Here is a 60948-nt window from a genome sequence, read left to right as displayed (position 1 = left end):
GGAATTCATCCCTGGTCCCCCAGTCGTATAATGCGCGAGCAGGACTAACGTGAATCAGTACTTACGTAAGCAGGACTAAGCGTAGGCAGGACTAAAGTAAAAGGTCACGCTCGTGAGCAGGAACTTGTGTTTAACACAGCATGAAGTCAGATCCTACTCTGGTGACACTCAGTGCATGTCACACCGTTGACACATTTTCGAGTTGTTTCCCAAGTCTTGCAGCATTTATTTCTTGGGGAGTCGCTGATCAGGGACAGCCAGGCCTCCGGGCGCATCTCTTGACACAACGGCAGATGCACTGGGTTTAGTGCATACGTGGCACTTGTCTCTCAGAGCTTTCCACGCCGAAGTTCGCCATGTCGACTCAGCACCGCCAACAACCGGCCGTCAGCGCCGACTATCGTTACCATGACAACCAGCGACGCTGCAGATTCGTCGATTCACCGACGAGGAACCAAGTTACCCTAGCAACAAGACGCGCCTGTCGCATAGCAGCAAAATGCTTGAAATGCCATGTGTCGGACAGTGATGTGGTTGAAGGTACGCGTGGATCACTGTAACTGTTAATATATATGAACTGAATTTTGTCCGGTTTCCTGGTGCCACCCGTGTTCAGCGTTCATCTACCTCCAAGGTAAGTAAGTCGCTTCATAACAAATATTATAGAACATACTAGGTCTTGAACTGCTTGAAATGGATGTGACTCGACGTTATGTATTACAGAGGCACGTTCTGGGTGGCATGGGTGTGGCAGCGTGCGCAGACATTCTTCGAAAAGGCAAAATGCAGTATTTTTTTTCCGTCGGAGCATTTTCATCCGGAGTAGCTTTCCTATCTTGGCGCCTCTTAACATACTACACCGGTGCGACGTTGTACGCAACAGGGGCATTACCGGCAGGCGTTAACACCAATAAACGTGACGACCCGTTGCGGTGCTGTTCACACCGCAGCGGGTGTGAACAGCGCCGCAGCGGACAGCGCGGCATCCTACTTTTAGTCTGGTGGTGGTCCGATAAAGATAGCGGTCCTTGAGCGCTTGACCAGTTCCGCCCCAGCGCCAGCTACGCTGGTCAGCACCTTCGTGCTTTCTCCTTTCTGTTACCTGATCCTGTTTTGTCATGAAATGGACGAAAGGGCTGCTCATGCCCAACGCGTCATGCCACGCCATGCCATGTCATGTTAACGTAATGTTTTCAAATGCGCTAGCAGCAGGGCGAACGATGCGCCTCCCTAAAAGCGGTTGACATTTTCCTGCCCGGGCGATCCTGCATGACTGTTTTTGCCCTGGTGTCTGGGTAGTTATGTAAGTACTCACAAACCCGGGCATGACGTTTGTGTGACGAGGTGAAGAACAACGGACGGGAGCCGTCATCAACACCGCCACCCACCGCTGCTCTCAAATAGCGGCGGTTGTTCAGTAACTTGCGAATTTAAGGCTTTGCACGTGAACCGTATCAGAGTGTATTGGCACAGGACTCGACAGTCAAGGCGCTTCCTTTCAGCTGGACCCACGCATTGCGTTATGACAGGTCCCCGCGATCAACGCAGGATTACCGGATCACTTGTAACAGGCGAGGTCCTAAAAATTGTATTGGTCCCAGACATGTATTTATGTCGCGCACGCTGTCACAGTCATTGAGTGTCTGTCATGCAATAGCCAAGTGTAATGATCATCAAACTCTTGTGGGGCTGGTTGTGAGGAAGGTACATAAGTGCAGTGCATTACGTAAATGCTATGTGCATTCCGAAAGCGGAATATTCCTATAGGAGAATCCGATTGAAAAACTGTCGCACAAATTCGAGCTGTACTGTGCCCTGCTGCGCTGCACGTGTACTCCCGTGCCTCGACCACACATCGCCGAGTAGGATTTGAAATGTAAGTAACCAACTCAATTCATGGGAATGGGCAAGAACAATCTAACCCACTGCTAACGAAGAGTAGAGGCATCGTGCCAAATAACTGAATGCGTCACAGGAGCCTGCATGTGCCACCGGTGCAAAATCATCTGCTGTCGGGGCGGGGCAGACTTGAAACTTCTGTGCAGTTGCTGGCCGATACATACTAGTCACTTAATCCTATTATTAAGCGTTTCCCTGCGATCTGGATCTGTGCGAGTGGCAGCTTCAGCCGCCTCTGTGATACATCTGGGGTCTCAAGATCTAACCAGCTAAGCTCCTGTCAAGGGGTCTCAAAAAACTTCCCTGGTCACCTTACCAACGTAGCAATACAAATATCTGCGATGTCAACAGCAGCGAACAAAACAGGCGGATTACTGCAAGGGCATACCACACCTTCATGTTATATTTCCAAATATCACGCACATATATTGATACAAGGGGCTAGGGACTGTGCGTTTTATCATGACACATTTATAAAGATTCACACACACATGCACATGCACGTCGATTGACCACCTAAAGTTGTTCTAACTTACCTTGTGACAAAATGCATCTGTAATTTTACCGATGTTGTACCGATGAACTACATCCCGGAAAAAGCCTCTAAAAACCTCCCCCAAGGCCGTCTAAAAACGCTTGAATCGGAATATCAACCTGTCAATCAAGTATTTTCATCACATCCGACCGAATAACTGGTGCCTAAAGATACACGGACACTGTTATTTCATCGCATGGAGCTCTTGGACAGCACGCCGTTGGTAATTTTCTTTTCTCTTTTTCAGTATACTGCCCAGTCATCAAACAGCCATTGGATAAACAACGAAGGCAAAACGGATAGCGAATCTACGCCAGCTTAGATGGCGGTAAACGAAGAATTAGACTCCTTTTTGACGAGAGTGGACCAAGTCTGTAAGTATATTATCATCGTCGCTTGCAACTGAATGACAACAACTCCTCAATCACACTAATCAGTAAATGGATGTGGTGATCGATTATGAGTGGTCCGTTCATGATTTTCCGCCAAGCCTTCACGCGAATGGCGCAAAATACGATTGGATACTGAGCAGCCGACTCCTCACACCAAATATGGAAACTTAAATTTCGACCGACTCAGGGAAATGTGGCATCGCCGTACCGCTGGCGCCACGTGCAAACGTGTCCATTCAGGCCCATTTAGTGTGGGAAACAAACAATTCACAATGGCTCCGGAACGCGGTTAAAACTAGGTCCGGGTATTGGCAACTCGGGGTATTCGCGACGCAGGACCAATATTATTAGGTGGCGAAAACAGCTGACGATCGTGTCGAAGTGCTTGTTTGTGTAGGGGAAAGCCAGGTCGCACCCGGTCAAGTTAAACTTTTCATGTATAGATAGGTATAAATATATATATGAAACTTTACAAGCGCCATGCATGGGGCAGCGTTTGTAACCTTTATAAATCAGCCTCTTGAGTGGAAGGTGGCTTGCGTCCCCGTGTACGTTCCAATGTGTCGACTGTTGCATGTCCTCATTAGCGCGATTTGCCAGCAAGCAGAGGACAACTACCGGGAACAGCTGTCAGAGTGACGACGCGCCGCCCGCGGCTGATCAGCTGGCGGCTACCTGACGGATCGCCGCTGACGTGTTCCGCTCCACACGAGCTGCAATAAAGGGCGCACCGCTAACAAGGAAGTCGCCTGCTAATTGGCTTGCTATTACTTTGTGGACGAGGTCTGTTTAGTCACCTCGTTAAGGCGCGTTTGAGGGTCACTAGCTTTACAGCGGGTCAGCCGTATGGGCGGGAAAAGCGTGCCTTTCAGTGTGTACCAACACGGTGTACCTTTTGGAAACTCACGAAGGTTCACAGTGCTGTAGGAGAGCAGGATCGCAGGGCTGGTTCGGTGCAATTATCAAATTATCTGAGCTTAGAGGGAGGGATAAAATGGGAGCAGTCACATCACTTCTTGACACACATGTTGCTTCCACGTACATCAGCTCACATACGAATTAAATACAGTCTTCAAGTGTCTTCGCATGCATTCAGTGCTTTCTGAATTCACGAGGCATGCTTAATGTGCAGCGTGTTGGTGAACGTTCGTAAGGACAGTGGCCTCAAGCTGATGCATGTTTTATGTTTGTTTACCTGTTAGTCTTTCCTGAAAACGGTCAATGGGAGATGTGTTGCGTAGGCTGGCGCATATGATATTGCATACAGAAGTCGTCACAGGTTCATGCAGTCTTGTCGAACAAAACACAAGGCATGCTACTCATGAGTGAATGAAAGCGGTGCGAGTACATTCGCTGGCAACCACGAGCGTCGCAGGAGTTGTACGCTTTGGTGGGTTTAAAGTGGGAGATTAATGACCCATATGTCATGACTTATACGTTTATTATGTTAATGCTCTCTATGTTGGCGTTAAAATGTGCAATACAGCGTTGGCGTAAGCTCACTTTTGGATTTGGCGGTTTGAAACTGAGGATACTACACCTTATTTTTTGTAAAGGTCGATATCAAGCCGTTCAATTTCCAGGTTTGATCCCCGACAAAATGCGCCCCTGTGACCCGTCTTTACCGACCAGTTGACAACTGACGAAAGAAACCAGGTAGGGTTAATGGCTGAGCCATTACATTGTGTACCAACTTCTCGAGTCCCGACAGAAGTTAACATGTGATGGGCCAACTGTAGCGGCGGGGTGTTTGCATTGGTACTTGTGTTTTCTTTGCTTGACAACCATCCTGAAAGGGCATTTCCATTTTCGGTTTATTGCAACGTTCTCCAGTTTCGCGTCGTTACACCACTTACTTACCCATTACAACACATGACAAAAAAGATGCGCATAACAGGTGATGCTACAAAATATACGATGAAATACGATGTTACGACTAGGTTTTGAAATATGATGCGATAAGATGCGGTACGATAAATACGAGACGATAAAATACGATGCGATCACTCAGGTAACCAACTTAGGTTTCCAACTAAGACGCATCACCCTGAGCTTCTGTGTTTTGAAATGTGAGTTATTCTTCCCTCAAGTCAGAGACGAAGACAGAGCAGTGGTCGGGGGCAAGCGATTTCAGTTTGTCGCGGCACGGTAAGGAAAGGCTCGCTTGGTAGCTTCCAATCGGCACCTGGACAGTGGAGAGCCAAGGACATGGACGAGCGCAGTCTCCCTCAGTCAATGAGACGAATCTGGCTTAAAAGAGAATGAACAACTGTGGTCGATTCTCTGCGTCTTAGGGTTTTGAATACTTAAAGCACATCTCTCCCTCTCTCTGTCTCTGTCTCTGTCTCTGTCTCTGTCTCTGTCTGTCTCTGTCTGTCTGTCTGTCTGTCTGTCTGTCTGTCTGTCTGTCTGTCTGTCTGTGTGTCTGTCTGTCTGTCTGTCTGTCTGTCTGTCTGTCTGTCTCTCTCTCTCTCTCTCTCTCTCTCTCTCTCTCTCTCTCTCTCTCTCTCTCTCTCTCTCTCTCTCTCTCTCTCTCTCTCTCTCTCTCTCTCTCTCTCTCTCTCTCTCTCTCTCTCTCTCTCTCTCTCTCTCTCTCTCTCTCTCTCTCTCTCTCTCGCTCTCGCTTTTTCTCCCTCAACAAGTCATCAACCCGAGGCTAGCATAGATATTCCAGAGTCGGTGTTATATGTTGGCTGCGGTGTTATATTTTTGCCAGAGACAATCCCTGACTGCAAAACTTATAGCTTTTTGAATCCTTTGTACCTGACACTCTTTCCCGTCACACCATACATATACACCGTAAGTTATGCGTGCCACTAACTCAGGCGTTGACAACAGTTTTGAGAACATCAATATAAAGTAATGCTTGGGGCGGTACAGCGAGATTTGAATTCCGTAACATTTTAGCAAGACTTTGGCGACGTGCTTCTCCACGAAAGCGTTGAGTCTACGATCATTTCTTGTGTCGTGAGGGTGAAATAGTGTCTTCATCTATCGCAAAGTGAAAATCACGGGTTTTCTTTAAATTATGTTTTGAACCTATAAGAGCAAAGTCGGTTTTGTCCTTGTTCGTTTTCAGTGATTTAACGCTGAACCAAATCTAAAGTTCGCAAAATGATATTTCCAGACGATGTTTTAGAGCTTCCGGACTCTTCTTGCTGGGAAGAGCGTGGTACAGGAATTGAGTGCCGTCTGCGCATGAGGCGGGACGTCCATGTGACAGGCGACTGGGCAAGTCGTTCGTAAATAAGCTGAAAAATGGTGGACCTAGTATGGGTCCCTTGGGCACTCCGTGGCTTACCGGCAGGGTCGTTAGTCCTCCACGCACCACCTGTCTCCGACCACTCAAATAAATTTTAAACAATCAGGGTCCACGCCGTACCACTGAAATTTGGCTATGAGCAAGCCACGTTTAATGCTGTCGAAAGCCTTGGATGGATCGATAGCAGCTAATGAAAACATATCTCCGTCGTCGACGTCCCTCACCAGCTCTCCGACAGCGTCGAGCATAGCGTCCTCAGTGCAGTGACTCTGCCTATAAGCTTATTGAGCAGGCCTGAGGATACCATTGCTTTGGGGATGCGTGTTAAGCTGTCCACAAGCGACGTTTTCCAGTATTTTAGATAGCACACTTAAGAAAGATATGAGCCTATTGCTAACTAGTACAGCTGTGTCACCTGATTTCAGGATGGGTACCACGGATGCAATTTTCCTTTTGTACGGAAATATTCGAGTTAGGGTCAGGGTCTTTGCAACGTACTTTGGTTAAGAATGCCCTATTCCACGGGCCATCTGTGCAAAATATTCAGTAAATTTGCTTTGTTTAATGCTGCATGTCACAACAGACTAAAAGATACACTTGCGCCTGTTGGTGCTGCGGTCCTTAGATCCCATCACCGTAGTATTGGGATATTAGACTGTCATTACAATCGCAGCTTGGAATATTTTTTTACAAAGACGGTTATATTCAAGCAGGGCAAAATAGCATTCCCTGACGCTGCCTTTTTTACAGGAAGCGCGTAATCTGGTAATAGCGCTGTAGATGTTAAAGTAAATAAGAAGGATTGGTAACTAAACTGACCTTGTGAGCATGCCATACGGCAAAAAGCGAGGCTGCCATTTTCCCTTTATGTAGCTGTGCCATTTGTGGCAAATTATTTCCAACGTGCTTTCTATGCACGCAGATAGTACATGCCAAGTTTCTGGGCAAGCGCCTTGCGATGCAGCTGGCTGCCGAGCTCCGAGAAAGATCTTAAAATAAGCCTATCATGCATGGAGAGAAACTAGGCAGCAATCCCATCCCATCTCCATAGAGGTTCCGACGCCACTGAATTCTCCTGAAACTCGGCAGCCTCTGCGCTACGCTCATCAGCGCGAGTTTCTCAATCACAGCTCATGTGATCCGGCCAATGGAGGGCTCGTCTCGACTCGTCTCATGTAGGGTTTGACACTGGCTCACCCGCTTAGGCTTCCAAGTAGCAAGAATCGTTCCGGTCGCACAGTCGTCCGCAGGTTGTTGTTAAGTCCTGTTAAGTCCTGCTGCACCATGGACACGCTTAGAGAGCCCTGGACTCCAGCCGCATGTTCCGGTCAGCTCCAAATGGCCCGGAGCTCACTGATGAGCGCATTGCCGTCCACCGCGTCCGGACGGTAATCCCACCGATAGTCCCACCGGTAGTCCCACCGGTAGTCCCACCGGTAGTCCCACCGATAGCCCCGGTGGCTGGTTTGGCAGCTGTCTCCCACTCAGCAATGTGATCAAACTGGACGGCACCAGGAAGCCTCGCCGCCATCAGAACTGCGTAGCGCTTCGATCACATCTTCAGACAATGTCCACCGCTACCTTGAGATTTGGCCACGTGGTGGCGTCGTCGGCGCCCGCCCCTTCGCCAACGCGGCAGGACCGGCGGCAGATCGGTCCACCAGCAGCATCTTCGGATGAACTTCGGATGGATTCGGATCATCTTCGTCAGCCCACGGCGGAGCAGGATTCTCCCTGCCTCAGCCAGCCTGTGTTTTGTTGTCGTGTGTTGTGTTCTTTGTCCGTGAGACTAGTCATACAAGGCAGCGGACACAGCAGCTGTTGGGCGACGGGTTAGACAGTGCAGTTCTCCAAGCCGCGGAACGCTGCCGCGTGTACTCTACTGTATAAAGTCTAAACGCCTACAAGATGAAGCATGTGCCTGCAGGCAATCACAGTGCTCGTGCACCCTACCGCTCGCATTCTTTAAGGGTGTGTCTCTAGTTGAGGGACCAAACGCTCCGCTTAATACAAACGGAGTATCCCAGTAGATTATTCTGCACAACACTAAAGAGGCTAATAAATTTTATATCACTTACAAGTGCTGTCGATGGTTGGCAAGCCATCTTGATACATTGCAAACCAAAAGTTTTTTTACGATCTCGGGTTGCACCTCGGCACTTTTGATGCCTGCTGTTGGGTGGCAGACGGGCGGAATTAACTATTGCTGTGAACGCGTCTCACGTGGCCCTCCCCTTGCACTGTCCCTGGCGACTGGATTCGTCAGGGACCTCTGTGGGCCGCCTCCCCGAGGCCTCCAGATATGTGTGATAAACCGGCCTGCATCCCGTCTCAACACTGCTTCCCGTGGCCGTTGACACTGCCAACCTACAACGTTCAAAGTTAATAGGTTTTGCAAGCGGCGGCGTCATGCAAAAATGGAATCATGTTGCTGCAAACTGTAGGTTTAACGCTCCAATTATAACATCAAAGTGCCAGTACAACGCTGAGGTTGTAGCTCATGTAACGCTAAATGCTTTTCACGCATGAATAAAAGTTGTTGAATTCAAAAAGGACGCAACTATTCAAAACTTAAAATCCCTCAATATTCCATGCGCACGCTGCAAGGATGCGAGCACATCAACAGGATAGAAACATGCAACCCACTGCTGTAAGTTTGCCGATCTCCTGCGACAAAAGTAAGACGCCCCCCCCCCCCAAACATACGATTATTTCATCTCACTCGATCCGCTCCTGTCATCCTGATTCCACCCGCAGATGTCGCCACTTATCACCTGATGACATCATCATATAAAATTACATCTACCTTCAGGTATGATCTATATATATTTATATATATATATATATGTATATATATGTATATATATATATACATATATATTCGATTTTTTTTCGAAACGCGGCTAGAAAGTCTGAGGGGACGTTTTAAGCGCCTGGACAGGACCAAAATCCTCACACAACACAACTCAAACTCTGGACAAAACTTAAAGCCTGCTCGTAACTTAACTCCGGAGCACCAGGAAGTGCTTTGCTCTGTGCCGCTGCCTCGCGGCAAGCGATATGCTGCCGCGGTCTGCTCTTACATGGTGGAGTAGGCGGCCTGCGTCATGCAAAGTAATCATGCTGGTACCCTTGACAGGAGGACGCTGATACAACGCCAGCCCACGCCCCATCAACACGCGGCCTGGATGGGGCCGCCGGGAGGGGCAGCCGGGATATCCGCGTGGCGGCGGCGCTGTACCGTTAACGTATGCAGGGCACGGCTCGGTGTGGTGACGGAGGGACCAGGGGACCCCGCCCATGCAGCGCTGCCGCTTCGGTCCGGTGCGGTGCGGTCCGGTCCGGCCACGTCTGCCAGCGGCCGAGACGCCGTCGGCCAGACCTGCCAAGTAAGTTCATGCGGTCCGTGGCCAGACCGGTCGGTACAGTTGGACCATTGCTGGTAATGTTTGCGGATTGTTGGTAGATGATCGCCGACAGAGTGCAGACACAGCCAAAGTCGGAACTTTAAGCTTACAGGCGCACACACACATGCACACACATAAAAATAGAAGAAAGTAGTGACTAAGTCACATATAAAGGCACATAAAAACCCAATAAAACATTCAACGCCGCTGGACAAAAACGGTCCCCCGACCATCACCCATGGCAGTGACAAACTTTTTGACATGGGTTTCAGACAAGAAAATACACAAACTAAATGCACGTGCCACTGAGCATTGCCGTTCAGTTTATTCAGTTTCACTGGAGGCCAGTTAAAAATGCCGGGTTTGATGGTATTTATACCAGAAGTAGAATGCAACAAGGAAATATGGCGGATAGCACACGCAGGTGCGTGGAGCAGAAAGCATCTGAGCAGGTAGGGATAACCAGCGTTATTCCCGTGAACATGATAGAGGAATAGTCCATGACACCGAACCTACATGGATCGTTTTTTACAGTACATGGTAAGTAATGGTACAGTACATGGTACAGTACATGGTACAGTACATGGTACAGTACACTGGTACAGTACATGGTACATAGTACAGGTAGTAAGTACATGGTATTAGTAAGTACATGGTATTAGTAAGTACATGGTACATTACAGTACATGGTACATAGTAAGTACATGGTATAAAGACCAGTAAAGAAGGCATCGACCGTTCCCAGTCTGCCCGCTTACAAGGAGGGCTTTCCAAAAGGCGCACGACGAGTTTCGCGTCATGAAAATGGCCGCAGCACGTACAAAATATGTATCAACGATCAGCTGGCTCCTAATGAAAATGGCTACAATAACAATTGCACCAAATTGCGTTTCCAACCTGTCGACCGATAAATTGCTGTGTGGGCCGATATCATGCTGTGTGCTGAAAGACGAATGATTGCTGTGCAAGTAGACTGGTTAAGCACGGACCGGAGGGCGATTCGGAACTTAGTGTCAGAGTGCCGTAGACGGTGTCGCGACATTAGTGCTATAGCAAAAACTGCTGCTGACAGGAGTGCCACGAAATCAGTTATACGCGACATTACTTCCACTGAGGAAAGTCATACAGACCTTACTCATACGCGACGTCATTTCTGCTGCAAAAACTTATACGACACGAATGCTACACGACAAAATGTATGCTTCCTAAACTTATCCCATCGCAGCTACTGCAAAAACTTGTACGCCACGCTCACTTATACACGATGTTACTTCTACGGCACTTGTGCAGTCTTTACTTTTACGTGGCATTGCTTCTGCTGCAAAAACTCATACACTTGCATGCTGCACGACGAAGCTTATCCTGCAAACACCTTAACTCGTGATTATGTATATAGTAAATACTTATGCAGTCTTCATTTATACACGACCTTCTTCTGCTGCGACAACTTATGCACGACAAAACTTACGCTGCAGAAACATATTTCAGTTATTACTGCTACAGCGCAGAATTGACCACAAACTTTTACTGTAACATTAATAATGTTGCGTATAAGACTTTGCAGTAAAAGTAATGCCGCGTGTAAGCGATGGCTGAATAATTTTTTTGCAGTTAAGGCAATGGCGGGTATAAGTATTGAAGCATAAGTTTTGTCTTGTAACACTAATGTCACGAATAGGTCGTTGCAATAGAGTTAAAGTCGTGTATAAGTAATGACTGCATATGTTTTTGGGGTGTAAATACATACATGAACAAGCTTAAAGTGTAAATTTTGCCATCTAGGACTGATGTTGCGCATACGTATTTGCCGCAGAATGTCAAATATAAGTTCTTACAGCACAAGTTGTGTCACAAAGCATTAATGTGTATAAGTTGGCACTGGAAGTAACCTCGTAGCACGGCTGTCGTAGTGGTTTTGTTGTAGTGCTTATATCGTGAAACCGCTACGGACATGACTGAGCTGTCGCGCTTTTTAGCCTTTCAACCGGTTCCTGTGCTAGACTTCCCTCGCTGCATGTTATGTAATGGGTATCACACTTATAGCCATAGCAGGTGTCTGGAGTTGTGAAGCATTTCTTAGATTATGCTGATGATTACTCTGACGATATGTGCTTTGTTTAGTACTGTTTTCATGCTAGATTATTTCCCAGATAGTGACACCATCAATGGCAGCACGGATGTGATTGTAGGACTCGTCACGTTCCTTTCAGCTGCTCACCCTACGCTGCCGCTGGGAGATAAACGACTTACAAGCTGCTAACCTTGGGCATTGTTTTCTTTATAGCGTTGGATCGAATTTCCTGGAGCAAACTTACTTCTGGTTTAAGGGCGCTTGGCCATGAGACGTGCACTCACGATGACTGACTGTGCATGGCTATTTCTGCACCAGTGTCGTCCCTTGTTGGACAGGACACGGGCGTTTGAATGTTGTGACTCCTTCCTTTTCTCGGCTGCGTACACGTTTACGTCCGTCATGGCCGGTGACTGGCACCCAGCTAAATGCAGCGTCTATTGAGAGCGGTGACGAAGGCCGAACAGACTCACGGCGCGTCAGACATCCGCAAGTCAGCAGAGTGGCTCGCGCTGAACAGCTCACAGCACGATACAGCGGTGCACAGCACAGCACAGCACACAGACGGACATGGCACAGTTCAGCACACGGCGCGAAATACCGGGATCCGACGCCATGCGTGTCAGCGGAGCACAGCGCAAACAGCGGGCCGTGACACAGCGCAAACATCAAGTCCTGACGCGACTCGACACGCCAAAGCTGGCCCCAGCTCAGTGCAAAGCGTCGGGCCTGCCCCAGCGCGGCTCAGCAGAGCACAACACAGCCAGTGGGCCGCGGTTTGTACTCGCATAGCTCAGCACGGGCGATTAAGCGACGTCATGGCCTACCAAACAACCAGCAGCTGAGCTCGGACCATGACAGAACCTGCACGGATCGTGACAGCGCCAGCCCGGATTATGACAGCGCCGGCTAGGGTCACGACAGCACCAGCTCGGATAATGACAGCACCAGTTGGGATCATGACGGCACCAACTCGGATCACGACAGCATCAGTGCGGATCACGAAAGTACCTTCGCGGATCATAACAGCACCAGCTCGCATCATGATAGCACCAGCTCGATGGCAGTACCAGCTTGGATCACGATTAATCCCAGGCTGCGGACCGGATCCCTGCACGCAGACCTGGACGAGCTGGAGGCCGGATAGTTTCGCGTACTTATTCACATCAAGATCTGCAAGAAACAGGAAGTGCGCATTAAAAGCAGTTTGTCGTTTGTCAACGGTGCATGATGCGAGTGTACGGTGCATGCCGTAATGTACGTACGGTGCATGCCAACGCTCAATGAGGGGAGCAAACCCGCAAATGGTGCAAGCACAGGCTTGTTCCCCTTTTGCCTCTTACTCGGGTATGGGGACGCGAGTACTAAGGGGCACCGGGGGATGAGCCCTCCAAACTTTCTGAAGGTTCAACATCGTGGCATCGTGGGCGTTGACTGGAATGATATAACCAAAAATGGCTATTACTCCCCCTCCCCGACAACTTAAGAGGCCTTCCATTGTTCCTGCCTGAGAGCTATTTTTATGATATGGGTGTCTAGTGGCTGTCTTTCCCTGCGGCGGCTGACGTGTTGAAGAACTTTATACCCGTCCTATTTAATGCTGTGTTTTTTTCTGGACTAGGTTCACATTTTGCTCTCTAGCTCTCTCTCTCTCTCTCTCTCTCTCTCTCTCTCTCTCTCTCTCTCTCCTCTCTCTCTCTCTCTCTCTCTCTCTCTCTCTCTCTCTCTCTCTCTCTCTCTCTCTCTCTCTCTCTCTCTCTCTCTCTCTCTCTCTCTCTCTCTCTCTCTCTCTCTCTCTCTCTCCCTCTCTCTCTCTCTCCCGCGGTATACACTACAGTTCAATATTATTCATATGGAGACAGAAAAAAAGAGAGGTAATGTATACACACGCATATATCGCCTTGCCATTATTTGGAAAGGACTGAGAAGCGTTTTTGTTTGTGAGGTATTTTGAAAACTGGTTAAAAATTGGCATGACCCTTTTTATAGGGTTTATTTACCATGCTACAATTTAAGTTGTGGCTGCCCAAACTACAAAGATTTTGATTCCACGGGCGTGTCACAAATGTGTAGTTTCTTCTCGCAGGCGCCAACGTATATCTTTGAAAGGCATCGTAATTCTGTATGTATCTGTAAATACGTGAAGCTGTGCTTGTTCCAGTTCAACTTAAGGTACCAGGCAGTGAGATTTGCACTTGCTAATGCCACGCCCTCTGAATGTCTGGCCGACGAAAATGGTTTGCTCCGACCTGTGTGAAATGTGCGAAATCATTGTTGCCCGCTCTCTTTGTTGTCATCGTGTTCCCACGCAACAGTCTCATTTGGAAGAAATGAATACTCATCAGTGTACTGAGTTGCATGACCTTTGCTGACCATGCCATCTTCTGTGCATGCCTCAGAAGATAGCCCTGGTGTACCGACGTGTGTGGGTTTAGGTTTAGATGGTTAGAACCACCTCAAATGCCTCTGAAGTTCAAACTGTACTCATGGACACTGAGGGAAAAATAAACTTTCGAAATAATGAATTCCAAGTAATTAATAATTAATTGCAACAAGTGCCTATGAGTAACTTTTTGTTAAAACGTCTACTACTGCACACAATCATGGGGTAAAAATGGAACAATTATTCGAATTGTTATCATCGTCAATGGTGCAGTTACTTACCCTTCGTCGCAACGGTGCACATGGTGTTAACAATCTGGCCTTCGTACTTATCTGGGCTCGTCGAGTGCCAAGTCTATGATACTGTGCTCGTCCTGAGAACATTTCGTGTGCAGTCATGTATGCACCGCAGTCTCACGACTTTCCAGAAGCTCCGAGATTCAAAGCAACAATCCTGCCATTTGTTGACCAACACTCAAACCGTTACATTAGCGATGACAGATGGCAGCGGCACCGAGGCACTCAGTTTACCCAGTCTGTACCCGAGCGGTGCCGGCATCGACGTCAACTGGGTTGGGCCGGGTCGCCAAGCTCTGAATTTTTGGATGTTGTAAGCGCATGGAGGCACCATCGAACTGCGATCTCATTTTTAAATAACATAATCAGCATCATGGGAATTGAAACATGAAATGTCTTGGCTGAAGCTGTTGGTCAAGATGTGACTTGCGTTACTGGCAGGATATTTATCGGATCTAGGAAACTAAGCTCCGGTGTCAGTAAAAACAGGTCGTGTCGGCAGTGTTTTGACAGGGAGGAATCAAGTGATTTCGTAGCTTTTTTCATAAACACGCACTTGATGGCGAAAACATTATTACGTCATCAATCTAATTCGGACGGCAACTCAAGGCATGAAGAAATCAACCGGAGTAAATTGTCTTGAATCAGAGCAAGGCGTAACCAAAGGCGTGGGACATGGCCTACCTCCATAGATCACCCGACAGGCTCAACTAAGCTCTTTGTGCATTCAGCTGCGTCAGAAATTGACCTTCCCCGACGCTCACTACGATTGGTTCCATCAGTCCGGTGCGGTGACCAGCTCGTCTTTACGAGGCCGTACAGCGGACCGACGTCCGGTGAGCCACCAGGTGCGCGACTCTGGCGTTCTTGGCGGCTTCGCTTCGCCGCAGCTCGCCGAAGTTTGCTGCTCGTGTGGAACGGCCGGGCAGCTTCCGAGAACGGCGCCGCTCTTTATGGTGGCCTTCCTATCACCGGCCACCGAGGACAACCGGCCCTTTAGGCTGTAAATTTCTTCAGGAAACCGGCTATCGCCGTTCTCGGAAGAAACGGCCACGTTTGTATAGGGGCGTACACAGGCTGAAAAAGTGGTTGGCTCAAACCTTTAGCAACTTTCGCGTGAGTTTTTTCCGGTATCGCCATGAAGTTAACATTACTTAAACTTTCACGAAACTTAGGAGAGCTATAGCACATGCCTCCGCCCCCCCCCCCCCCCCCCCCGTCTTCCTCATCCGTCTCTTTGCCAGTATATTCGAGTGACGTGCAACAGTTAAGATGACCGAGGCGGTGCGAAGATAGACACCGCGTCGGTTTTCTCCCACGGTGTTGTTTTCTGGCAGTCACGGCCGGTGGCCACGACCTCGGCCGCACCGAGCCATACCGCGTGGCGCTCGATAGAGACGAGCCGTGGTACAATGAACATCATGCGCCGAGATAAGACTGCGCATTTATTGTCTGCAGATCTCACGTTCAAAATATGCGTCGGCTGTTGCCCGTAAGTTTGCATGTCTGTCAAAACGAAGACTGATCATAGGAAGGCGGCATGTCACCGGCGTCTGTCATCTCCTGCCGGCAGGCTCACCACTCGCTTTGACATGTCCGCCATCCATGCATATATATGTATATATATATATATATATATATATATATATATGCGCTGTCTGTGTCCTGTAACTCACGGTGTGTGGTGTGACGTCACGGACCATTGCGCCGCCGACCCATGGTCAGCAGTTCCATCTGTGACCCACAGCTGTCTCCAGGTTGTGAGCGCGTGACCTACCCAACATGTGCATCACCCCTGTTCGGCGACCGCGGTCGGCCACCGCTGACCGGCCGCACCTGTTCCGCAGCGTCGTTGATCGAGGCGCTCCGCTCGCCGGACCCGGAGAAGGTGCAACGGGCGACCGAGCGAGCCGACCTGCTGGTGCGCGGCCGGCTGGCTGAGGGCGCCGTTGACGAGCACGTCGAGTGCACGGTGGCGGCTGAGAATCGGTGCTCTGTCAACCCCCGGCCGGCGCTGCCGCCCGAGGCCGCTCAGCAGGGTACGGATCGAGAGTTGGCGCTGCGTGCCCCGATACCCCGACCCTCGCTACTCTGATGTTGGCGCTGCGTGCCCCGATACCCCGACCCTCGCTACTCTGATGTTGGCGCTGCGTACCCCGATACCCCGACCCTCGCTACTCCGATGCCGATGCTGCGTACCCCGATACCCCGACCCTCGTACCCGATGCCGGTGCTGCGTGCCCCGATACCCGACCCTCGCTACTCTGATGTTGCGCGTGCCCCGATACCCCGACCCTCGCTACTCTGATGTTGGCGCTGCGTACCCCGATACCCCGACCCTCGCTACTCTGATGTTGGCGCTGCGTGCCCCGCTACCTCGACTCTCGCCCCTCGATGTCGGTGCTGCGTACCCCGATACCCCGACCCTCGCCTCTCCGATGCCGGTGCTGCGTACCCGATACCCCGACCCTCGCTACTCCGATGTCGGCGCTGCGTGCCCGATACCCCGACCCTCGCCCCTCCGATGCCGGTGCTGCATGCCCCGATACCCCGACCCTCGCTACTCCGATGCCGGTGCTGCATGCCCCGATAACCCGACCCTCGCTACTCCGATGCCGGTGCTGCATGCCCCGATACCCCGACCCTCGCTACTCCGATGCCGGTGCTGCATGCCCCGACACCCCGACCCTCGCTACTTCGATGCCGGTGCTGCATGCCCCGATACCCCGACCCTCGCTACTCTGATGCCGCCCGGGAGAGTGCGAGCGACGATTGAGCTCTGTCTTTTGTTGTGCGATGTCACTCAGCACAGCGTGGGAGGCGGGGGGCGGGGAGATTTCTCCCTGGCTCTCTCTGAACAGTAGCGGATCGACATCACTAATTCAAACGGAAATCAAATACTTGTTAAAACGGAGTGAAAAAAACATTTAATTGTCCAATCCTAAGGTCGGAAACAAGCTCAAAATTGAGGTTAACTGTAAAAATCATGCCTTTCTTGAATCAGAGATAACATCAGCGTGGTATTTCATTGCATGAGGTCAGTACACCAGGAAACATGAAACAATGTGATTGGAAGCTTACCTAAGTCCTTGTGGGCTGTCTCACACGATGAGATCAGGGCCAGGCCACACGCAATTAGATCAAGGCCAGGTCATGCATGGCCATATGTGAAGTGGTTTACCAATGCCCTGAAACACCTGCTTCCAGGTCATTTTTGATCTGTATACCCCAAACCTCTGTTTGCTAGGCTTCTTGCGCTAGCTGCGGATCAGTGGAAGGTCAAAGTCCAGTTATAGGTCATTTGAGATTAACTTTGCCTACCGTATACCAACCTCAAAAAGCGTTGGCTTAGTTTTACAAACAAATTATATCTTCCCACAGTGGGCTGCCACTCGCGCATGATTTCCTCCATACTACAGATCAAAACATTCGTGATAAAATCCGTAGACATTTGTACCCGTAACATTGATGACACCCACTGACTCGTTTAACCAGCTCCTGAAGCTGAAGCGTCCCAATCACTGCGCGGCCTTATTCCCACGGTGGGTATTCGGCGTTACATTTTGCAAAGTCCCCGACCTATTGGCTGTCGCACCCTTGGGCTTACTTCGCTTCACTTCAGCCTTACCGCAGTCCCTCCCCCCCCCCCCCCCCGCCGCAGCTCACCAGGTCAGTTCACTGGCTTGGGATCAAATACGCCGCCCGCCGCCAGTCGCCGGCACACTTGATTTGCGAATGCCAACATCGGCCGCCGTGCATACAATTCATTTGAGCTGTTCCATCGTGCAGCCTTTGTTTTGATTATGCGGTCGTGCCGCTATCGGCCGCTCGCCGCCACTCATGCGGAGAGCCCGCCCCCGCGCGATCAGAGGCGGCCGCCTCCGCGCGCTCAGAGGCGGCCGCCGCCACGCGCAGCCACCGACGGCACCCCGCACCGAAAAAGCTCGGTTATAGCCTGGTCATAGCTCGCTTACTCTTGAAGATATTGGCTTGGAGTTGGGTCCAGGTATGGAAGATGGCGTGCTCCATCATACTGATAATTCCGTTTTTTTTTGTTATTCGCGACAGATATGGAAAACAATTTTTGAAAGATAAAATGGTTGTTAGGTGCAATGCGTTAGCATGCGTGTGTATACGACATGCCCAATAAGAAACTACCATAGCAGTTAATAAACCAAGTTCTTGTATTTTCCATCCCACCTCATCCCCCATTCCCCACTGAAAATAAACTCTGCCTTAAGGACGGAGAATAATCATAGGATTTTTCAACATAAACATTTCCAAAATACAAACGCCATGGAATACGGCCTCACCATGATGTAATTTTTTGTATCATGAGTCATACAGATGCCTGCAATGCCTCACCTCCACGATAATGTGGTGCTCAAAATATTTCATCCAGCGGCAATCCTAGCGGCTTAGGCCCAAGAAATAATACCGACGGCCGTCAGCAGTACTGGAAGCATGACCACCAGATTTATGCCAAATTCGTTGGGCTATCCAGGCTGATTGGCTATGTAAACTGCCAGCACACTTATGGTTAGCCATCGTCGTTAAAGCGAAAGTAACGATTTTAACAGTGTTCACTAGCTTCTTGTGCCTGAAATGTAAATCAGATGCTTATGTAAGAATGAACTACCTTCAGCTCCTGGCTCTTCGGCATTATGAGCTCAAAGCTCTTAGCTCATTTAGCGAACATTCAGCATAGCAGGAGGTACAGGTTAAACGATCTAATAGTGCTAAACAACGGATGTATTGGAGGTACTCAGTATATCGAGCTGCTCTCATCCTCAGGAGATAAGCGGAGATTGAGTACATCCATTCTTGAGGGTGGACGCAACTCGGAATTTGAGTACCGCTAATGTAATCGTTGCTTTAGCACCATAACGTCGTTCAATCAGTTCTTCCTGGTATATCGAACGATCGTCAGCTCATCATAAGAACTTGAACTGAACATGCTAAGGGATAGTCTAATGCATCACCTGGGTGACCAAAGTGATAACTGTGTTAGAGTCACGTGCGGTAAGAACTTACCCTGAGCGTAGATTGGAAAACTTTTTTGTAATAGATTCTAAATGTGAAACGGTCCCCTCAGGCACTGGGAGCCAATGAACCAGCCCAGCCGCCATGTGAGGCTGTCTATTTAAACACAGAGCGCTAGCTGTCCAGCTGATCACGATTGTCCCGTTGCAGAGGATTTCAAGCGGCAGCTGGAGGCGGATGCGGCGGAAAGGGCAGAGAACAGGAGGCAGGCGAAGGCAGAGTCCGCGGTGTGGAAGGAGAAGGCCATCCAGGCGTTCCGCGAAGGGAAATACGAAGAGGCTCTGGATGAGTACACCAAGGTACAAAGTGACGAGACATAACATGCAATGCATTGAAACATCCATATGCAATGGAAAGTGGAGGCGTACAATTGTCCCATCACTTTCACTTTGACGTTTCTCACAATATCTGAGAAGGGCTATCGCTCGGCTGCATTGTTGTGGAGATCAGCAGGCGTTGACTGCTCTCCACAGCTCCCCTGCAGAAACAGCTGGACGCCTGGCACGAGCCTAACCGGTTGCCGGTCAAGCACCATGAATTAGAGGCTTCTACACCCATCAGCTGTCTCGGGAGCCTGATTATCGTCACTACGGACGCGCTGGTCAGCGGCTTGACGCAGAAAACAGACGGCCCTTCAAGGGGCTTGGGTTTTGTGTAGGTTTTCAAGGCATGGATCTTCCGACTCCCACCTTAATGTACTTCACTCTAATCTTATAGCAGTATACAGAATATTAGGTGCATACAATGAAATGACGTTCTGATGAAAGTGATGTTCTGCAAGAAGTCACCACACTTGTCTGAAAAAAGCAGCTGCAGCTGAGAGAGGGTGTGCAAATTAAGAGGGGTGTACAAACTGGATGGGGCGTGCAAACTAGGAGGGGTGTGTAAACTGGGAGGGGTGTGAGAACTGGGAGGGGTGTGCAAACTGAAAGGTGTGCAAACTGAGCGGGGTATGCAGACTGGGAGGGTTGTGCAAACTGGGAAGGGTGCGTAGCTCGCAGCGGTGCAAATGTACGGCTTGAGCCGAAAGTTACATACTACTTCAAATACTTGTGCTCGACTCGATGAAGGACTTAGGCCTGGCCCGGTTCGGTACGCCATATGTAGGTAGCCATGCCACGATAGGTCTGAGCCAAATCACATTTATCCTGACACCTATTTGTAAACACTAAAAACCAGCATGAGATATCTGGAAATGTCAGTTACACTGATCAACGGATGTTTTTGAGAAACTGACGCACTTTCGATAGGCTCCTTTTGCTGTCGTTAGTATAGCTAGTACATGCCAATTTTTCTGAACCTAAGAATTGTCAAGTTATCTACCAGAAGCTGCTGCGCAAAGCTCCGTTCTGGGATGAGCGCAGGTGAGTCGCACTCTCATAGTTTCTGAAAATGGTCGAATTGCCTGGCGGAAAATCGTTCCTGCCAATGTTTATTTTTGTCATAAGATAGTTTTATTATAGGCCAATTGCAGTTATTTTGTATTGCCTTTTTTAACTGCGATCTCACAAAAGGCTTCTGATATATCTGTTACGGAACCGGTCTTGTCCTCCCATGAGCTGCTTCTCTGGTTCCAATTTTCAGAACGAAACACTGACACCTCATCGAATGGAAGCTACTTAGATCCTCTCTTGCATTTCATAGTGAACCCTCAGCGTCGTTGCGGAGGAAGGAAGGGTAGAAATCCAAACTACGAAATGCCATTGTTGATATCATAGAGCACGATAAAAAACAGCACCACATTGTTTGGCATCGGTATGTGCTTACTGGCCCTATTTTCTCCACGCATTGATCCCATGTCATATCATATTGCTGGGATGCGATGACATTTTCGGAGGCTTACAAAACCATCTTGAGGGTGCCGTTCGTTATCAGTCAATCGCGAAAAAGCAGCACGCAGTAGGGACCAAAACTGGAAATAAGATGGCGTTAGCGCACGAGTAGCTTTTGATAGTTTACTAACCTTTTCAATGTCAAACGAGATAAATTAAGAGTGATGACCTTTTTGCCATAAGTTGGCCCCAATTACGTTTTGCAACAATTCTCATTCATTGCACGTATTTATGTCCATTGGCTATTTCGGGGGGGGGGGGGGGAGAGCTGCTGTTTTCACGATGGGTCTTTATTTTTCGACAGAATGTTTCCGATCATTGATGTTACCTTGACACGGAGGGTCACAGGTTAACCAAAGCTTTGATTCCAAACTTTCTGCTTCTTTTGTTTCTTGGCTCTTGCCAATGGTCATTGGAAAAAAGTCTTCTACCCCCTCCCCGGACAACGAGTGTTACCTTTCTTTCCGCGAGCGGTAATGTTCTGAAACAGGACCATTTACAACCTTTGGTGGGTAAAGTAATAAACCTCAGAGCGGTATCCAGAAGATCAGTCGCTTTTTCCGTCACCTCCACAAATGGCAGGCAGAAAAACTACGAACAGAGCAAATTCATGAATAGGACAGGGTGACTAGTCAAGTTCTTCGGTGTGCATATCGCCCAAGAAAAACGCCAGGATTTCGGTAGGAACAGATGCGATATTATATAACAGACCCAAGCAGAGCGTTACTAGGCTAGGCGAGGATGATATATGCATAAATTAGCAGTGCTGCCTTTTCAAGGACGTCCTGTTCGACAGGCCTGAGTGGCGTGCGGTTAGAGCTCACTTTATCGCCGCCACAGCTGCCTGTCATTATTGGGGGCTCAGCCACGGTGGCTCGGCACTTGTTTGTAATGCCATCGTAAGGCCGTCAGAGTAATTTCGGCGTCCGCAGCATTCACGTGTGTCAACTTACGGGCACCACTCACGAGGATTGTGGTCGGAAAGAGCGTACTAAAATTGGTGAAAGGCAGATTGAAAGATGCAGGAGCTTACCACGCGCCCGGGTGGCCGGTTGGATACCCTTCGCTCGGGTGGGGGTCAACTTGAACCCCTGAGATCTCGGGAACTAAGAAAGCTAGAGAAACCAAATTTACAGAGTGTGTGGACCTACTTAAAACATAAAGTTACTTAGGTCAAAGTTTGAGGTTTCTAGGTCACCTTTGGGTCAAATAAGGTCAAATTCCAGGTTGGTCTCCAGCGTTCCCCTAGAACCTAGATGACTGTTTCTAAGCAAAAGTTGACATGCTCAGTTAAAGTCAGTGACCTTGTTTGACCTCTCGAATGTCATGGTGACCAAAATAATGCAAGACTGCTCTGAGTTTTGCATTTGAATAGGCGCCAAAGACTACACTAGGCAGCACTGTTTCTAACAACTTAATGTTGACCTGGGTCGTCTCAGGTCAATGACCTATTCTTAACTCTAATAACTCCATGGAGGATGTATGATGCGGCCCCTGCTATTAATACATCGAAATGAGCACCAGAAACTATCCCATACAGCAGGCCCTATAGTAATAAAACGGGTTGTTCTTGACCTTGGTCCGACCTTCGTACCTGACTTGAGGCCGACACAATTTGCTCGTTCAATATTTGTGTTGCCTAAGAAAGCATCTTAGAGATATATGGCCTCGTCTGACACTCCGTTTTTGCATCAGGTTGAGCGAATCTCCAGAAAATGAATTTGCCGAAATCATGGCCTGGCTGACCTGCCATAGGTCAGCGACCTTACAAGGTACATCTAAATTTTTGATGCCTAGCGATACACTATTTGATTGGTCGTAAAACATTCTGGGAAAATCTTCGTGGGGCCAATTTGACCCCCCCCCCCCCATCCGAGCGCGTGTCAGAGGCATGATAACGCTGAAGCAGTGACTGTCGAGCATCGTCCGTTTTGGGGTATGTGGTTCCACTCGTCTCTTGTGGGACGACGGCTTTCAGAAGCAGTTCTCAGGGATAGCTTTTGAACCGCCTAAGGCATGTGTTGGAATTGTAAGTAGTTAAGCGCTGACATTTGCGCTGAGTAGGCAAGCCCTAACACGTTTGTTACAGCTTCTTCGCCGAGATCATTCTGGTGGTACGTGGTGCGGTGTCGGATGGTATGCGCTTCAAAGGACTATCCCGTATTGATTTGCCGTGTCTCACCAGACACGCAAAGACAGGTCACCCAAGACCAAGCTAGGTTAAAGGTGTCAGTCGCAGACAACTTAATTTAGTGTTGACGGTTCGGGAACTGGGATATATCTTAGGCCGTATCAACCGATGTTTGATGCGGTTTAATAACCGGTTTTCAGCGTCGTTTCTTTTGATGTTGTATCATGCTCAGTTCTTGAGAGATTGAGGTGGGACTTCACACACATGATTTGACTTCGAAAGCCGGATTTGGCTTATCACAGACTTTACCCAATAATGCTTGCCTTACAATTATTACACGATTCGTTGCTTTATGGGCTACACAACGTCGCTTTCCTCAAGTGCATAGCAGGCTTAGCTCTAAATACAAAAAGGGACACCCATTCACTATTTTCACCCCGTTAACTTCGGTTCGCCCATCAGATATGGATTGGACTGGTGTTCATTGACACAAATCTGATTCGGTTGCACGCAAGCTTTCCGATGCTGCCTTCCAGTTCGCTCTCGGCACGTTATTTTTCTAGATAACAGTGAACGCTAGGCTCTCTCTAACGAAGATAAGAAAAATTTCCGTCGTTCTCAGTTGCATAAGAAGCCCATAGTGGGGCTACAGAGCCTGTTGCTATGAGATAACGACCTACTCCGCGACAAACCGGGTCATTCAACAAAAAAGTGACTTCTTGCTTTTGATTAATGCGTCTCAGAATGTTTACAACGGTGGCGTTGTACCTTTACGGAGCATGTGATAGGCAAAATCGGTTGCACTCTCATTGGCTCTCGCCTGACCAAAGGCCTATCACAATTCTACGTCACCCGGCGTTCTTGAAGCCTGCCATTTTCAGATGGAGCCGCGAGGAATGCGTGTCACGCCGTGCAAAGCAAATTACGACCGAACTATATAAACTTAACAGGTATAATGCAACTTTGGATGCCTTGTTCCAAAATCCGGGCGTGTGCAGGTGAGCCAGTAATATGGGATCAACCTCAGAATTTGGTCATTTGGGTGACATCCCAAGTATCTACCAAGAGGTTGTAAACGTGAGTCCTGGCGTTTGTTTGGGGTCGGAATGATACAAACCAGCAAAACATACGCGCAGGCGTAAATGCAGTCGTAAAGCATGATTTGACCTGTAGAACTGGACGAGTGTGATGTGCTGTTAGTTACTGGCGCTATCATCGTTTCTTTTGTGGCTTGGGGCGGGGAAAAACAGGCATAGTTCGAAAAAAGACTCCACATGTTGACGTGCGTTTCTAAAACTATATTTTGGCGGTGGTCAACGATTAGGTTAAGGAGCGCGTTCATCTTACATCGTTTGGAGTCAAAAGTCGTTTGTGAATATGTACAGTGTTGCAGTGCATTTGCCCCTCAGATTGATGCCTTGATGAAACCTCATGCATACAGTATGCCTATGCCGATTATGCAACTGGCGGTTTGTGTGGTTTTTATGTCTATCTCAGGTCCCGGGCACTGAATCATTACCCTCGGATATTGCTCCCTTGCCGACGCGGCCCTGGTATTCAACGTGGCTTTTACTCGTGCTCAGATGGCGTCACATTTTATGTGGAACCTGGTGGCTTATGTGGAACCTGGTGGCTTATGCGGAACCCCGTCCACCATGAGTTTGCCGTGGTCGATTGTCCCCTGATATTCGGCTGCCACCCTCTCGTCTTCTTATGCAACTGCGCCCGTCTGCCGTCCTTCTTTATGTAGAGTTGTGCATGCCACACACCCCATCACACCACAGCGGAATATTATTGCAGCCAACCACGGGGAAGAACGCCCCCGGCTATTGCGGCTCCACTTCAGTGCCAGCACGCTCAATCCCCATTTTTGCTGATACTGAGCTGCCTGTGGAGGAAAATGCCGGGGTCTGTGGTTAATTCAGGTCGGATGGATGCAGTATTACTGCGCTTGCTATCTGTCATGTTCGAGGTAGTCCGCCAAATGGCGTGCATTCATCCCTCAGATTCGAGTGGTCTGAACGGGAGGAATGAACCCGATTCTAGCCTACAAAAAACGCTGGCAAAAAAGAGCGCCTTCTCAGAGGGGACCCCTTGCCCGCTGATCACGAGACGGTCGGCCGCCACGCGGACCGCGGTCGCAAGCTCCTCCGCGCCGCCACCTCCCCGCTGTCGACCGTTCCAGGCGCTGGCGCTGCTCAAGGACAGCTGCCTGCTCTACACATCCCGGGCCCAGACGTACCTGAAGCTGAACCGGGCGTCGGAGGCCCTGCAGGACCTGGACTGGGCGCTGCGGCTGGACGAGACAAGCCTGCGCGCATGGATCCACAAGGGCAAGGCCCATCAGCAGCTGGGTCAGCTCCAGCTGGCCGTGCAGAGCTTCGAGAAGGCCATCAAGCTGCACCCGGACAACGCGGACGTGGTGAGAGGTGAGCGGAATGTGAGAGATGCGGTGCGAGAAGTGAGGCGTAAGAGCCTGTCTCTGACAGCTTAATTGTCAACCATGAATGGCGGGTACAAGAGGTGCGAAATGTGCCGTGCCTTTTGCATTGCATCAATAATGCAACTTATGCAAGCCGAGAGGTGCGTTCAATGCCGCTGCAACTTCGATAGCACGGGCAGTGCATTTGTGTCTGGAATGCTATTGACGACCAGCGCGTTATGGTGAGAGCTGAGAATCGCCCAAGACTGGGAGCGCGACCGTAAATGGTCGGCGTGCTTCACCCCTGGCACGTTGTCAGCCTCCGACTGGCCGTAAATCTGCAGGTACCGCTCACGGTCGCTGGGCGCCGGCCGTGGGCTGCGGGCGCCGGGTTCAACCGCGGAGTGAGCTGGCCAGGTGGCGAGGCTCCGCCTTATCTGGTCATCTGGGCGGACCGTTTAGCTGTGTCCTTCGCTGCTAGGGGCCCCGGGTGCTGTCGCTAGAAGGCGCCATCATGCGCCGTTATGATGCTATCGTGTCCGATAACGTGGTTTTATTTGGGTCACATTGGTTTAGTTTGAGGTAAGCGTTGTGCCTGAACACAGGGTTTGGGCTTCACGCACAGCGTCTTGGTCCATGTACAGGGTCTTGGCTCACGCACGGGATCTTGGAGTACACGCGCGGTCATGCGGCATTCAAGAGCGCTATGCGGTTTGTAATGCACACAAAACGACGGAAGTGTTATAAAGACACATACTTTCATTGTAACTTGTATTTCTTCCGTGCTGCGTCACAGTTAACCAGGACATCTGTGCGACCTTTCACCGCAATGCGCTTTTAGTTAGAATAATCCATGCCGTTTAATCGAAGTTCCGCACATTTACACAAGGAGGACACGTGGCATCGTTGTCAGACATCTGGTCAGCCCTTTGAGCTATGAACTGCGTGGTACAACCAACCATGCATTGTAGAGGCTAGCTTTATAAGGAACCCAAGACTGAAGAACGAGTGGCTGCATATATCGCTATCTCCCGCGTCGTCAGGACAGGTGAAGCTGCCTGACAACGCCTTCAAATCAACGCTAATGTGCTTTGCATTGCATGACTGTTCATGGGCACATGACCACCTCCTTGATGCGTTTGTAACAGCAACATCAGCCCACGATGTTCTGCGCGGGCTCATGGCTATTTGGGTACACCAGTGCACACGGATGCCGGCAGAGCCCGTGCCACATTCACCACCGTCAAAGCAGTCTGGACCGCCCAGTTGCTGGAATCTTGGGACAGGCCGTGGTCATGGCTTTTATTGGCGTGGGACGCTCTGTTCTGTATTCAGAATTTCCGCGTTCACTGGAGTGCTAGACAAAAATAGTAAGACAAAAGGCCCTGTTGTTGCACGGATTGGGACTTCCCTTCGGTCTGCTATCTTCACAAAAATGTTGCCTTTGCGTGACGAGGGAAAGGCGTTTCGTCTTTCGTTTTCCTCCCGCCGCATTCCTTTTAAGGTCTCAGGGACAACACTGTTGTTGTCGCCGTTCCGACATGGATGCCATATGCCTGATGCAGTCGGCGCGCCCTAAGCGCAAGTCATCATCACACGTCAGCCAGAGTCTCGTCAAGTGACTGAAATTGGCCTCGGTATGCATCCACGCCTGCTGGTGGCCCCTTCTTCATCGCCCTTCACTCTACCCTTCCCCCATCGCCTCTCCGGCTCCACGGCCCACCACTCCGCCTGCCTCGTCGCTGCCCTCCTCTGCGCCGCCCGACGCGCGCACGTTATGACCGTATCAGAGTACGTCTCGGCGTTGTTTACCGTCACTGCCGGACGTGACCTTGTCGGCGGCTCCTCTCCGGTTTCGCGTCTGACCACACCTAACGAGCGGCTGCCCGCCGAACGCGGCAGGAATGCTATCTAGGTCGGGGGCGCTGGCCCACGGGCCGTGACTGACCGCGGCCGCTGGAGATGCTGGGTGGTCCTGCTCGCCCGCTGCTGCTGCTCTGGTCATGGATTTTCTATGTGATGAAGAGGGTGATCCTGTCGTTGAGCTGTAGGCAGGTCTTGTTCGTGTGGCTGCACGCGGGCGACTAGACCAGCTACAAAAACCAGGTGGAGAGTGCCGTGAATCAAAGTCGTGATGTTGTGTGGCGTTATTTTTCCGCGGCGTTACTCGTGTTCCGCGGCTCTTGTTGAGCTCGTAATGTTAGCGCGCGTCTTATCGCCATGTCTCGCTGCTACCTCCTGAGCCACGAGCATGGCCGAAGCGAAGCGCTCTTCTGAAGACCTTCGATTGCATCCAGCTCGATTGCGCACCTGATAGGTGTGACCAACTGCTTCATCTCGTGACTCTGCACCTGCGGAGACCTGACGCCTGACACCGTTCTCAGTCTACATCCGGGATATCGAGCGGGCCAGAGAGAGGAACGCCAAGCCGGCAGACGAGATGCACTACTGAGCTCGGGGAGGAGCCGGGCCGCAGCACAGAGAGCGTCGCGGGAGTCGAGTCACGGCAATGCGGGAGTCCGCCGTTCGAGTCACCCCCGCCTGTGGAGTCAAGATAGTAAGAGCACCGTATCATGTGTTGTCGGAAAGAAGATCACTGGGATCGTTGCAAAGGTACGCGATGCGCGGCGAAACGAGAGTCGCTATAACCATACGAGTGGGGGTCAAAGCACTGATGATTGAGTCAAGAACAATGTGGTTCGCGATGACTGGGACATTGCGAATAGGTAAGTGTTTGACCATCAATTCAGAAGACTCAGAAGACTTGATTCAGAGTCCTCTAAATGATTGGGAGCTAATTTCGTTTTATTTCTGGATTTCAGATGCATTGATACCGGCGTATGGTTCTTGATAATATGTGACCGTGGTTTGTTTACTGTGAACAGTGCATAGATTCGCAGCGGACGAATAAAAAAGAACAACTAGCGTGCTCTTTCGGTACATCAGAAGCGCTCTGCGTTATCACAATTTTTGAAAGCTTGGTAGCCCACATAGCCCGCGAGGGCGTAAATCGCGCGATGGACGGGGTGGCAGTCAGGTAACAATGCCAAGTATTGCTTTTGTTTTTACGTAGTGAATATAGCTGATACTGTAGTGCAGGAACGAAGGAAATCGCCATTTGATGACAGACAAAACATGCTCACACTGATCGTCAAACGATGCATTTAAATTTTCAAACTGCAAATGCATGTAAAGAAGATCGCGCATGACAAACCTGAATGGATATGCACCTTGCAAAAAACTTCAGAATTTTCTGGCTCATGGCTTTTTTCGTGTTGTCACTCGTTCGCTCTCACACGTTTTAACATGATTCCAGAATGTGAGCTTCAACATTTGTTCAACACCTTTGGTCCACCCAAGCTTCAATTGCTAAGAAGCAGCAACATGCGTAGATGGGAGGTGCTGCTACAGTGAACACATGCTGGTTACATTTATTACAGTGGTGTCTTACGCGTGGTAAATTATATCGGACCATTCTTGAATTACAACTTTTCCACTGCTCTGCATTGATCGGAAATGAAAACTTGTCTAGGGCTTAAATTTGTTCTCATCTATAAACAATATATTCATTATGAGCGGATAGGTCGTGCCAACCATCTGCCCATCACAAATCTAATCAGACCAAATCAGTGAAACTGGATGCAGTTATGCAACACCACTGTCTGATAAGTGCAGCACTGTTGCTAAATTGGGTTTTCATTTTTGAGATCGACCATCGCGTGTGTCACGATATGAACGTGCGAAGGCTGCTGTCGTTTCTGTTGGCGTGGCCCGCTCATGCAAGCTCTGCGGACACGGCCCTGGGCGTCCCGCCTGATGGGCTTTCCCACTGTGCTGACGATTTTGATCGGAGCAGCTGGAGCACACCACAAAAGTGAGCCCGGAAAAGTGGTGCTGGAGTTGTTGTGCTGACAGCAATGGGCCCCAAACCTGCCAGCAGACACGTGGTAAACGATGCTGGTGAGCAAATACTGGGTATGTCGCTCCAAACATTGTGAGCATTGAGCTTTGGCAGCGCCGCTAAGGTTTGCTGAATCAAGTCGTTTAACCATTACCTATCAGCACATGAAAGGCCGATCAGTGTCAGCATATGAACGCCAGATGTATAATGAGCATAAGGCCTTGAACAAACCGGAAAGCCTTGCTTCCTTAAAGCAGGCTGAAAGGATAGCTTTCCCCACGTAAAAACCTTCCCATACTTCCAAAAACTCACCTTCCGATCCGTAAATGCTCATGCGTACATGCAGCGTGAGCACGCTAGTTCATGGAAAAGGTACACATGTCCTGGTAGAAAAAGGATTCATCGTGAAATAAGCTTTATGGGCAATTAGAATACGTAGTTTGTTTGTCATGCAATACCTATGCATGATATCTACGTATATTTCTATTCGGGAGGGGCTGGAATGTAAAACATCTGCGTATCTATCTGGCAGGCTAGTGGGCAGTCCACAATTCCCGTTGATGAACAATCCAGCCTAGCACGGTGCAACATCGCTAGATCTTGATCTTGCAAACAATGGGAAGCCCATCTACCGAAAGTTTTCCCTCTTGCCGCATTTTGAGTAGAGCCATACTGTCGCCTTACTGAGATAAACGACTGGCGGTAAGAAAAAAAGGCCGGTTGCTGTCGTTGAATGGTTTGCTAATGGGATCTATATTATTTGATTTCGTCGCCTCGTAGCAAGGTCAGCTAAACCTGCCACAAAAATGACCCACTTTGAAATAGCTGGCCTGACAGTAGCATCGAGGTGGTTCTTTTTTATGCTTACGTCCGAACTACAAAAATACCCGATTAAGCTCAGGTCGCCTCTGATTTGGCTTTTCTATTGGGCCGTTTTTAGTGGTGCAGTTGCCAGGTCGTGGAAAGTTGTAAATGGGCTATTTGAAGGTTCTGTCCCGCTCATGTCGTGAACATTTCACATTACATTTGACTGTCGCTATCAAGCGTGGGTTATTGACATCATCCCCAATGTTATTGGACATCCTTTTATCTTAATGTCCATGTAAAAGTGGAACATTGGGCTGCACTTACTTCTTCGCTCCTCCTCTGAAGCCAACGTCCATATAATCATCGATGCTGGGGCCGTTTCAGTCATTTGAACCCAGATCGCCGAAGAGAAAAGGAACCTCTGAAAGCGCCGTTCGCAGAATCCGACCCTCCGTTGGCGCTGATGGACTGGGCTTTTAAGCGCTTATCTCGGACACGGTTGACGTTTGTCGGCGGGCACGGCCCTGGTGCCAGCGGACAATGGCGGACCCTGTCCGGCGTCTCCACGGCCGGCAGGACCACCGAGGGTCGGGCCGCGACGTGACCGGACCCGACCAGCCGGTCCTGGCGAGTCCGGTCCGGTCTGGCAAGGGCCTCGGTCCCTGTCGGCATGGCGTTTCGAGCCTCGCGTCCCATCACGCCTCCATCCCCTGGCGCTGAGGAGGCGGCCGACCCCGTCAGATCACAGGCCCGAGGGCACGGCCGTCACATTAGAGATTAACGAGTGGTAACCGCCAGCAAAACCACTTCGAAGGTAACAATCAGCGGCTCGGCCACGCTTCAAAGCGTGCTCCGAAACGGAGGATGTGAAACGAGAACCGGGTACCTCATCTTATAGTGCTGAGGTGGACGTAATGTAACCGCCATTGTTTTCCAGCCTCGCGTGCCGGGAAGACCGATGGCATTCATGAATTCCTAAACCACTTACATCATCACCAGAATGGGTTCATTCATCGTGACATTACACGCGTCTGAGCCAGTGCCACTAATCATCGTCACGTAACACAAGGAAACAAATGGCGACTAGAGCAGCATAGTGGACTTCTATGGTGGATTCTAAAAGCATAAGCGCTGTAGTAAAAGAAGGCTAGCGGAGTCGTAACGTGCACGGAGCCCATGCATTTTTAGATGCATGTATCAACAACAAGATGAGTTGTCTGTTACCTAGCAGAGTATACCTTTCGTAACGACACTGAAGTAAAACAAAAAAAAAACAAAAAAACATCTCATGCCTATTAATGTTTCCTTAGCGCTCTAATCAGCCGTAGCATGAGGTCCATACTACATGGTTCAATACCAAACATTGAATCGTGTGCTGTACGGGTCCGGACCGAAAGCAGTGAACCCGTGCTCGAGCGTAGCACGTAATGGCTCGCAAGGGGCAGCGGGCAGTAAGACGGACAGCAGACCGATTGCTCTCGTGAGGTGCGCAAATGGCCACGCAGCGGGTCGGCGCAGCGTTAAATACAGCCGGACCTTCTGTTTTGTGGGACCACACCTACTGCCGGCGCCGCTAATGCCGGCACGATAGCGTATTTGTAGTCCTTGTTTGTCGGGTTGCAGCGGCGCAGCCGGCGGGGGGCGCCGGTCTCACGGCGCCCTCGCCGACGGCCGGCGGGCGTCGGACGGGCCCGAGCCGGCCCAGCCTCGCGCCGCCATCCAGTAATGAACCGGCGTCGTAATTGTTACCGTTTCGGCGGCGGCTAACGAGCGTGTTTGGACGGCGACGCGGCCGACGCCCCGGAGTCTGCGTCGCTGGGGGGCGGCGGCGGCGCCTCCTCCTCTCGTTACGAGCCCCGCCGCAGCCCAAGGCGCTGTTGATTCACCCCAGTAACCGGACAGCGGCTCATAATGGTGTGGGCCGACGAAGGACGCCGAGGCGGCGCGCCTTGACCTGACCTCAGGCCGCGGCGCTCCTGACTCAGCAGCCGCCCCGACCGCCGGTCGCCGGCTCAAGCGGCGGTCACCTGGGCGAGGAGCCCCCGACAGATGATCTGTGAGGGTGTGTGTGTGGGGGGGGGGGGAGGGGGGCGTCCTGCCCCTCGCCGGCGTCCAGGTGAAAGGTAGTCTCCTGACACCGGCGTCACGCATGCGACGCCGACCCCGGCGACACCGCAACGCGGGACGGTGCCGGCCGCTGACGGCGCGGCCTTCACTCGCTCGCCACGGCTGCCGACGCGCAGAGGTAGCCCAGCGGTGAGCTATGGGTGCCGTCGGCCGGCGGCAGACGATCGGTCGATCTGACGACGCCGCCGGCACCCCCGGCGCCAGATCTAGCCCACCCCCCGCGCCGAATTCCTGCCAACGCCGCCACCTCGGGAACAATGAGAGCCCGGCCGTCTGGAGGACGTTTGTCGGCGTCGGTAGCTTCGCCCTCAGGCATCTGTTACTTCCCATCAGATGACCTTCCACGTATGTGCTCCACGTGCAGAAGCACGAGCCATACGAATGGGCGAGGGTGCCACGGCAAAATGGCTGTAAGAGATAGCGCCCATAACGATGGGAGGCAAGCTGACAAGATGACCCACACTTAAACACTTTTGCTCGGTTACGTTTTAAGATCTCAAGACCGACCTCAATTTTTTATTCTCGCCATGATGGCGCTGTCTGTACTCGCGTCTTTGGCAAGGGGACGGGTGGGCACCTCTTCGCAGCAAGGCTCATAGAAAGCCAGAACCAGCACACAAACCCTATGTCGCCTGGTGTGTAAGACATCAAATGAAGTCTTTCTTCGTCTCACCTCTTGGCATGGGCCAGACAGCCTCCAGATGAGGCAGCTGTAATGCTAGGGAAAACAAGATGAAGGATCGAGATTGGACACGAAATAGAATGGTACCTTTCCAGCCAAACGAGCACATAGTCGTTTGATGAGCCAGGAAACTTCATTGCAAGCGTCCTAGGTCTGGTGTGTGTTCACACGATCATCACGAGTCAGTGACATTGTTCGAACTTGAAAGATTCTCGACCTAATCAAAATGACCATTACGCTCAGTCAGCAAGAATAACAGGCGTTGCAGAAATGGTTCTGCAAGCTTCCGGGATGGCATTGTAGCTCCGTGGCCTGACATTACCTGCGACCACGTTTTGTAAAGCACGCGCAGTGGATCCACCATGAACAGCGCCACATTGCACGACGCTGCTAGTGATTGTTTTGCAGTGGACCAAATGCCGCTTGGGTGGCAAGATCAACCCGCCCGCCGGGACTGGGCACCTTACGGGTAGTAATAATGTCAATACACTTGTTTGTCACCTTTTACACCAATTTTACGTATTTTCAGTCGCTTTGCCCACGGGTGTCGATTTACAATCTTCGATGAGGCCCAATATTCCTGATGTTGAGTTGCCCCATATTGGGATCGACTCCCGCAATATTTTTAGCTGGAACATTACAAAAGCCCAGGAGAAAGTTAACTATCGCACAACAACTATCTTCCTTGGACATAGTTTGCTGGTCATTACGACAGGGACAAAATTACGACGTTCGATCCGATGAGAAAGCGCGCCAATTTCAGTTAAAAGGCCGCCAACCTTGCACAAAACTCAGATTTCGCTTAAGTGTAAATCGACCTATTGTATGCAATCACTGAAAATATCACAAGATATACACCCTGGGCCAGGTAATTTACAACGAAGAGTTCACCCTATCTCGTAACGCAAGCTCTGCCTCACTTGAGCAGCGTTTAGTGTGGGCCAGCGTGGCCTGTCACATACTGCGGCCATGACATTAGAACACTCAGCAATTCTATTGTTTTTACTTTTGCGCTATGATCGACATTCAGGTCACAAGTACAGTATAAGAAGCACTTTTCACATCTTAGGTTATTCAGCTCTCACAGAAAACCACTCGCCTAAACAAACAGTACAAGCCTTTGTGCTTTCTTTTAGTTGGAGCACTAACTTTAAGAAATGCACACTTGGCTCAGACATGCCGACGAAGCCATCGTCAGCGTCGAGACCGCAGATGGCTCCGATTGCTTCGTGTTCAGCTTCGACTTTGAGCGTTTCCACGGCTGGCCTCGGCTTCGACTTCGGCTTCGTGCTATTTGAAACGGTTGGCTTAGGCTTCGCCTTTGTGTCATTTTTTAAAGATCATTTCAACTTCGACTTCGGTGTCCAAATTACTTCGGAATTGTCATCGGGTGCTGTTGGCACGCGATCTTGAACCACCGGCTTCGAATTTTTCACAGTGATTTTCCCTGCAGTTGCAGCCTGTCTTCATAAAAGGTTTGCCCTTCCTGTCACCTCAGTATACCACGCAGGTCTTCGGTGCTGCGGCGCATTTATATGTTAAAACTATAAAACCAGCGTGTCGTTCTCAGGACCAGTTAACACCCGATAATGGCAAAAGTTAGCTCTCCGAAACGCTATGTGCATAACACACAACACGAGGACGAGTCTGAAAAGTCGTCCATCCGTAATGCTTATATCCCGCCCAATCAATTCGCAGGATCCTGGTGATTATGATGTGATTCCATGTATGGGTGGCGTCTCGCAGTTTTGGTTATGGAGGACGGAAACGCGGTTAGCCGTGGGTAGCATGGCTGGCTTGGCCAACCCGTACTCCAGAGCTTTTGAGTTGAGCCCGACGAACTTAGGCATACATTGTGTCTTAACCCTATTTCTTCATCTATTTCCTCAACCGTTATGATTTTTGGCTGGCGATGAGAACAATCACAATTTGTTGTATCCTGCTGCAGTGTCACGGCGTTTATAGGTGCATCTACGACGAACATACGTTTTCATGGGTTGGCGAACATACGGCTAACATAAAAAACAAGTCCGGAAAAAGCGAACGGCTCCTTAATCGATCAAAGTGCTTTCCATCAAAGACACTCGCCCACAAACGTATAGGAAACCAATTGGGGACCAGTTGCGTGCTGTTCTGACACAGAGATATGGAGTTAGTGAAAGCGTGCTAAAGGCGATATGCCTTCACACGACCGAGAGCTGTTGGTGCAATATAGCAAGGAGAAGATAATGCTGCAGCTGTGAAGGAGTTAACCAATCCTCTTGGCCCAGAGCGCAACGAAGAAAAAGAAACCACAGAACTCCCATGTATATTCATGCAGAAACCACAATGTACTGGGTCTTCTGGAAACAGGGGATGTCCTATGCACACCTTGCAGGATCACAATGCCGACGTGTGCCAGCTGCATTCAGTCCGAGACCACAAGCTGCGCGGTGCGCTGAAAACGGGAAAACCTGGCGATTGTGGGTTAAATGTGCTTCTGCTGAGCTAGCGACCTTCAATGCACCAAGGAGGCACTGGGTGAACGACGCTGCAGCACACTGGATTGGTGCAGATGAAACTTGGGGATGGTTCTTAACTATTGCCTCTTGAGCATAAGCAGAGCTCAACATATCAAGCACCGTCAATATTGGTGATTTGGTGATTTGGTCTTGAAGGGCCGTGTCGGCGCACCCGTCAATATTATCGTTCTTAAGCATTACAACGTCGTCTGAACAGTACCTACCGGTATATCGAAGATCGTTAGCTCAAAATAAGAATTTTAACCCACAATGCCAACGATACCGAGGAATATTCTCGGTCTGGATAGTGTCCAATGGTGCTGCTAGATCACGACCAGCCGTCGACCAGCTTGGCACGCGCAGTACACTCCGGGTCGAAGGAGAGCAACGCCAACGGCACGGTGGAGTACCAGCAAAGCAAAGGGCTTTTACAGACCATACAACATTTAAAACACTGCACGCAATCGCTGCAATTTATACAAGAGGTGAAGCATAACGAACTCATCAAAGCATCGCTTTATCTTAAAAATGCCACGCTCTTGCTTGAGAGGCATGAAGGCACCACTGTAGGAGAAAAACTCGTTTGTGGAGGTATTTTCAGAAACTCTCTTCGCTTTGGGTTCAAATCTCACCGTAAGATCCCATTAGCATGTAGCACAAGGAACAGATCACCCGTTCGTCGTGTACATGAGGATAACAGACCGTGAGAAAATGGAATTCAGAAGTTTTTTTTTTAATACCGCGCAGCGATCTACGACCGGCGTGGGCGGCGAGCGGCAGCCGACGTTGCCGCGGAACACGCAGCGGGCCGACACTGTCACATTAAGGGAGGCACATGCCATACATATATACTCAAGACACACACAAATATACACCATTGTACTCAGAATTAACTAAGAAACACGCACTTTCATATTTTGTGTCCCCGTAGGACATGGTCTCTTATATCTGTTGTCTGAAAAAGCGTGATCTTGTAGAAAATTTGACCTTTCACCTGTCATAGTGGGGTCAATTATTGAAGCAACAACATGCAATCTAGTGCCAATCACAAATCTCATCGAGATCAATCCACTGGTGTTTTCCGTGAAGCCCTATTTTCATTAGTTTAGAAACACCAAGAGGTAGGGCTTGCCTCACGCCCAACACGTCTATCAGTCCACGTCATGAAAACGGTAAATCTGGACGACGTTTAAGGAGACAGATCAGACTATTCGTGTTTTGTGGGAAACAAGTGTAGGGGTTTTGACCTCTAGTGAAAAGGCTCACTGCGCGAGTCAGTTTTCAGAGTCCGGCAGGCAGCCAGGTACATAAATTGGCACATCACTCCATGAACATTTTCGGCCTTTGCCCTGCCTCTAGAAATGTGTTGTTTTTTTTTTCTCAACGGAAGTAATAGTGTTTCGGGTCGTATCCTGTCGGCCGGTGTAGGGAGTTGATTGAAACATGAGCTGAAGCATTAAGCCAATTGCGTTTTTTATCAGGCACTGACATTGCCAAAGAGCGGTCAATTTCCGGTGCATGAATGTGACATGGCAACAGGAGAGCGCAATGTCCTCACAGCTCCTGAAGCTTATTCTTTGTTAAAGAAAACCCACGTTCTACTTAAATTGCAAGTCCAATTCATGAGGACAACCGTGACCCCTCCGGTAACTTACATGTAGACGTTTATCGCAGCGTGTTGACCAACACGCATAGCAAATAGGTGTCTCTCAGTCAGTGGGTACGCAGCGCTTCACACCACAGTGAATCTTCTTCAACACGCGCCCGGGTAACCGGTTGGGTGGCGATGTGACCTTTGCTCGTTGGGGGGGGGGTAAATTGACCCCCTGAGACCTTAAAGAGTAAGAGAGCTAGAGACACCTAATTCACAGGATAGACTGGTGTGATTGTGAGCTTAATTGTGCCAGAATTTGATGCCTACAGGTTATGACCTTCTGGTCAAATAAAAATCAAGCAAGACCAAATTCAAGATTGATGTCCAAAGTACCCCAAGATCTCATCATCCAGCAGCCTTGACCCCACTCGAGCGCGTGTTAACAAATGTGAACCAACAACTGGCTGTGAGTATGACCGACCAGATTGTGAACCAGCATCATCGAGTCGACCTTCGTTCTCGTCTTATGTGTTACCTTAAGGGCGTCTCAGACAGCTAACTCTCCGGCCCTCATCGGGTGCTAATTTGTCCCGAGAATAACACGCTGGCTTTTGGTTTTCAACCACGCATTCATCGCAGCATCAAAAGCTTGTGTGCTATATTGATGTGACAGAAACTCTGTTTTTGAAAAGTCAGCTGGCAAACTCATGGGAAAATCATCACGCAAAAGCCGAAGCCAGCGGTTGAAGATGACATGAAGCCAATGCTCGAGGCTTAATTCAGAAACCTTGTTCGACACCGAAACCGAAGCCGAAGCCAGCCAAAGTGATCGCACTAGCCTAGTGGCGTGTCATTTAGATGTCAAGGTGCACGAAATGCCAGCAGTCACACGTGGAACATAAATGGATGCGCTTTGCCTCACTATACAGAATCACACCCTGCCATCGCCGATAACAAGGACAGAGTTTTCTCAGGTTCCAATGACGTGATTTAGCGGCGTACCTGCGGGTATGAATACCAATCTCCGTCACATAGATAGCCGCACGAGCAACAATACTATGCACAATTCCTTTCGACCATCTGCTAGCGAAAGCAAACAGGGCCCTGCGCAACGACAAAGGCATCCGTGATGAATTGTACCACGCGTCTGAGGTCATTGGTGTTTGCGATCAAATGTACGCTACTAATCCCTGTTCATGATCAGACTAAGTAGGTGGGTCCCTTTGCAATGCTCCCGCAAAGTTCATTCTGCTGAAACTTTCCACTACAATATGCTGTTGGAAAGGTGATTATGCGAGACGACCATCAGTGTGTTAGCGTGCTTACTATTCACTGCACAGTCCACCAGCGCATTGCACGCAGATCTAAAAACTGACGACATACCATAAACCACGACCATAAACCCATTGCATCTCATAAATATATATGGACGCACACACAAGCATACTCGTATTGTCTGCTCGGATATGGCACGAACTGTGCAAGTCGAGCTGCAGTCCCTGTTCAAAATTGCTGCTGGCCCGTCTTATCCAGTAAAGCAAACAGTACGTACAGGCCATTGTTTCGTATCGACTAGAATGTCTGCGCAGCATATGACAAACATATCACGCACGACGGAAGGAGAAATGTGCCGCGCGTGTTATTGGAAACCGGATGTGGTGGAACCACGCGGTTCATATCTTCAAAATCTGCATTTTTTTTTCTTGAGCACGAACGCAGCGAACGCTGACGGAAGCCCGCGCGCCACCTGAACCGGAAAGAGCCGGCGTGGGCGGCGCACCGTGCGCGTCACTTTCCCGACGCGTGCAGGGCGTTGGTCCACGCATTGGCGGCCAGCCTTCGCGGCAGCAGCAGTGACTTCGAGTAGACACATGCTGGACGGCAGACCTGTACAAGGAGGGCTCACACCGCCACGCACTCTCCAGGACTCGTGCGAAAGAGCTGGGCGGCGGGCGGTGGGTTTGCTATGTTGGAGGTGAAGCATGCGCTGAGCTTGACTGATCTGGTGACGTAGTCCTGTTCGGCGACAGCGGATCTGGGGACGGGGCTCACCGTTACTGATGAGCAATGCCATCTGACTATACTGCTGCAGTCAAAGTGAGGCGTCCCAGAGCTCGAGTACGGAGAGGAAACCATCAAACACTAAAGTAGCTGGTCTTGTCTTGTCTAACGTGTCTTTTGCCGCGAGAAGCCCTGGTTTATTTCTGTTATTTCATGAAATTCGCAGGATGACGGCTGTTACATGACACGCGCATGCATTAATTTCGTGCCCGTTACAATAATCGTATTTATTGGGTCTGCAAGCTCATCCATTAGACAGCATCAGTAGTGCAACTGAAGAGTCGTTTTTCATATGTACGGGTGTCTAATAGCATTGGTCATAAACCAAAAGTGCTAACGGAGTAAGTTCTTTGAAATATTTGTTTATGGACTGTCCTTGGCTGCTCCAAAGAATATCTTACATTTGTAGAAAGCGTGATTAAGCCGAGCATTTTTTTGCAGCCAACATCAACTGACAGATTAAAATAAGGGTAAATTTGGGAAGTTACGCCTAACCAATGCTAATGTTTTATAGGTCTGTGGAATTCGTTGTCGTAACGTAATGCCTTGCTTGCTGCACATCGATATAAATTTCGCAACTATTAAACGCATGCAATTCTATATCAATATTGAACCATTCCGACGTAGCTCGTCTTCAAGTATCACGCATTTCCAAGCCATTGCCCTGTTGAACGCACACTTACTTTCCCATCGTCATTTTTAACATTTTTCTCCTTTAAAGTATCACACAATTTACGCATTACAGTTGCACATTAATCGCGTTATGGTCTCGCACCTTGATTTCTCCAAGTCGTCGGACTAGGCTCCGGCTCGTCTCATAACTATAAGAAATAAAGTTGCTCGGCCGTTCAACTCTATGATTGTACTCATTGCCTTCATGTGATTTTGCGCCAAAATGTATTTACTGCATTCGAGAGATATTTGCAAAGTGAGGATGTCATTCTTGCTACGTAGGGAGGAAGACCGCAGCTTTGGTTAGACGTTGTTTTTGAACATTGTCAACAAGCTCATACCGACAATTCTTAGTTTAACAACGCGCGGCTTGAATTAAGCACGTGATGTCATAATGAATTCCATCGATCGTATGGCATTAAATTGTTTGCATGATCAGGTAAATCATTTGCGTGATCAATTAAATCATTCGAATGGTCAGGTAAATAATTTGCATGATGATCTTAATCATTTCCATGATTACTTGAATCATTTGAATGCCTTAAAATTCTTTTTAAAAATCATGCTGTTAAAGACGATTTCAATTCAATTGTTTTGCCATGCAAACAGATGCAGGGAGTACTAAAACTGGATGCTAAGCAGAATTTTTATTGTCGAGCAAAAAGTCACCAGGAACTTTCCTTGCAAACAAGAACATTACGCAATGAATTTCAAACACCTCATGACTTCGATTGCTCATCCAAATTCCCAGACTTTTTGCGTACAAACCCAACCCAGGCGACACCCACGCTGTGGGCCGTTGAGCCGATTACACCACGCGGAAGAGTGAAACTCGATGGCCGAAATCGTATCCATCTAAACACCGCCAGCCTCTCACCTTTCCGGTCAGAGTGGAACGTCCAGCTTTGCTTGGACTCTCCAGAGACCGGCATTGTCGGCGGAAACCTGCACCTGGCACGCGTCAGCGACACAATGACGCCGGGATCTGGCGCTGCCACACGCCAGCCTGTCAGGCCACGCTATCGGTCGATTGTTGAAGGCCTGATATAGTCTGCGGTGGAAACCAAGGTGGAACTAGGATCATGTGTTTCGGGGTGCTCGTGTGCTTCATGCGCAGGCTGTGGAAAGGGTCGGGGCTGATAGGTTTGACAAATTTGTATGCAGTAGCTCCATAGTAGTCTGGAAATATACAGATTTGGCAGTATTGGGGTAAGTCTGTTGGGACTATTCCAATGCGGATAATCATCTTGTGCAAGAAAAACAAGCCACCACACCTTTTCCATAAGTTGCCCCAATGACAAAAGCAATGAGCGTTATCAAGTTCTTGCATGAAGACTGGATGGATGTGGAAGATATACTTTTCTTAATCACTGGCGAACTGGTAAAGGAGCTTTGCGTTTATGTCAGGTATAATGATCATAGATCTTAAAACAATTACATGGCGAAACAGCTAAGACTATTCAGTTCCACCGGCGTTTAACATGTCCATAGCACTCGGCCGTAGCATATTCAGTTCACTTAAATTGGTCCGCATTCTGATAATGAGGGCTAAGTGAGCAGCACTGCTCTTCTTCACTGTCTTAAAAATGTCATCAGCGACAAAGGTTGATTTTATTTGACTCCATAAGTGCCCGCACGGCAAGGATTAACCACATGAGAGCGATGATATTAGCCCTCGCCCTGATAGAAGTGAAGGGGTCGATGCATCTCCCGCAAGGTTTTTTGGGAATATTTCTCCGGTGTATTGTACAATCTCAACAACTTTCATTAGACTATGGGACATCCACTGCGCGCGTTTTAACACCAAAAGCATGTCACCAGCCTTTCTGGTTGTGGAGCAGCGCGGTTTTTGAGGGGCACTGCGCGGCGATCTACGGCCGCCGCGGGCGGCGGGGGGCGACCGACAATGCCGCGGAATGCGCACAACGAGCCAACTACATTAACGAAGCCATATATCGTAAATATTCGCTTAAAACAAATCCAAACATAAGTCATGTATTCCAAATTAATCAAGAAACACCTTGTTTAGATTTGATGCCACCAAAAGGCATGGTCACGCATGTATGATGTTATAAATCCGAAAAATTGCGATTTTCTGGAAAAGACCTGACCTATGACCTGGCACAATGGGGTCACTTATTGCCATAACAAGCAACAACCGCGAGACGTTGTCAAAAAAATTTCACCGGTGTTTCCCGCTAAGCTCTACCTTTTTAGTTCGAAAGCGCGATGGGGGAAGGGTCGTATCAAGCCCCTCTATTAGTCCGGCGTTATTAAAATCGGCGAATCAGGGCGAGGCTTAAGTAGAGAGATCAGAGGCAGGCCAATACCACATTTACCGTCGAGTGCCACCGCAACCAAGTCTGACCACGCAGAAGCAGGAGCGCAGGAGCCGTGCGCGTGTACACTTGGGCTGTGCCCAGGTGATGGGACGGGAATGTCGTCGGTACGGTCGTCAGGCCCACACGCGACTGACGGACGCGGGATGAGCCCGACGAGACGAGGCGGGACGCGGATGCAGAGCGAACTAAGGCTCGGCACAGAGTGAAGTGCCGCTTGCGGAGAGATCATTTCTGTTGAGCGGTCGTGGGACAAGCTCCAGCGCCCAGTTCAGATCAGACAAACCGCGAGCCCAGCTCGTGCTGCCATCTACCCGGCAGTAATCGAACGAGGGCGCTCCTCCCACGTTACAGCAGCCGGTCGTGGGCAGATCACTTCATCGCCGCCTCCCCTGCTAACTTTCGGGGCATCAGCTCCGACAGGAGCGGTCAGCTTTCAGACAGGCCCTTAACGCGCTGAAAGACATTACATGACATGCTTGGCAAAAAGTTCTGTGAAAGACGGAACGTCTTCATGTCGTAGCTAAATGGAAATGAAGCTGATCCTTGATTGCTTTGCACTACTTTTCGAGAATCTTCCGACGCCTTGATCTCGGTGTGTCCGGTAGAAATCTAATTTTTCTATTTTTTTTACTTCTCATTTTTGGTGATATTTCGAGCATCGTAAGCTCTAATTTGAGTGGTGAGACACAGGTCATGTTAAGTGGAGTGGCGGGAAATTATTTTACCCGAGCTAGGAGAAAAGCGTCGTCAAGTCCTATTTCAGTATGTAGATATTATTCAGGCTATAAACGCGCATATCACGCATATTCTCTAGTTTATAAAATGGTAAGATGAGAACACGTCCAAGTACGTAAGGCGAAAGCCACTTTGCAAATTGCAGAGAAACATTCATTTTTGAGCCACCAGCTACGATCCTTTGGCCTTATTCAGTCGTTTGCACAGATTTAATGCTGGTTCCTATCAGCAATAGCAGAAAACTTTCATGCATCAGAGCGAAATTTAAGAAAGACCGAGATCCTGGAAAGTCATATGTCCTTTGCAACACATCAAATTAAAGCTGTTGTTTTCCGAGCGCGTCCGTTCTTTTGTTACCCAGTGAGCCATGTGTCCTTGAATGCTTGGCATTCACGGCTATGATCCACAAGAAACCTCAAGGGCTACTCATACCAGCGTTGCATTTTTGAGAGATCTCGACTAATTTGAACGCATAAATAAGTTGTGTTTGGTGTCGTTTAAGCAACGATGTGACGACTCTGGCCGTAACATTTGGTCACGCTCAAATCATGTCAAACATATGAAACATACAATACTTTCCAACCCGTCAATGTTATGGCTGTCAGGACCCAAAGCTTTAAAAAAATAAACCATGGCGTGCACAAGATGCTTGGACCCAAAGACTCCTATACTCCACGCGCTAAACAGAGTTTCCTGTGCTGGGCCATTACAAATGGAAAGTCAACAAGGGGGCTAAGACGTGCGTTCTTCTTTCAGCCATAAATGCCCACTCATAGCAATCACCGATCGCTTTTAAATTGGGTAGCGTAGTTTGCTTTGGGGCTGGTAAGTACCTTTACAATTTCGTAGTTTTACATCCGCTGTAACGGTGGGGGAAACCGGGTGTAAGTGCGCCGGCACTTTGGTGCAGTGTAGATATGACCGAACTACTAAATCTGGCTACGTCAAAATTGCGCGGTAAATATGCGCAATCTCCTCATGAACGCTGCGTGGCAATTGTATGCCGGCGACCCTGCCACTTCGTCGCTAAGATCAACAAACATGTTTTTGCGACTGACAGCAATTTCTTAACATTAGTAATGTTAACATTCGTTATAATTCGTGGTGGTATCATAGTGAATGTAGTGGTTAATAACGTTAAGAAATTACAGTAGTAGTCCTTAAAATATTTACGATATCACCAAGATAGTCGTTAACAACTACCGTGACAACTGACAGTTAATGGGGGGGGGGGAGGCATTAACAAATCAACCACGATGGGTGGTGATTACCATGTCAACATTTTCCAAGCTGATTTAAATAAATATATGTATATATATATATATATATATATATATATATATATGCAACAAATCATATCTCCTACAGTCGTTACACACATTACAACTATTATAAGCATACACAATGTATTCAGATAAAGCACATTAGTGATGCATCCTATATCGTCAGGCTAAGCAAATTTCGAAGCGAGATGTCGTTTGCATACAAAAGCTTTTATCGTGCTTAGACATGCCAGATATGTCACTAAGACGCGCTACTAAAACATGTCAGGATATCACAGACGGGTGATATGTCACAAGTGACAGATCAGGAAAAGGGGAACAGTTCCCAAATGTCATCTGCAATTCAATACAAGGCAAGGGTTATACAGGATTTCAACTGGTTCACGTTTGGGTGGTTTACATGGATACATAACGCTCTAACATGGAAAGCCTACGGCGGTCATCACAGAAAGTCAGCAATGTCGTGTTTGCTGTGATAATTTGTCGCACACACACACACACACACACACACACACACACACACACACACACACACACACACACACACACACACACACACACACACACACACACACACACACACACACACACACACACACACACACACACACACACACACACACACACACACATATATATATATATATATATATATATATATATATATATATATATATATATATATATATATATATATATATACATGCACATCGAGGATCATCGGGTGGTTAGAAAAGCAAAACGTGATGGACAAGACAGCAACCCCTTTTATTTATGTTATCTGTCAACGTTTCCACACAATTGGGTATCATCATCAGGAAACATTTTTACACCATGGAACAAGGCCACTTAAAACACACATCACTAGTTTGCTTCACCTTTATCGCTCATGGCAAGAAAGTCAGTAGGCATGGTTAGCACAATTTAGCATGAGCACAACACTTATCTGCGCACAAACGGGACAGCCTGAATAATAAAGAATTCACGGCGAAATATATTTCGCGGCGAAATATATTTCTGACTGGTGTAAAATGGGCTATCTTATAATATGCAGAGGATAGCAGACCCAGTGGTATTCAATGGCAACTTCTTTTGGTTAATACGGAGTGATTATGAACTTATAAGATAAAGAGGATTGCTGCATCGCCCTAATGTGGACAACTCATCAATCTTCAAACGAGTGTAACACGTTACTGAATGACCTCGGATGGGCGAATGGTCTGGGTTAGAAACGACATTACCTGAACGGTCAGACCTTCCCAAATGTTGCAGTACTCTGCAGTACAGGCTTCGCTGGATTGAGCACGCGCATAATGCACAAAAATGATCGCAGAGACGGAGCATAAATGACGGATCAAGCAGATCATATGTAACGAATATGATAATGACACATCAGTTATAGCAGGTTATATTGCTTATATCAAAGGCTGACTGTTTATCATCGGGACAAAAAAGTAGCCCGCCGACGTTTGGCATTTATTGGTAGCCCTGACGTTTTCGGAATCATTACATATTCTAATTTCAAAAGTTAAGATATGCCATCTATGCTGTTGATGACGATTATGAAGAGTGATTGAGGTGTTGGCCTGATTGCTCAGTTCCAGTGACGAAGTTTTGATTGCGACAGCCTCCAGCATAAAGAATTTCCTCTTGTTTGATGATGATGTTGTGATGCTGGTGTTTTTGGTGATGTCGTCTCGGGCGCTGCTCCGGCTGCGTTCTTTTCTCATGTACTCTTCCAGTCATCCATCATTCCAATTCCAAGTTATCAGCATTCATCATTCCAAACCATCAGTCAAGCGCGTCGACAACTGTCTTGAAAGTGTATGAGCACCAGCGGAGTGTGGATGCTTTAGGAGTCTGCAATCTCCTATGCCACGAAAAAACGAGACTGTTTAACAAGGTTGGTTCGTTCCATGCGGGCAGAATTGACGGCGACGTTATTTCTCATGATGAGTTGGGCTACCTTTCTGTTTTTGTAATACATGATAAGCGTCATGTTGTCTCTGTGACCCGCTGGCTCGACGTTGTCAGATATAATTTCTTCAGGATACTCTCGCCTACCTTGTAACTATCTGATATTTGATTCTGATGGAACAGTTTGGTTTGATTTAGTTGATGTTTGACGGCGTCGGTTTTTAGTTTTTCACGTACGCCAATGTTTTTAGCAATGCGTGCATAGAACATATGTATATGTATAAGTATGTATATACATACGTTATATGTATATAAATATTGTGTATATATATATATATATATACGTATTGGCAGCATTAACTACGAATACAGGGGCACCACAACCAGCATGTTATTGCATTTGTCTAGTTGAGATTAATGCTCGTATATTAACGGATAAGTCACAGAAACTATTCTATGATTAACTAGCACATCTAGCCAGTAATCACAAATTGACCCCATTCTTCAACCTCAAAATGTTTGACTCAAACGATGAATGGCTTCGTGAGAACGAATGGGGTGATGACAACCTGACCTGAAGCACACAGCGGTGTTTGGACGAGATGGCGAACCTGGTCTAATGTACCCGATATTACATCTGATGAACATGCACGCCACCAACACGATGACAGACATCAGTTTGGTGATAATAATGTAGGCAAACTGGTATGAATGGCACACATCCCGTCAATGCGAGCAGCTGTCATGCAAGGTGCATTTGCGACCAGGCAATGCGGCGCAGTTACCCGTTTAAGGATACCATGTTCCACAGTCACATCACGTGATGCACCATCCGTATATAACGATTGGTAAGCATATTTACGATCTTGATCGTCTACTCAGTCATGGTCTCTGACATGGCCAGCCTCAACAATTCATGTCAATGCGGGTTTTGAGGGCCGGCCATATTGTTGGGAACCGGAAGCAGTATATCGTATTTCCCTCGACATCTGCTACATTGGGTGAACGCACACCTCTCCCCCCCCCCCCCCGGGAGTATTTCGGTGAGCCACCGCACCCTTTCCCTTCCTCTTTGTTCCAGGAGTGCGCCCAACATATACAGTGCAAACATGGATGGTGTCCATGGCATCCACGTGTTGGATTATCCGCAATGCCTTTTTATATCTCAGATATCTCCCTTCCCGCTACTTGCTGCCGCCATCCGTGTTCCACGCTCATCGTCCTGCACAACCGCATGACGGCGTCGCGCCTGGTTTTTGTGACTGTTGGTGTTTTGCAAGGCATACCTTGGTCAATTACGATTATTGCATATTAGAGCACACACTTTGCTATCACATTACATCGGTAGACATTGGCACGAAGAAAATATCTGCTCAACACAAATTATACATGGTGTTCACTTGGCAGGAAAGACGCCATTTGGACGCGGGTCAGCTACTGGCAGCGAACTGTCCCTGGCAGATCTCGTGTGCCTGGGGCAGCGACCTGTCCAATTCAGTTAAAAATAATCAGATGCGCTAAAAATGGCACCACGTCAGTAGTTAAGATAACATCCTGAAGGTCATATGATGACACAAAGTGCTAATGGGTTGATTGGACCGGTGAAAGTGGTCCTTGATGTACCAACTCGTCTGGGACAGATGCGGCTCCGCTACTGGATCAGCACTGACCGAGCAGGCATTTAGCATCTTGAATTGCTTGCTTGCGATGCTTTAGCTGTGTGCTGTTTTTTCTGTCCGTCAGTTTCCCTCACCACAGAAAATCGGCTCCTTTGTTCTCATCCTCTCATCTGGCTTTGCTAGGTAGGAGGGATAGGGATAGGGATAGGAGATAAGAGATAAATGGGATAGCATGATACGGGGTAGCTGTAACGCTGCTTTGACGCTGTAGTGACTACCACGATATCAAGACATCAGTATCACACTGCCTTGCTTATGTTCGCATCCGTGGTTGAAATTCGTGCAATGCATTATTTCATTAAAATACGGTCTTCTTAATCTTACCCATCGCGTGACAAAATCGAAGTAAGAGACGTGAGTGGCGGATTTAGTGAGAGCTATAAGTCCACCTGAAGTGAGAGAGGGAGAGAGAGAGAGAGAGAGAGGGAGAGAGAGAGAGAGAGAGAGAGAGAGAGAGAGAGAGAGAGAGAGAGAGAGAGAGAGAGAGAGAGAGAAAGAGAGAGAGAGATAGAGAAAGAGAGAGAGAGAGAGAGGGAGAGAGAGAGAGGGAGAGAGAGAGAGAGAAAGAGAGAGAGAGAGAGAGAGAGGGAGAGAGAGAGAAAGAGAGAGAGAGACAGCGATATATATATATATATATATATATATATATATATATATATATATGTATATATATACATATATATATATACATGCATATGCTGCAGCCAACGGTGCTGTTACCTTTTTTCATAAGCATTTGATGCACCGCGCATGATATTACACTGATCTAGAGGGTTCCATAGAGCATGCAGAAATTATAAAAATATCCTGAAATTTCAAGATAATGAATATGCGGTGCAAATTGTCGCATACTGCTAACTCACGCGGCTTGTTAAGCAAGACATGGTAGGGTTAGCTACATACATACGACGCGTTAAACAGAACATAGTAGGATTAGCTACCTACATACGGCGTCATGCCAATCAAGCACGCTTTTCGGAAAGCAGCAAGATAAGGTTGCTTTTGGAAGCCAGTTCTTATCGCATTATCCAAGCTAGTTAAAATCTGGCACTGTATTCACAGTCAGCGATCTCAAAACGAGGGTTAAGTACCCCACACAAAAATCCGCGTAACAAGTTTATTCTAATCAAATTAATATATTGATTTTGATCAACATAGGCTTGGAGGAACTTGGCTCAGCGTACTTGAACTTGGCTTGTAAAAGGTGAGGCGAAGGCATGCCAGGCAAACTCCGTCAAAAGGAATATTTCGCTTTTATATTTGAAGTGTAATAACCCACAGTTATACTCAATCGTTATCAACATGCGGACATCACTAAAAGGAGAGACTATTTGGCGAATTCAGACCATCATGGCCTTCACGTTCGTGTCGTAACGTAATCCATTGTCATGGCATGCATGTGAAAAATTATCGGTATGCTATTGATAATCGTACTGCGCTTCAGCTCTATTGGAGCATCCCATGCGCCCTCGCGATGTTAGGCGCTTAATACCATACCCTTAGCTGAAGCACAGACATGCGATTGATATGTCGAGCTCATTGTTTTTGTAGTGTTTTAATATAGCAACTGTGCTTCCCAACCATAATAGTAGGATGGACCATCTACGTCCTTCTGTCACACCATGCGCACTTAGGTCTCAGCAACGTCTGCGGGCATTAGATGGCCCTGATCAGCTGAGCTGTTCGTATATGCGACGCTCTATTGTCACTGTTAGGACGCAAAAGTCCTTACCATTACTTGTGACTGATCGACACTTGACTACATGCATGTTTACACGGAATGCGCTGTTAACTGCTCTGGTCGCACGTGTCGTGACAGAGTGACGCACTCCCTGCTGGCGTTCCATTCGTTGCACGCCTGCTGACTGATCGCCGGTTCGCGAGATGGGAAGTCACCGCCACACGTCTTCTGACCGCCCTGGCGACGGGCCTCCCCTCACAGGTGCAGCTGCTCTGCCACGGGGGCGTCAGCGAGGCAGGCCAGACGTCATCTGAACAGAGTCAAGCCACCTCAGGCTGGGCTGCACAGAGCTGTAGCGCACAAAATGGAAGGAATCGAGACTTCTGAGAAGTATTGCTGGGCTATCGCCTTCAGGACGATACGAAGTTTGTAATTCGCAAAGCGGCTTTTAAGCAGGAACGGTCTACTTCCATTATTCAAAAAAGTGTTGTTTGTCGGCACAGTCAGCCCTTATAATAGCAAGGCACTCCGGTGTGCCATGCCCTGTCAATGTGACGCCTTGATTTCCTCGGTGACGCTTGAACACGCCTTAGTTGGGACCATTACTACCAAGGGCGGCGGTATGCTGCTGGTGCCTATCAATCGGGTCCCCAACCAGAGGATCGGAGTTCCCCACTGCACTGGACCGGAGTTTCCCACTCGTCAACTCCTTGGTGTGAGCATGATAATTGTGTTATGCCCTGTCATCACAGAGCTGAAGCGTTTAGATTCAGTGGGTGCGGCGCCGTTTGCGGTTGGCTAACACATTGTCGCTGGCGCCCGTGTCATCACCGAGTCGTCAGTTGGTGATTTATTACCTACATATCAGCCTTCATTACAGACGCGATTAACTGTGCGCCGGTGTGTCCCATTTTCTATTGCCCTGCTTTACCGGCCAGGGAAAGACAGACGCCCACCTAAGGCTCTCGGTACACATGAATAAAAACTCACGACTGGACGATGAAGAACCGTTCAAAATCATCTAACGTCACATCGTAATCATGATAGGCATCATATAGACTGTATGCGCTCTTGTATTCTCCGTATAAAACGACTTCTCGGGACAGGCGTCACAGGCACATACAACTGCATTTATGTGCACGAGAAAATTGAAGGAACAGGACAAGGAATACACAGCAGGGCAGATGTGTGCATTTGATTCGCCAGGGAGTCCCTTGTTGTCGACGTTTTGGCAACTGAATCGGACATTTTAATCGCTAAGTAAGTTTGCATGCTGAAAATCTAAAAACGACTTGAACGTTCCGCTTTGTTTAGCCATGTCACGCCATGCCTTTGGATGAAAATGCTAGTGCAGCCTGAGGAGCATAGCTCCATTTATGACTACTGATATTTATGTTTTACCTTTGTCATACTGAGTCACGAAGATAGTTGTAGACAACGTTGCTGTGGTAAATAACAATGTAGATTTTCCAGTTTCTAATCTCTTTCAGAATCTTTGATAGCTATGTCAAACTAGGTCACGAGAATAGTTGAAGACGACGTTACTATACTACGTGACTATGTAGAATCGCCAGTTTCTGATCTGTCTCAGGATATTTAGCTCTCAAACATGGTACCCTAAACATGCATCATATGCTGTGGGCCGAAGGACAACTTGAAATTGCTGCCTTTTGGCCTAAAACCGGGCGGTAACTAGAATGCAAATTCATAGTTCTGCTGCCTCCATTTGCCCACTCTTGACGCTTTTATATCTCTAAAATGCCCTGATTTTCCGCAGAAGCGTGGTTTTAGAACCAGACGATTATGGCTCTCGTGACTCGTAACGGTATGCGGTACCCGAACGTCAGAACAGTTTACTTGCCCTCGATACTAATTCTGAAACTTAATTATAATGTATATATATATATATATATATGATTAAGGTATATATAATATAATATGATATCATATATATTAATACAATGCTATATATATAATTGTATATAATGCTTATTGCTTGAATAGGGGTAAAAGAAAAAAAAACAGCTACTCCGCTATGCAAAAATGCATCCGTAATCTGCGAATAGAGCAAGGCTGCATGATAAAGGCCTGAAGAATTGGTGCAAGGTCCGCTCTGGAGATTCAGGCACCGATAGTGTAGTGGCTAACGCATCTATGTGAAACACTGCGCGACTGGGCAACCAGAGGCACGAGGTTCGATTCCCCTCGGTGCGCGAACTTGCTGCCAGGATGAAAGGCAGACGACGCCACGTAGTCTCAGCAGCTGAGTGCGTCGTAAAGCCCCAGCGATGACGGCCCTGGGGAATTCAAATCAAACGAGCGCTCTTACACGTTATTTGAAAACTGCTTTGGGATAGCTGGAACACGGATAGCGGCAGCTGGTGAGATCGGATACCGGATGCACATAACTCGCGAACCGCCATGCTTTGCTCTTTGCTTTGTTTCAAGTCGTTATGGCCGAGAAAACGGCGTAAGATGTCGGATAGTCTGACGGCAAGATGATGTCACTCTGTGCAATTCTGTGTTGTGCGGTATCCAGGTTGACCAAACCGGGAAGGCTTCGGGTTAACCTGAAGGAATCAAGCTGGAAATTTCTGATTACTAAGGTGTCAGGCAATCCACTGGTTTCGGTTTCGTAGCTCCATCTAAATCAGGAACAGAACGCGTGAGACTGTCTTTTCCTTTCCCTCACTGTCTCGAGCGTGAGTGAAAATGCCGTCCTCCATGTGGGGATTTCAGCGCGAGCATGCACACGCCCCATGACGATCCGAGTGGCGCGTGCCGGCGCGTAGTTTGATCCTCACACGATCGGGTCGCCGCAGGCGGCCGGCCGCCTCCGCCGTTCTCCGCCTGGTCAGCGCTCCCCTGACGTGCGGCGGCCACACTCGGTCTCGGTACCGGCTCGGCCGAGCTCGGTCTTGGTACCGGCCCGGCCGAGCTCGGTCTTGGTACCAGCCGCCCAGCTTCGCTCGGTCTCGGTACCGGCCCGGCCGCGCTCAGTCTCAGTACCAGCCCAGCTTTGCTCGGTCTCAGTGCTGGCCCGGCCGCGCTCAGTCTCAGTACCAGCCCAGCTCTGCTCGGTCTCAGTGCTGGCCCGGCCGCGCTTGGTCTCGGTACCGGCTCGGCCGAGCTCCGTCTCAGAGCCGGCTCGGTCGCGCTCGGTCTCGGTACCGGCCCGGCCGCGCCCAGTCTCAGTACCAGCCCAGCTTCGCTCGGTCTCAGTGCTGGCCCGGCCGCGCTCGGTCTCGGTACCGGCCCAGCCGCGCTGCCGCCAGACGCGCCCACCGCTGCCGTCTCGCGCGTGTAGCGACCACCGCCGGCCGGAGTCGCCTGGCTTAACTGGACAGACGGCGACGCGAGCACTGGCCAATGAAGCAGCGACGAGGAGCGAGGTGTGCGTGGCACGTTCCAGGTAGCTGCAAGGGGTCCATCCGTTCCACAGTAACGTGCACGATTCTGCAACATGCAAGATACGCTCTAGTCACAAACAAATGACTTAAATCTGCAATTTTTCCTTGCAACTTCGGAAAAAATCTGACACCTGGGGTCAAGGTCAAGCAAAATGAGATAGAACGAGACAGACCAGAGCATCGTTACCGGGAAGGCGGCGGCCGCAGTGTCCCAATGACTAGACAACATCGGAGTCTTCCTATGTCGAGCGTGGATTCCTAGCATGCTGGGAGCCGCCTCGGGCAGTCGCGGGCTACCATTCACCGTGAGAGTGCTGAGCGTTGGCGTGGGCCGTAAATAGCCACTCAGCATGCCTCTGAAGGCCTGTTGACATCCGCGTGGCCGGCTGAAGGCCGCTGGCCCGGCCGCATAGCGCTCAGCGCCACCGCACGCCGCATAAATCACAACCTCAGATGTGAAATGTGAGGCGAATTGTTGCACAATTGGCGCATAACATCCCCGCGGAATGGCCGTGGCGGGGATAAAGTCGCAGATGCGCCCACCGCACGTAGACTGGCGGCCGGCCGGACGCTGACGACCAATCCGGTCCGAGCCAGTCGGCAGCACGGCACAGATCTACAGCTGTGCGCTGAGAGCGGCATCGGTGTCCGCCAATCCGGTCCGAGCCAGTCGGCAGCACGGCACAGATCTACAGCTGTGCGCTGAGAGCGGCATCGGTGTCCGCCAATCCGGTCCGAGCCAGTCGGCAGCACGGCACAGATCTACAGCTGTGCGCTGAGAGCGGCATCGGTGTCCGCCAATCCGGTCCGAGCCAGTCGGCAGCACGACACAGATCTACAGCTGTGCGCTGAGAGCGGCATCGGTGTCCGCCAATCCGGTCCGAGCCAGTCGGCAGCACGGCACAGATCTACAGCTGTGCGCTGAGAGCGGTATCGGTGTCCGCCAATCGATGGAGCTTATTTTGATTTCATTTATTTTCAGAAATAAATTAAATGAAGGGTCGAGCATCAGAACATTTGGTCTGTGTAGGGTGTGATCCAAACGAGGAACTATCGGAGGATGATTATAAGCTTTAATTGAGGAGCTTCTCAAGGAATCCGGGCCAATTGGGCGGACCCCACAGCCAACCAAGCAAAACAAAGTGAGAGTGCAAAAGTGGTCCTCAGAATCCTGGCCTGATGTGACAAAAATTACCGATGGCTTCTAAACTGGAAGCCCTGCAGCTAGACCGGAGAAAGTTTGTTCACGGCTTGGAAAGCAACTGCTGTAATTCCCCGACGTAAAGAGACATGCTGCCACGACCAGGCGTGACGATCTCTGGCAAATCTATGCCAAAAACACCCGAGGCGGAGAGACGCGCGGCCGTTCTGCTGTGGCGCAGGACAAGCTCAGGATTCCGTGTATCTCAAGGATATCGCTATATTTATTTAAGCGGTGAACCTTGTACGATTCTCACCAATGTACCAGCATTTTAGCGCTCAGCACACCTTTGCTGATGATGCCTAACCTGTGACTCCTTATTTGTCTGTATACCCGGGACCGTATTTTTTATAGCCATCCCCTTTTCCCTCCTCCTTTCATGTGCAGAATCGAGCTATTTGTCACAAGAGCCTGCAAACAATGCAAGCAATCGGAACTCTTTTTGCGTAGAAATCCGTGCAAAGTTCAATGCAGAATTTGTTTTCCCTCATGCATTTTCCTTGTCGTCAAGTTCGTCTGTTTCGCGAGCAGCTGACAAAGCTGCAACTCGGTGATAGTTCTCTGCCTTACTTGTTCTCATACAAATGCCACACTGTTCGGTGGTGAAGATACTGCGCGCCGTCTGGTGCTCGTTATATGAAGCGTGTACACTACGCATGGTACGTATGCGTACTGCTGTAGAGGTCCGTACACGTATATGTACTGCTGAATAGGCACTGCCACTGCCACTGGCTTAGTTTGAATGTTAAGATCAAGCGCTCACAATCATCAACGTGGTTTGGATTCTTCAATGGGAAACGGACTGCAAGCTCCAACACTGAGATATCATTTGGCCTGTACTTAAGTTCATCAGGGCTCGGTCACGATAAAGCGACTGTGCCAATAACCATGCGGTTAGGCCCATTTGGCCTTTGACGCTTCCAGAGTACATAATTTTTAGATGAGAAACATAATTTAGATGTAGTACCTATGTTCGCCAGGCTCCCACTTCAGTTTGTTCTGCCAAGGCAACCCTTTAGCCAGTAGTTTTAGTATTTTAACGTTGTCAAAGTTTCGTTGTTTGTGCCACGCTTACTACACATTTAGTGACATGACTACCAGCACCACTACTCTACTGGCTATGCGACTTTATTATCTGACATTTATAATTATAATATTTGGTTATTTCAGGATCAAAACATGAGCAGGAGCTGAACTATATCCCTAGATCCCTAGATAGAAATAGAACCATATCCCTTCCCGAAGCTTTCATCGAATCGCGGAGTACCTCACAAACATTCTTAATCAGACTGCAAAATACCATGCCACGTCTCCTACCAATTCCTACCCTACCAACAAAATGAATGAATGAGGCTACAAGAGACTCATGCTATGTGTTTACCGTCAAACTATCATCTCTGCTATGAACAAGATGTCGTACCAGAGAGAGGCCATCAAGATTTAATAATGCAAGCAAGAAAGGCCAAGGTTTCTGGCATTATAAGCTACGAGGCCTTTGGTTAAAAACTAAATAATTAAAACATTAATTGTTCACTGGTGATTGGGAGCAGAGTCACGACGCCCCCTGGTTTTATCATACCAATGCCTGCTTGATAAGGGTGTTTAACCAGTGCCGTCTGGCGTACTGAAGGTCGACTATTTTATACATAAGAACTCATAACTCATAATGCCAAAACGATTTCATGCATGATGATGCAAGACAACGTGTGTGCTGGCGTGAGTCCGCTCGTAATTTGCTGACCAGTCGTGGACCAGTCAGCGATGGGATCAGCGACCTGATCTGATTGAAAAACACGGCCGGAAGCTGCAGGCAACAGCAAATTTGAAAGGTGGCATGCCAATTCAATAGCATGCCAATCTTTTCGTAATCCTTCAATGGCCATTGTCACTCAGACCAAACCAGACTACTGCGGTGCCCAACAGTGCACTGGTGGTAATCGCGGGCGTCTAAAGGGAAAATAACGAGAAGTCACGACAGCAATAACGCAGAGTTACTGCAGGAGTTACCTGGAGGTGCGGTTAACTGTGGGACGAACATTTCATGACCGTCAGCTCGTGATGGATTTAAGTAGGAAACCAGCGAGGGCACTTAAAGACTCGAACCATGTCCGGCGTCATTATTTTCCTTGTTAGGTCTCGTGGTCGCGAAGGTCGACGGCATGCGGCCTGGGGAGATGAACGTTATTCTAAGTTGCGTCGTCATCGCTCATAAATAGGCAGATGCGGTCATAAAATGTGCTTGCATATTAATATCGTCCAAAGCATGCAAACTCTTACGAAAAACAGATGTATTCGGATCGTTTACCTTTGGCTGCCGCACCAGTGTGGATATGTTGTAGATAACAAATGCTTCATTAAAACAAGCCGCATTTTACGCCGTAGTGGAAATGAAGTGCCGACATCGCGGAAAGCAAGCTGGGATGGGCTCGCCAAGCAGTTTTTGTTTTGTTTCCTCCCCACTTTGAAATTGCTCAAGAATCGCTGCCCACTACTGTCTCACCAATAAATAGATGGTTTTACAGTCACGAATCTCAAACGTTAGTAAGTGTTTAGGTGTTGCCAGAATGAAGCCTGTTTCACTGCCGTCGAGATGCCCCCGTTCTGTCCCAGTCTCCGGGTGTCACCACTGTTTTCCGAAAGTATCCGCAACACGCCAGTCTGTTGGGATGTCGAAGCGCCGTAGGAGAGTTTGCACACCACCGAAATATCCAATGATGAGGCATCAGGCACGCTTGGTGCCCAGACGTGCCTGATGCCTGATGCCACGCCTGATGCCTTGGCGTGCCTGATGCCCGATGCTACGCCTGATGCCTATGCGTGCCTGATTATCATTGAATTGCTCCCATGGCGCCAGTTTCTAACCTGGAATGTCTTAATCCCGTCGGAGTACTCCTAAGCGTGACTGGAACCGCATGTTTTCAATACGCCGGAGTTTTCCCGGAGTGTCCGGGTGTCAGCATTGCGTTCAGCTGCCGTGGCTGAGTGTCAACCTCTCATAGTGTCGCAACGGCTGAGGGTGTCTCGGACTCGAAGTGTCGGTGCGGCTGAGTGTCTCGGACTCGGAGTGTCGCCGCGGCTGAGTGTCTCGGACTCGGAGTGTCGCCGCGGCTGAGTGTCTCGGACTCGGGGTGTTGCCGCGGCTGAGTACCGTCTCGGACTTGGAGTGTCGCCGCAGCTGAGTACCGTCTCGGATTCGGAGCGTCGGCCACGGCTGAGTGCCTTGGACTCGGGGCGTCGGCCGCGGCTGAGTGTGTCTCAGACTCGGAGTGTCGCCGCCGCAGAGTGTGCCTCGGACCCGGAGTGTCGCCGCGGCTGAGTACCGTCTCAGACTCGGGGCGTCGGCCACGGATGAGTGTGTCTCAGATTCGAAGTGTCGCTGCGGCTGAGTGCCCCGGACCTGGAGTGTCGCCGCGGCTGAGAGTGTCTCGGACCCGAAGGCATCGCCGCGGCTGAGTACCGTCTCGGACTCGGGGCGTCGGCCGCGGCCGCACGTCTTCGAGACGGCGGGTGTGGCCGGCTCGGCCCGGTCCCGGCCGGGGGCCCTGCATGATCCCAGAGCTCGCAGCGCCACATCCGCCTCGCCCGGCCGCAGCTCATCGCAGCCGCCCCCGGCCACCGCCTTCACAACAACAGCATCCCGACACGGATAGCGACGGCCCGCAGTGAGGGGCGGCTTTTCACGCGGCGGGACCGGCGGCCGCGAGCCGCCATCAGAGAGCAGAGTGGGCGGGCAGAAACGGATTTGTCGGTGGACCTTGTTCGAAGATTGAGCTGCTCACTTCATGCTCCATAAATACGAGTGTCAGCGTTCAAAGGGCTGCGGATTAATGACTGCTCGCAGCGGTGGTGATTTTCCACGCTTGGCCACCCGGCAATGCCCATTTAATGAATGCGATTGCTTCTACCGTGGCTACAGATGAGCTCATAAGAAGTCTCCATCCCACGCAAATGCGCTGTCGTTAGCCGCTGGTAGGGGTCTAATTGCTCTTCATGATAGAGATGGGTAGTAGTTCTGATGTTCCACCTTTGTCTGGTTCCTACATCCGTGTGGGCGTCCAAATGACACCGTTCTGAACGGTCCTGGCAACCGGCTTATGGGTGTAATCACCGCTACTGAGAAAGCGGCCAACCCGCTTGCCCTCAGCCTGTACGGGGGCGGCCTGGGGTTTAACAGCCGTCGGCTGTGAGGTGGCGTAATCCCCTAAAGCTGGCTCAGAGAGAAGGCGGCCGGGTTCTGACGCGTGGCCGGGTTCCCCTCCCGCGCTGCAGCTGCGCGTTCCTGACGGCCCACCGCAGTTATCGACGGCAAATGGACAGCGTCAAATGCACGCTGTTAATGTTTCCGCAGTGCTCGTCTTCGAAGAGAGGAGTTTGTTCGGGTGAGTACGTGCGGCTGGCACCTCGAAGGACCGGCAGATTACTTACAAACGCTTGTAACTTCCCAAGTTTGCTTTGCAGCCTCTCACGACGGTAACCACGTTCGATGAATGCTGCACTGACGATCCAGAATCGAGTGGAACCTCTCGATCAACAGTCTAACCACCCAACCCCCGCACCGGCTGTGCATCGCAGCTTCACGCTCGCCCCCCAGTCTGCATCCCACGGTGCGGACGACAGCGGGACACCCCCACGCGGCCTCCCCGGAGGCCTCCGGCCCGGCAGCATCCGGGGACAGCCGCTGGGCGGCGCGGCACCGACGCCTCACTGGGGACGGCACGCGGCCTTGCCTAGCGGCCGCCCAGCTCCCACCGTTTCTGCAACAGCACGTCCCGGTGGTGGCCCGCTCCGCCGTCACGCTCCATTACGGGCCAGGGCGGGCCGTAACGGCGTCACGCCGCGATGCCCGCACCATCACGCGGCGGACGGCGCGACGCCACCGTGACGCGTGCCCCTCCCCCCTGTCGAGGGGGAGGTATTTGCGCGGGAGGTGAGTGCACAGGACTGACGGAAGACAGGGTGAGGTGGAAGTGGATGCTCCGTAGCGCGGTTGTTTGCTGCTGTAGCCTATGATGGGCCAACGCCGAAGTCGTGTAAAATGCTCGCAGTGCAGATGGTTCCCTGTTAGATGGAGCTCCAGAACTGCGGCATAGCACAGTTTACGACAGTAGCTTACGGAAGGCATACTGAACATGGAGATCGTTTGTGCTATCTGCATCGAGAACAACGTACCCCAGCCAAGCGAATGCTAAGGAAGGGCGCAAAACCACGTGCTATTTGAATATTTTATTATCTACTGTTACTACCGCTAGCTGCCGACAAATGTTATCCTCTACTGTTACTACCGCTAGCTGCCGGACCAATTTCATCTTCTACTGTTACTACCGCTAGCTGCCGGACCAATTTTATCCTCTACTGTTACTACCGCTAGCTGCCGGACCAATTTTCACAGTGAGCTACACGTGTCCACCCATGGTCAGTCCGGGACCTGAGGTCCTGTTCTACGTGGCGTGACCCTGGTATGTCATGTCCCACGTGTCGTGCATTCGAACACGGGTGCGCACGTGACCGGCTTGCGTGACGCCTCAAGCTGATCCGAGTCGGCGATTAATGAAGTTGAGGAAGCCCGCCACTTAGGTCGAAAATTCCAGGGCGGGCTATTACAGTCGACCCATGCTTGCCACCAGCAGTGACAGGCATTCTGACACGTTTATGCAATAAGTGAGAGGGGCATTGTGGGAGCGGACGTAGCCAAACTAACGTTCTGCCGCTCCTGGTAGATTGGCTTCTCGTACGGGCATTATTGCGTCCCACGGAGCAGGCGCGCCGGCGCCGAGCGCGCCGCGCCGCCGCCACGTGTTGGTTATGCTGCGCCTGGTAACGACTTTCTCAGAGCAGTTCTTCGCACTAGCCGAGTGTTAAAGCGGCGCTTAACGTCTCGATTGTCCGTCAATCGTCCCCCAACGACGTTCATCATGCACCAGATACGTCCGTTCATCACCGCAGCCAGCGTTTAGGCCCTAATCACGCCGCCGCCGACGGGCCGGCCAGTTTCCACCCATCAACCTTGTAACTAACAGCATTGTTTGTCGAGACGCTATCGTCTCGCTGGTCAAGTCTCCTGTCATGCCCAGGCAGCAATGCATCATTGTCTTCCTGTATCGAATAGCGTGCACCATTAAGCTGATGATTTGTACACTTTTTGCCGGTGTGAGTTCCTCAATCATCGCACGCTCTTACGGACGCGGTAAATGAACAAATACGTGATGACGAGGCTGGCCATGGCCAGGAGCCGAGACCTAACCAGGCGTGCGCCAACAAGTCGCCAGCCGCGCCGCGAACGCCCGCAGCGGAGAACAGAGAGCATGGCTCCGCCTGTCACGTCTGTCGCCTCGTCCCGGTGCGCTGGTGTGTCCCGGCGCGCTGCCGGGCGCCTGCCGCCGGCACCTCAGGCCGCGCCGGACGCCACCGGTCCGATGGGTCAGCACCGCACCGGCGCGGCCGTTTTTGTTGGCGCCTCTCGCTGGCGGAAGCGGGCGCCGGCGGGCCTCGTCCGACGCGCGCCGACCGTCACTCGGCGCCGGCCCCCCGGCTGAGCCGCGCGCCGCCAGCGCTGCGTGTGCAAGTGATTGCCATTTGCATAATTGGTCGGGAATGGCGGCTCGACACGCACCGGCGGGTGCACGGGAAAACAAGGGCGGCGGCGAGGACGGGGTGGTGACGGACCGCCGCTGCCGCCGCCGCC

The 60948-nt window shown here is 49.7% G+C and overlaps 1 protein-coding gene across 1 annotated transcript; it reads left to right on the top strand.

The window, feature by feature from the left end:
* The first annotated feature begins 500 nt into the window (after window positions 1-500).
* LOC119110556 (tetratricopeptide repeat protein 12) lies at window positions 501-28585 on the top strand. Its single transcript, XM_037234431.1, has 6 exons — window positions 501-634; window positions 2682-2808; window positions 16093-16284; window positions 19439-19587; window positions 25437-25680; window positions 28058-28585. The coding sequence occupies exons 2-6, from the start codon at window positions 2757-2759 to the stop codon at window positions 28123-28125; spliced, it is 705 nt and encodes a 234-aa protein (XP_037090326.1). The 5' UTR covers window positions 501-634; window positions 2682-2756; the 3' UTR covers window positions 28126-28585.
* The last annotated feature ends 32363 nt before the right edge of the window (window positions 28586-60948 follow it).

Source organism: Pollicipes pollicipes, unplaced genomic scaffold, assembly GCF_011947565.3.
Source record: "Pollicipes pollicipes isolate AB1234 unplaced genomic scaffold, Ppol_2.1 Scaffold_7231;HRSCAF=8579_pilon_pilon_pilon, whole genome shotgun sequence".
Lineage (NCBI taxonomy): Eukaryota > Metazoa > Arthropoda > Thecostraca > Pollicipedomorpha > Pollicipedidae > Pollicipes > Pollicipes pollicipes.
This window is presented reverse-complemented; position numbering and strand designations above follow the sequence as displayed.

Coding starts and splice junctions, on each gene's coding strand:
- LOC119110556 (XM_037234431.1), top strand. CDS start 2,757: ATGGCGGTAAACGAAGAATTAGACTCCTTTTTGACGAGAGTGGACCAA. Junction 16,285..19,438: donor GCCCGAGGCCGCTCAGCAGG/GTACGGATCGAG, acceptor GTCCCGTTGCAG/AGGATTTCAAGCGGCAGCTG. Junction 25,681..28,057: donor CAACGCGGACGTGGTGAGAG/GTGAGCGGAATG, acceptor CACCGTTCTCAG/TCTACATCCGGGATATCGAG.